This window comes from Halichoeres trimaculatus, unplaced genomic scaffold (genome assembly GCF_033239565.1).
Source record: "Halichoeres trimaculatus isolate MK-OKI-2021-1 unplaced genomic scaffold, fHalTri1.1 fHalTri1_scaffold_18, whole genome shotgun sequence".
Taxonomy (NCBI): domain Eukaryota; kingdom Metazoa; phylum Chordata; class Actinopteri; order Labriformes; family Labridae; genus Halichoeres; species Halichoeres trimaculatus.
In genome coordinates, this window is record NW_027437196.1 from 25,459,664 (window position 1) to 25,531,752 (window position 72,089).

A 72,089-nucleotide genomic window follows, 5' to 3' on the forward strand; every position below is an offset into this window, starting at 1 on the left:
CTCAGCACAGGAAGCCCAGCAGGCAGCGAGCAGGGCAGAGCGCTGAGGGTCTGCTGAGATACCCAAAGCACGGATCAGTAAACCTGGTCCTGACTGAAGCAGAAAGGTTCACACTGGGTGACTCTGGCCTCCAGAAACAACATGCACGGCCCTCGTGGCGGAGCACTTCTCAGTCACCCTCAGCACAGATCCTGAAACGGGTCACAGGATGGTTTCTGGATGGTCGCCATGCTGAGAGATGAATAGCACAGTTCAGTGAGCCTGGGCTCCTTAAAAACTACATTTCTTATGTGGGGTATGTTAGTTTAAGAATTGCCCAGAGATATTTGAGTGTTCAGGTCCCTCAGTCCCCGAACAACCAGCTTTCACTAAATCCTGCTTTTTCTCCTGACTGTGCCGGGCCACTTTTATCTTTCTCTTTGTCCGCTCCCCCCTCTCCAAATGGACCTTCAGATGATAAATTGATGCAATCTGGAAGATGTGCTCTCCAATCCTCTCTTTGCAAACTTCAAACACTATTTATTTATGTGAACTTACACATTTCACATTCCTGAGTCTGTATTTTGTTTATTCCGGCACAAAGCTGTGCAGCTATCCACGGTAATAAAATAAATTTCATGATGAAAACTTCACTTTTTCATATTACTCGTTCACTCTGTCAAATTTTGTTTATTTTCTATTACCATGGAGGCTGGTAGGTGTCAAATTCAAAAATGCTTTGCAAATGGAAAAAAACTCAAGGAAACCAAAAACAAACACAAACGCAAATGCTACAACCTGAATGCAAATGGAAAAAACACGACTACAGCCACAAATTTGCTGGTAGATATATTAAAAATACATGTATCAAAAAAAGTATCTTACAAGGTGAGACCATCACAAAGCTAAGTTTATTAAAATTAAAGTTAAAAAAAAAAAAAGCACAATGTTTCACAACTTGAAAACTAGAAAAACATTTAAGTTGACCACTTTTAACTCCATTGCAGCTGTACTTTTTTATTTCTGTGGCGTTTGCCTTTATGTTTTTTGTCGGTGTTGTCATGTTTTTTCCTTTTGTAAGGAAACTTGATTTGCAAATTGTTTGACACCTGCTGGCCACCATACATTACTCTTGATTGTCAGTGTGTAAACTCCCATTTCTTCGGTATTTCTACTCTCTGTTACACCAAATAACTTGTTTACTAAAAAGTTATCTTTGTAATAATCCTGATACTGTAGGTAAAGAGAAAACTCACAGTTTGTTGACGTGTTCTCAAAATAAGGAATTTATTAAAATTTGTTGCATTTTAGCCACAGACTGCATGAAAAATGGACATAGCCTCAGCCACATCACCCATCTGTTCCTGATACCGTGAAATGAAGCCAACCCACGGATGCAGCCACATCTGATATGACGCTGGTTGTAAGATCTTTTATAACAGCTACAGGGCGCCCAGCAGTCACATGACCTGAGCTGTGTTTCTGATTGGACAATCAAATGATCCTAATAACTTCTAAACTGTCAAGTATAAAAAATTCCCTCGCTGTAAAGTGTGTGCCAACAGTGAAATCAGTGTTTTAAACCCAAGCCGTTCTTTGAACCAGGCTGTTAAGATGCTTTTTAATGCAGTAAAAGTCCATTTTTATGGCTGGGTGTGTACGTGACTTCCAGTCTTTCTGCAGCCAGCCTCAAGCGGATTCTCGGTGAGCAGCGACTTTTAGAACTTCTGCATAGGCTTCAATTTTACAAACCAGATGTTGCCATTTGATTTTAGCCTGACAGACTGGACCAGGGGTGGGGGTATCGATCTAATTATCGATAGTATGGATACCAAGATGAGTGTTGGTTTCGGATTGATACTACAGTTTCTCTTATGTCGTTCAGCAATTTACTTTACTTTCCTCCATCTGCCGCTTCTCTGTGCAAATGGAAGGGAACTTTTTGTTATTTTTCACTTGTAATTTTTTTTCCAAAAACAATTGTGGTGGTAGAAAAATTATTTTATTACTTTTATACAGTTAAAGTTTTGCTCTATTGTTGGGGTTAGTTAATAAAAAGTATTCTTATTTCCTAGAATCTCTGTGCTGTGTTTTACCATAATCATAATCATGATTAATTAACTCAAGGCAAAATCACAAAATTATTCAATGATCATTACATTTCATGTAAAAAGTATCGGTATTGGTGTCGGTGATACTAGACCTGTATTTACTTGGAATCGGATCAAATTAAAATTCTTAGTATCACCCACCTCTAGACTGGACTTTTTGAATAATGCTGTATAAATCTTTACAGTTGTCTGACTGTAATCACGCTAAGTCTCTTTTCTCAAATCAAAGATGTAAAGGTACCTGGATAATTTGGGTTGAGATTGATTTTCTCTCTCATGTATTTGAATGGACTAGGTGTTTTGTGGCAGTGAACTCCTACTCCTTCCAGTGGTAGCTCTCGTGTTGAGTGTGGACCACCAGGTAACTTTGGAGCTCTCCTGCTCTCCACCTTTCTCCAAAGATGATCCGCTCTGTCTGTTTCAGTTCATTCTGTCCCATTCTTCCTTTGCTCTCTGTTTGGCTGCTGTGTTTTTTCCTTAAAAGTCTGCACTCAGCTGATCCAAGCACGGCAGGTATATGAATGTGCTGTACCTACAAAAAGTCCAAAAATAACTGAGCTTTCTGGTAGAAAAGTACAGCACTGAAACAACATGGATCCTCCACTTACTCTAATGTTTATGTCTGAGTCAGCCAGTTGTTGATTGCTCAGCCTCCCCGTTGGTTCTTCATTTAATTTCCCATCAAAGAGCCAAGCTGACTGGCATCCCCTCTGGGTAGCACACTAACTGTTGACAACTACCTCATACCACCCTACTTCAAACAAGCAGAACTGTCCCTTTAAGATGTCTCTCTCTTGAATACCCAGGAGGAGCTTTAGGGTCTTGTCATCTCAACACTGCATGTTACTTCGCTGTTCGACTCATTGATTCAGTTCACGAAACTTTCAAGTCTATCTTTGCAAAAACAACAAAAAAAGTTTGACAAACTCTCTGTACAACACCTCCTCATGCAGCAGCAAACAGAAAACAACAAAGTTACTGACTGCTGGATTCGTGAACAAAGTGACTCATTTAGTAGGACACGTCCACATTGTGGTTTCCTGCTGTGAAGAGCTTCTTCTCTGTTCCACGCTGAAAGTGAATGAGGTCATGGCGGAAAGTACAGCAAAGAAAATCCTGCCACTAATTGACAAGACAAAATGGAAAGATAAGACAGTTTGCAAAACAAAGTGGAACAAAAATGGGTCACATGGTGCACAGACATGTTCAGATTTTTTAAAACTGTGGCAACTTTTTAGAGCCACTAGAAACTTTTGCTGGTGAGTTGCTAGTGACAGGTAAGTGCATCTCACAGGTGGAGTGGATTGACCAGCAGTTAGCAGATGGTTTGATCCCAACCTTTTTATGTCAACGTATCCTTTGGTACAATAAAAAACAGAAAAAACCAAGCAGTGTGTGACTGAGGTGTTGACTGGCAGCTCGGCTTGGCGAGTCAACGTGGGTGTGTCAGGGTGAGTCAGGGTGAGTGTGGCGTGCTTTGTAAAAGACCCTTGAGCTTTCAGACGACTGGAAAAGTGAAACACCACATCAGTTTCTTCTTCTAGTCTTTGAGAACATGGATTGTGCTCTCCTTGACCACACCAATACGCGATTTTTTTAATTCCTTTTTTTTCCTGTCATGCCAGTTCTTCCATGATTTACCACTTCATGATCATGCATGTTTAGCATTTCATTACACGAGTAACGACTCAAATGTGCTGAAAACTTGTTGTCTAAGCTAGATGCTGTTATTTCGTTAATCAGTGCTCTGGCATGTAACAAATCCCTGTTAAAACGTTTTTTCTTTAAGAGAATGATTTCCCCATTCAGCTGATTTAAGCTCTTCAGACTTGTTCAGTATGTGGTGATGTTAGGGCTCTGAAAGAGGTGTTAATTTTACGTTTTAAAATGTTCTTGAAACTTTCAGCTCATGAAGTAGGTTTTACCAACAAATACAAGTCCTATTACGTAGAACATTAGTTTGGATTTATGAGCACCAGCTAGAACCAAACTAATTTTCTGGCTAACCCCTTAGTCACACATAAAGTGTGAGTGCAGCATTAGCATGAGCGCAGAGATTGACGTATTTCTGCAGCGTCCCCCAGCAATAATAGACTTGCAGCAAAACATAGCTTTATGTGTGAATAAGGGGTAACAGGCTTTCTGGTTTTCAGACTAGTGGGTCACATGTCACAGGTCTAGGCATCTTTAGTACAAGTTGTGGCTCCACCCACTGGTTTCAGGGATGAACTGTTGAGAAGAAACCATAGACTGTATAAAACATGGACGTAGTCTCCCGACGTCACCTGTCTGTTTCTGAAACAGAAAATGAAGCACATTGTCTATAGCGGCCATATTGGTAGTGGCAAGGGTTTTGCGTACAGCTATAGGGCACCTGTCGTTCACGTGACCCTGAGTTATGCCTCTGATTGGGTGAGCTTGCAATCTTAATATCCTCTGAACGGCAGAGTTAGAAAAAAAATCACCCCCTGTAAAGTGTGTGGGGATGGTAAAATTAGTTATTCAGACAGGAGACGTTTTTTGAACCAGGCTGTAAATTGGTTGATTTCTGCTTTGATAAACGGCTTTTTTTTGGCTTGGTGTGTATGTGACTTCCAGTACTCCCGTAGCCAGCCTCAAGCGGACACTCGAGAAGCAGCAGATTTTAGCACTTCAGCATTGTCTCATATTCTTAGACCAGAGGTTGCTGCTTGAAAGAAACGCATAGGTAATGGCAAGGTCACAGCTGTGCTGCCACCTATTGGTAAAGCCAGTACTACCTCACACTTACATACAGTGTTCAGTACTCAAGTCTTTAATTTTGTTTTATCATAATAAAAGCGGGTCAGCCCCATTTCCACCAAGCAGTCCAGTTTAGATCAGTATGGTTTGGTACGGGTTGGCTCGGTTAAACCTGGTTCTTTTTGTGTTTCCACAGCCAACTGTGCCCCCTCGTGGTAGGAGGAGTGTAAGCCGGATGCGGGTGGCCACGTCAGTTAAATAGCAGTGCAAGGCAATAGCAGCGCAACACATTGTACCCCTCTAATACATCCAATGAAGAAGAATAACGCAACTTAGTAAACAAAAAGCAAATATGGGAAGACGTCCAGCAATTTGCCTTTTTTGTGACTGATATGTAGCTCTTTGTTACAAAGAACAAGCAAGTTTTATTGTGTGACGAATCTTTCAACCAATCAACGGTCTGCAGTGTTGTAGCTCCACCTTCCAGGATCAGATCAGAAGGGTCTCAAAAAGTGGGGTGGCTCGTCTTGACTATTTGGGGGTCCGTCCTGGGATTAGTCAGTGGAAATGCTGTAAAATGCGTTTTGTGGCAAGAGGAACTGAACTGAACTGCTCGGTGCTTGGGGCATTTGCAGCAAGCAAGCAAGCAGCACCTATGCACTGGCGGTAGAAGATCTGCACTAACAGCATCAACAAACCTATCTGCGCTGTACAGAATGACCTTTTATTGGTTGTACATCTAGGAGAGTTTGAATTCATTGATGATTTCTGAAACAGTGTCTGAACATACATCTGGACAGAGATGTTTTTTGTTTGAGAAACTCTTCAACAAAATGTACCAGAGTGGACACATCCTTAGTCTACCAGTCTGACCCCACCAAAAAACCTTTTCATGACTTTTTATGAAAAGGAAAAACTGCAGTTTCACACCCATTACACATTCTTCAAAGAGCATCAACCCCTCCTCAGTCCCTCCTCAGTCCCTCCTCCTGCGACAAGGAGCAGATATTGACTTCTGGAAAGCAGACTGAGGTGTCACCTCACTGTGTCCAAGTTCAGGCAGAGGACACAGACACCACTCAAACTGCTCAGCCTTTCTGCCTGAAAAGAAACATCTTTACTCTAATAACTCTGTCTCTTTTCTGTTTTCTTCTTCCTGTAATCTCACAGTCTATCTCCAACTCTGAGTAACAGCTGGCTTGTCCTCACATTGGTTTGTGAGGGTTTTTTTTAACCTCTGGATTTCTTAAATAACCGGATGAAAAAACAGTAAGTTTGCTGAAAAAAGGAAAAGCTTTTCTTCCTTCCTTCCCTCGTTCCCCGGCACACACCCATGTTTTCGTTTTCTAGCACAGGGTGGAGAGCAGGACTTGGCCAGACAGCAGGGGTTGGTTTCATGTAACTCAAACTGCTGCAAAGAGTCGCTCTGAACGCTTCCTGCTAATCGCTCACTGCAGCACGGCCGTACGTTTTCTCTGCTCACGATGACGGAGGAGACGACTGACTGCCAAAGAGCTGAAGCACCCAAAGGATCCTCATCCTCTTTGTATCATATATCAGTCAAGATGGAATCCCTTTTGTGGTTTCAGTACTTTTGCAGCTTTATTAAGATTAAGACCGGCACAAACAGAAAGTAGAGCAGGGCCTGAGCTTATCTCCTACTTCGTATGATGCTGATCTGCACAAAGAGAGTGAATTCTCTTTCAGCGGTGCAGCTGGCGCCATTAACGGCGGGAGGAAGAGGCCGGTCATTAGATTCTATATCAATTAGTGCTTGAAAAGGAGCTCCTCTCTCAGATTTTGGGGGAGAAAGGAGAGCACATCTCTGAAGTCACTTTGGAATAAAGATCTTTCTGGAGCATCAATCTGGTTATTATTCAGGAGAATGGGAATTTTCTCCTCTCTGCTACTCGCTGAGAATAGAAATCTTGTACGTGTGAGCCCAGTATCCGACATATCAAAGCGTTAGCATAATTACTATTTCAAGTAGAAGGGACCCAACTGTTTCCCCAGCCTGCTGCACGATTTCTCGCAGATACTTCAAAGGCCCTCCGTCACTGTTCTTTTTATAACCCGGCTTTTAGACAAAGGAAGCAGAAACCAAACCAAGGACGTAAGTACAAAAGCAGGCCACGCGGTCAATCGCAGAGCCAAGGATCTGACGTATGAGGATCCATCAGCCAGGCGGTGATTGGGTTACTCACGGCTCGCAGATTCCCACGAGGAGAACGGGTTGTTTCATGGGATGCAGAAAATGTTGTCTTTTTCACTTCTTACGTAACAGTGGTCATTATTCTGCCGGGGCTGGGAAGCTTATTAAAAGGCATGACTCAGTTGAGATGCATCTCATCATGTGCGGGGCAAACGCGCTCTGAATGATTGAGGGAGGAAAGTGAGATAACGAGCGGGGTCACCCAGGTTTAGATAAATATTCTTACAGCCATCCTTTCTGCGCTCACCCTCAGAGGACTGCAGCATTTATCCCTCCGTCACCTCTCACCTTATCATCGTTATCGCTCCTTCCTGCCACTCTCACTCACACTCACGCTCTCCAGTAAACGTCGGCATGAAAAACAGAAGCGACTGCTGCATTTGCTCTCATTCACAGGCAGCTTCTTTTCCAATCCCATCACACACACACACACACACACACACACACATCCCAGTCTGAATTTTTGGGGCCTAATTGTTTCTGGGCTAACGTCGGAGAGGAAAGAGTGGAAAATTCCACAGCGGTAAGATAACTTCACTCCTGAGCTGCCTCCTTCCAAATTAAAGGCATGTGTGGAATTTGGTGCCAGAGAAGGAGATGGAGAAGAGGGTGAAAATGTCAGAGGGAATCGAGGCGAGGACTCACAGCCTCCACCGCTCCTCTTTCCCCATCCGCCTCCTTTCTCACCTTGACTTCTTCCCTCCCCCTCGGCGAGGGCCTGAAGAATAAAGGCATTATAGAGGCTCAAGCTTGGCTGCACATGCCCCAAATGCCTATTTAATCAAAAGAAAATAAACCTGGCCAAATTCACATATTGGTGTCTGCTTAAGTTAACCTGAAGAATTGAAACCTGCTGTTGGAGCGTGGAGGCTTCTGGCCCGTGTCGATGTACCCCCACGCCTGCTACCTAAACACAGCCCGGGGAGGGAGGCACGCCCTGCACTCAGCTCGCACATTATGCTGCATAAAATGGACCAAATGAAAACACGGCTCTTGATTCTCATTCTTATCAAATAACAGTTTGAATAAATAACTTTACAGAATTGCTTTCTTTCCGCACTCACGCATGTGGACGGATAATGAAACACGATAAGAAAAATTATCCCGGCCTGGAAATAAGCAAATGTTTTCCCTGCTGTAGGACACTCTAACATCCAGAGACTAACTGCTTTCCATATCTGCCTCCACATCAGCTGAATCTGAATGAACGGAGCAGCTTTTGGGGCTTTCTCTGAACCACAACACAGATATAGTTACAGAGTATTTGAGGCTGGATTTTTGCGGGGTAAGGCCGCTGTCCAGGAAAAAGGCATCAACATCACGCTGCTCTGGCCTCTTTCCTCTCTTTCCTCTCCTCTCCGTTATCCCAGACAGGGGTATCGTGTTACCATAATGAATCCCTTTAGAGGAAAGGCCCCCAGTCAGGCTCCGATCCCCTCCTCAGTCCTGGTCTAATGTCTGTCTCTTCTTTTCTTCCTGCTCCTCTTTTTCAACCCTCTCTGAGTCCATCTCATCTTTGGTCAGACTTCAAATGAACTCCAGCAGCAGACACATCTCCATTGACCTCTTTGGGACAATGATGCTCTATTTCAGGGGCCTCTTTTCCACGGATGAGGAAGGGATGCTTCCTCGTGGGAAGGGCAGCTGAGGTTTAAGACATGCAAACACAACCTAAAGCCCAACACTGAACAGAAGCTGGTTAATAGGGTTTTTCATGGCAGGAAAGCCCCGGGGAGCTCGACCCTCACAGCCTCCCTTAAGGTGACCTATTGACTCTGCTTTAGGGGAACACAAGTTAAAATAATGCACAAACTAACTACTGCCATTAACTGAGCAGCAAATGGAGTGAAATGTTGAAGTAAAGGGATATTAGTGCCATATTTAATGGTTTACAGCGATATTACCAAGCACATAAAAGACTAAGTGATTCACAGAGTGATTCACGGCTGAGGCATAATCTTAAAAGAGCAATGTTCCCGCACTCGCTCCCTGAACTGCAGGTTATTGCAGGGCAGCTTCACAAATCTCACAGGAGTAATTCACCATCCAAAAACCTTAAACAGAGGATAATCCATCCCTGATACTGATACTGATGACCCAGCTGATGATCCAGCAGACATGTCTGAAGGATGGGAATGACTCTCACTGAAAATATGGAAAGGTGAAGTTTACTTTATGCGCACTAACCTCCTGAGTGTGTGTGCCATCACTTTTTCTGCACCAGGCATTCACATTGAATGTCAACTTTTACAGGAATAATCCAGCTCGATTGTTCCCTATGGGCCTCTACACGTGTGTGTCAGTGTCTGTGTCTGTGTCTGCCTCAGCCCCCTCCTCTGCCTGTATGTTGATGTTCTGGTTGTTTCAGGATGTTTCACCGTGAAGAGTAGATAAGGTTATATCAGCCAATCACAGCCTGCCTAGTGTGCAAGTGGCTTAATGTGTTGATTAGCAGGTGAAAGAAGCTATCCCAAGCAGCTATGATAGTGGACGTAGCACAGAGAAAGAAAAACAACCAAAAGAAAACAAAACATCCAACAGAAAAAGCTTTTTTCTGAACTAAGTTTGGCAGGTCAGGTGCATGACTCCCAAGTTTCTCCCACAAAGAAACGCAAGGTTACAGGTTGTTGCTGGGCTAGTGAGTGTGTTCATGTAGCTTTGGTCAGAGGCAGTGGGTGTGCTGCTGCTGCTGGCACTGATCCAAGGAGGAGGAGCTCAGTCTGAATGTTGTGTTTACTAACAAGTAACAAAAATTCCTGTAGACCCTACCTTTATAGTCTCTGTGAGGTCTTCATAAATGATCTTGATATAGGCTCACTTCTATATATTTTATCCTGTTCATAATCCATAACTGGAATAAGAAATTCCGGCACAAATTAGTTTATTTCTAAATGCTATTTTTCAGTACATGTTTATGGATTGGACACAAATCTATTTCATAGCCTGTCTAATAAATGGATGTACTTTTCATGACGCCACCTGTCTGTTTCTGATACTGAGTTTTGAAGCAAATCATAAGCAGGAGCCAAACTGGAAACATGACGGGCTTTGAGCCTCCACACTAACAGCTGTAGGGTACCCACCTGTCAGTCAAGTCAGTTGGGCCTCTGATTGGTTATTGGCCAAACCTGTGGTTTTAATATTGTCTAAACTTCTGAGTTAGAAAAAAAATCACCCCCTAAAGTGTGTGCTGATACAGAAATTATCAATTTAGACTGAACTCTTTTTTTTTCCCTTTTTTTTTGTACAAGACTGTAAACATGTTTGTTTCTGCTGTCAAGAATGTCTTTTGGCTTGGTGTGTTTGTGGTACTTCTGCAGCCAGCCTCAATGGGACACTTAACAAACTTCAGTTGTTAAGCACTTCTGCTTTGCCTCATATTATTAGGGCTGCTGCTGTATCCATGTTTAAGAAACGAGAGGCAGTACAAGTTGACAAAGTTTATGGGAGGAAAGATCTGAAACCAGATACTGAGTTTGCCTTCTTGAGAGAACTTGAGTCTTAATAAAATGAGGTTACATTAGCTCTGCTTGGTGAGGTTGGAGTTGGTAGATGAGCACTGGTAGGACACAACCAGGATTTACTAATATTACATGTCACAGAGATGTCTCAGAGCATCGGGCTGTGAGGAACACTCAACAGATAGTCTGCTAACCTTCTGGACCCTTATGCATGTTCAGTCATTAAACAAACGGGACCATTAGTCCTGGTGTTCTATAATGAAACGGCCCGTTTGGCTGCAGTGTTAGCCACATGCACAACAGCAAATAATTGTCCAGTTAACTAATTACACCATGAAAGAGATGCAGGTGCAGATGACGTCATAATTCAGGGGAACCTCCTGAAAAACCCTATCAAACAAATTCAAGCTGTGCATGCCTACCACTCATAAACAGTAATAAACCTGGCGAGCAGCAATGGTGTGACTGAGAGAAGATCAAGAAAAACGTTTTTTTTTTTAGCGGAAGAAACTGAGATTTTATTACAAGAATACACAAACAGCTGTTATCAGTGAGTCGATCAGGTAGACAAAGAAAAGGAGGAAGTTTGGCGATGTTGAACAGAGTAAAACTGAAAAAATGTTGTCTCCCCTAAATCTAGGTTTGCTGTATGGCACATCACGACCTTTCCAAAGGATTGTCCACTGTCTATGTATATTCTTCCCAAACAGTAACGCATCGCGCAATATCTGTCTTTAAACAGACGAACAGGCGCTGTAATCCTGTTGTTAGCGCCTGTTATGGTGGGGTCTACCTCCATTAAACTTAACGCTTTTTGGGGTCGTTAACCTGGCTAATGCATACCGCCAATCAATTTTTTTTTTTCCGTTAGTACAAACGGTCTGTTTTCCCCGTTGATGGTTTGTCATTGACACTAAACTACAAACTGAGTTTACAAAGTTTGACTGTTTTTGCCTTCAAACAATAGCTCCTACAGATCAACTACAAACTACAAAGAAATAGGTTATCTTGTCGCTTTGCATCCTGGGAAAAGTTGTCTTAAACGAAGATAAGTAGAGTTAGGAAGAAGATCTGCTCTCCAAAACAAATGCACGTCTTGGTTAGAGTCACCTCTTAACAACAGTGGATTCTAGTGCTCATGGGAAACGGAGTCTTTATCCTGCATCAGACAGGTAGATGTTGTTTTACTGAGAGCAGAGTTGATGCAGACTGTTAGACACTGCACTGATTGGTGTGTCCAGATGAGAAAGTGATGTCAGTGTGTGCCCTCTTCAGGGATGTAATCTGAGGCCTGAGTTGTGTGTGACAGTGCTTTAATAAAGTTAACAAGCTTACAGGCTGTCACCCTGAGTAGGCCATTGTTTGGCTCATCTCTTCCCAGACATCATCAAATGAGAGCTGAGTAAAAATAGCTCAATGAGAGAAAGTGGAACATTAAAAGGTACAGGTCAATCAGTGTGGTCAGCCAGTCGCTCTCCCATGTAAGCGGACTGCTACAGATGCTCTCTAATGAGCTGGAAGCCTCTGATCCGGCGGGCCTCGCCACATTCCACCGGCTCTAATAAGACCATGTCCCGCTCTGTGAGCTGATAGCAGCTTCATTAACCACACTATGAACCTGCACAGGAAGCTGATAGAGAGTTTTATTAGGGTTTTATTACGCAAGAGAAAAAAGAAGGGCTAGTCTAATTGGAGCCAACGAGGAAGGTGGGAGATGGCGGGAGAGGGGGCGAGGCGGAGAGGAAGGAGTAATCTGCGTTTCATCTCTGCCTGTTCCGCTATTCTGCCTGATCTTGAGGAAATCAGAGGTGCAGGCGAAGGGAGAGATGAAGAGAAATGTGCCGCAAAAATAGGATAATACTCCCGAGGATGAGTTTATGTTTGTTCCCTTTCTTTCAATTCTGCACAGCTAACCTCGATCCTGTTGTGCCGATGGCAGGCATCAGGAGCTGTTTGAGGGGAAGAGTTGTGATGTTTGACATGAGCTGGCTTGGGAGGTATTTTGAGAAGTTTAAGGAATTAAGGTTGACTCTAAGCGGGAATGCCTCCTCAGTTAGTTCAGAGCCTATATTTATCCAGCCTCTCAGAGTCGATTCCTCATGTCAGAGTGCAAGAGGTGACACAAGATGAACGCTCCTTATTTTAGCAGCAGAGACGAACATGAGGTGCAGGCGGGATTCACACTGACAGATGCTGTGGTAGCAGAGATACAGTAATATCGCTCTACCTCTGCAGACTGCTGCAGAAAATCTGATCCCCTTCTTGTGATGCATCCTCAGCACATCTGGATGAGTTCTCGTGACATGGAGGGGGTGTGACTGAACATCGGGTCCCTTGGATTATCCACAGACAATAGTGATCTATGTGTGGCTGCCAGCAGAGCCACTTGGAGCTCACGCTGACACACAGAGCTGCCTTTGTGGCTTCCTCCCTCACATCCATATTGTCCTGAACTGAGCCCACCGAGTTAAGTGCTTGTTTCCGTCTTTCCTTGTAGCATCTCCACCTCCCTGGGACGAGAGCTCTCAAGGCCTTATTCATACAGAGAGACAAGTGCACTATTTAGTCCACACTTTATGTTTCTGTGACCATTTTAACACAAAAATGTACAATTTAAAGCTATCAACTGGTTGAATATACAGACACTCAATGCTAAATACAAAGCTGGATCCAGAATCCGGTTCTTGTTTTGTTCCCTTTGGCAGAGAGACAAACTGGTTTCACAACTTCTTCTAATCAACAGATTTGTGATCTGTAGATTATCTTGTTGCACAAGCATTACAGTCCATTTCCAAAAGCTCATTACACCAAACAGCAGGCTGGGTCTTTGCAGACGGTGGCTGACGCTAGTTAAGTTCAAGTCAAGGTTGGGTGGGTGTGAGTTAGAACAACATGTTGAGTCACACTGGAAGATATTTACTCTTTTTCTCTTCTCTGGAATTTGAACCCTTACATTTTGATGAGCCAAAATCTGATTCTGGAGTTCTGGTTTCTTGGGTGATTCCCCGTCATCCATCCCTGTATAACACAGCTGCTCCAAACAGAAATCTGAGCAGAGTAGCTGTAGTTTATGTTGCATCCTTTGACACAATCCTGTTTTTGCTTGTGGATTTACGGCTTGGTTAACAAGTGATTGTGCAGATTCTGAACCCAGAAAGTTTGTGCAGATGTGCTAAAAAGGTACCGTCATATTTGCAAATCACACACACAGGGTTAAAGACTCAACAAACTGCACTGCCGAGCAAATAGCATCACTCTGCACCGGTACTGAAATGAGTCATGATGCATCCATTTAAAGGAAACTGTGCCCCTCCTATGCAAACAGGCCTCACTGCTCTGCACAAATGGACTGTTGCAGGAATGGCCAGGCTGTGGAAACGCCTGACCTCCACACCTAAGAGAATAATTCCTTCAAGTCACATCAACTTTAACTTCTAATATCAAAGAATCCAAAAAGTGTTATTGCTTTAAGTGCTTTTAACTATTAAAGGCAGTTCAATAGAGTAGCAACATCTAGTCCTGTTTACACAACAATGTTTCATCCAAACACAGTGAAAAAAAAATCTGCTTTTACACGTAAATGCGGAGGGACTGAAAACACTGTAGTTAGCATGCAAGGCCTGTAGGTGGTGCTATAACTGCCTTGTCCAGAAGCAGCTTTTAGTGATTCATCAAAGTAGAGTTGAGGTGATCATCTGGTGTATTGGGGATTACTAACAGCAGAAGTGGAGCAACAGATGCTCATTTTGTTAAAGACAGTCAGCAGATTCAGCAGCACAAGCACAACACCGACACCACAACGATCGTAACAACAGTACTGTTGTACTGTTGTAACCGCTTGTGCGAAGCTGAGCGTGACGTGAGCGGTTCCATTGAAAACGCCAGCTTACTGTCTACACAACAAAGGTGACGCCAGTGTTTCAGAAAATGTTCTGCTCCGGTGGCCAGTTTCAAAAGTTAGCGTCTTAGGTTAGCTAAAACTCTGTTTCTGTTTCTGTTTAAACGTGTGGCTGGAATGCAACAATACTTTTGAGTATTACCCTACAACCATTGCCTTAAACCTGCTAAATTCAGTTCTTTGACTACCCTACCAGATGTTTGACAAAGCTCACAGTTTAAAGATCCAACTGTCACACTTGTAGGGCAACACATGGAGAAGAAGGACCCTATTACAGAAAAACAAAAGATTGTTTTAAACTGGAGCAGAAGAGTGTAGTAGTGTAGTAAGTACTGCACAGCGCTTTTAAATGTGATATGATCGATCTGTTGGGTCTGTTTTTAGAATGCTTCACAGAAGCAAAAGTACAGATAATAGGAAAACTGCTTCTGAATAATCCACGTATGATTTAAAAAAGTTGGAGTGATTTGACACGATTGTAGACGTAAACAGTTACCATTGAGATAGGTAACACCTCTTTTACAACTAGAAGAGACAAGATTTATAAGTGCTTCTTTGTCATTGCTTCACTTTTGAACAGATCATCCAGCGTTGTGTTCTGGTATTGTAGCTGTAACCCTAACTCAGTCCAGTAGGTGACGGGAATGTGGCTAAAACTAAGTGCCACCAGTAATAAACAGAAGAAGAAGAAGAGCAGGCGTTTTTGGCATTTTGCTTTTTTTTTCTTAATTAATCCATAACACATAATGGAAGCACTATATACAACAGAGTGTTTTCTATTTAACCAACTATTTCTTTTTTCACTGGCTGAAGTAAGCTAGATAACAACTGAGACTATGTCACATCATAAGTTTCATCGATCATAACTGACTCCACAAAATATGGTAGGGTCCCATCTCCATTCAGCACATGTATAACTTAGCGCTATCAGGATTAGCATAGTGCAGCTCTGGGCAGCTGAAAGTTATGCTAGCGCAGGAAATGCACAAGATAGTGCGGCTCAGCTTTGTTGCATGCAGACTTTGCGCTCTCTCATCCATCAACTCAGACTGTCTGGCACCTTTCAAGACTGACATTAAATCAGTTTGCTGTTGTAGTCAAGCTAAAACAAGCTGGTTTCGACAGTTTGTTTTATTTTGAAAATCACTGGGTATCTTTTGGTAGTTTCTGTGCACAACTTCCTGTCCTGCTTGATCTGGCCTACTGTGAATTGACGCATCACAGCTCTGACAAAAATAGGACTGTTGCATATCTGCTGCAACCTGCTGGAGCAGGGATGCAGCCAGATTTCAAGAGTGGATGCAGTATGAGACAAAATACTGACTTGAATAGAAACCTATCTGACCTGGTGCAGTGTTGGAGTGGTGACGGAGCAATGATGGAGCAATGACGGAGCGGAGACGCATCCGGGGTATTTTGGCTGTGACAGTTTATTTTGGTCACATGAATTATCCCCTCAGTTTTCAAAGACTTCTGTTGCAGGAAATAGTCCAAAACCAAAGAAGAGGTGTTGTAACATTCTTTACATTCAGTCTAAAACCTTAACTGTCACATTCAGATCATGTCCCTTTATAAAGGAACGTTACCATGTGACTGATACGCCTTATTGATTATGGATGGAGGAGGATTCTGTCAACATAAAGTCAACTGTAGATCAAAAAATCCATTTTGTACTTTTATCAAGCTCAGCATTGCATTCAAACAGTTTTTCTATCACTGATAACCTTCTGTTGTCCTAACACCAACCTCTGAGAGTCTCTCTGTGGGGCTCCGGCAGTGCAAGACTTGTTTTCAGTCTGTCTCAATTCATTTCCGCGCCTTTCTCTCCTGCACAGATCTCCAATTTGTACTTACTGGAATACAGTGAGGCAGAGAAAAAACAACATTCCAGTATTTCTGGAATTCACCAGCCACCTACGAGTGACATCTGAAATTAATTGTGCATGGAGGAGTAGAGGGAGGAAAATGTTCTCTGTGGAAGTGAAACACATGGCGGTCGCAGTCCATATTGCACGAGCAATACCGCTGAAGGAAAACAATCTTTAACACGAGGGGGAATGAAATACTGCGGCTTTGATTGGAAAAATAATAGAAAAAACGAGCAGCCCCTGGTTTCTGATTATGAAAACAGAGCGTCTGAATTGTATCTTTATGATTTCCTGGAATGAATGCCATTATGTCTGAGCGCTCAGGAGCCAAAGGAACCCAAACACAGGGAGGAGTGTGTTCAGAGGAGAAGTATAAGAGGTATGGTGCCCGTTATAACATATGCACATGCATTACTTTAGCACTGCAGTGCTTATGAACTCACACCAGTCGATTAAAAGTCGAAATTGGAGTGAACTTTTTTAATTTCACCTATATATTTAAATCCAGGGCTGAGTCACAGAAGTGAAGGAGCTGAGGTGTCACAAAAATCAATTTCATGTCTGGCTTTAGCAGTTAAAGAACAGTATACTCTTATTTAAGTCTGGGCTCCTGCAAAATATCTCATGTTTCAAAGAATAATGTGCCCTGATGAGACAGGTCTGAAAAGCAGTGATTCCTGACAGGCCTTAGGGCTCCTGAAGAGGTGACAAGACAAAGCTAAGCAGTCACAACCTAGAAATCCTCTCCACAAAGTTAAAGTTGCAGTTAGCATCCAGTGATGCTGTATATTAAACACAAACCCATGCAGAAAACACAAGCACAGGGTTTATAATCATTGCTCTGGTCTGATACTGGAGTGAGTTTGACTCCCAAGGCCCTGGGAGCCTCAATTTTAGAGTCCAAATATTCTGACATTATTTTTTCTTATGTCTGCAGACTCTGTACTCTAAAGATCTGTACCTCAGAGTCTGGATTTTCATTGACCAATCACATTTTAGCTGACTTTGGTGCATCCAGAGAAAAAAAATCATATGGAGAGCAAAAGCAGGCTTCACCCAGCTCCCATCTGCATCAACCTTTAATCAGTTTATCCATCTTTTTTACAATGTTGCAGGGCTCCAAAATATTTATAAGTGTAACTAACATTTTTTCAAGATTGCTCTGGTGCGCCTGATGCTCCTCAGGTGAAAACATTCATCTCTCAGTATTCTCCTGAGACTAAATTCACACTCACTAAAGGATCCTATGGTGCTGTGAACCAATAAAAGACAGAGCTTGGGTGGGTCTTTGGCTTTGTTTGGCTGTGGTCCTGTTCACTGCTCTAAATTGTGTGTGTGTTAAAAAGTTGTGAGTGACCTGAGCACCAGAGTAGCCTGACTAAAACAGAAAAAGGAAATTGAAGCAACAAAACAAGTGAGAATGAAGAAAGGTAGAAATGTCAATTTTTTTTTATTAAACAAACTAAGCTGACTGTTACAACCAACCCTTTTGCTGTTATCCCATCCATCCCTAATACTAAGTCCATCTAGCCAAGACACGGAGCCCAGTCCCTGGTAAGATGCCAAGCCCCGGTCTTTCAGCCATAACATCAGACTCTGAACCAGAGGAGATAAAGTCTGAGATACAGCCAGCCCCAGGACTCAAATTAAAAAGCCCAAAATGTCTTCCTCATACTTTAATGGTTGGAATAATTTCCTTGGAGGAGGTATGACAAAGAAAGAAATTTTTACTGTCAGGAGTGTGGAGACTGTGGCCTAGTGCATTCATAAGCAGGTCAACCCAATATGTCTAAAAAACATACTATATGCTGTGACAAGTGTGTATAGAAAGTGTTCTCTTTCCCTGTATTTCACCAGAATAGAATAGAATAGAATAGAATAGAATAGAATAGAATAGAATAGAATAGAATAGAATAGAATAGAACTTTATTGATATTGTAACAAGTACAACGAAATTGAAGTCACAGCAGCAATCAAGAAAACAAAAGTAAGAAAGTGTATAGAAAGTGCAAAAAGGTCCATAAGAAAATAGATGATGACAGCTTGTCCATCATCGTCCAGTTCAGCCAGCCTCCACCTCCACAGGGTCCAGGACTGAGCTTCTTCAGTCATGCTCCATCTCTGTCTCCTGGATCCTGTCTGCTCACAGCAGGTGAAGCTCTTCCAATGTGGCATTGGTGTCTGGTGTTAGCTCCGTTAGCCATGTCTGTGAATACCATGATGCTACTCTGCCCTCTCGTATTCCCTCTGTTGCTGGGTTAGCACAGCTAGCTCGTCCATATTATTGGAGATAGATCTTATGTTCCCAATTACAATGGATGGAAGGACAGGTCCATGTCATCACTTCCTAGCTTACACCTGAGAACCAGCGCGTAGTCCTCACCTCCTTCTCCTTACCTTATGGGAAGACATCAGGCATTGACATGCTACAGGCTGCTAACAGCTGAGTTCACATGTAAACAATGTTGCCATGGTTACATGTAGGATCTCCAGACAAACACAGGAGAAAAAATAGTAAAAAAATATCACTAAAGACAAAACCAGTTTAGTGTCCATGACCAACAAATGAGCCATACAAAGTAATGATCCACTCCAAATACAAAGATTACGAAAAAGAGACAAAAAAATTACAAGAAACGGACTAAGAAGAGAGAGCTGCTGCAAAAGGCAGGTGTAGCCAACAGGGCGGTGCCCAGCAACTGCCTATCAGGTTTTCTAATCATCTGAAGGGCACAGACCTGCTGAGAAGCTTGTCCATGCCTCTCCTCCAGACTGGACTACTGTAATGTCCCCCTCATTTGGACCTCCAGCAAAAGTCTCCACAAGTTCCAGCTAATTCACAGCACTGCAGCCAGGATCCTACTCAGAGTCAGAAAACACATCACCCCAGTTCTCCACATGCTTCACTGACCTCCCATCACTGCAAGAACAAACCACAAGGTCGCTCTCATCACCCATCAGTGCATCTATGGAGACGCCCCACCCCACCTCAAAGAAATCCTCAACCAGCAAACCCCAACCCGGGAGTCACGCTCTGCACATCAAAACCTCCTCCACCCACCCAGAACCTGCTGCGCCACGCCTGTGGAGCTCCCTGCCCAGCCATCTCAGGACCCCACGGACTGTGGAGACTTTTAGAAACATTCAAAGACCTCTCTCTTGAATAGGCTTTTAACTTACTATTACCAAACGTTTTAAGTCAAGCACTTTCAACACTTTATTTTTCTTTTCATATATAGTTCTGCTTCAAATAAGGACAAGCATTTCTCTACACTTTTCACTTGTTTTAAAATCATTCACATCATATCAAAGTCGCTAAATGAAAAAATTGGGGTGTATCTAAAATTTGTGCAGGTGCACCTTTGAAAAAAAATGGGCTCCAGAGCAACCAGTGCAAAAAGTTAGTCTGAAGCTCTGGGTTTTCTTCCTGCAAGTGCAGCAAACAAACTGTTCCAAGATCAGACATTTTAACATGAGTGATCAATCTGCTTGACACAGTGGTTAGACTTCCTGAAAGTCTCAGCTTATGTTGAAAACATCCATCTTTGTGTAAAATAAAAGCTAATGTTAATCTATTTTAATGTGGTAAACCAACTAAGTCACTAACTTGAGTTAATGTTTCTATGCTTCATATAAAATCCTTTTTCATTGGTTGTTACAGGATGATGTTTTCATTTCACTGAACCTAAAAAAGTATTTTTATAAGGCTGCAAAAAATACCGATTATCATTCAGTCGCCTTCATGACACCTGGATCCAGCCCTCTGAAGCTGCAGTCATTTCTAAGCTCAGTGTGAACTTGAACTAGCCTTGTATCTGTGCATATGCACGTCCTCATGAGTGTGTATCTACACAGCCAGGTCCGTCCAGAGCAGGCAGCCAAGGCTGGAGCTGACGTGCCGGCTCTCACACAGCTGATAAGGCCTCTGGCTGCGGTGCAGACTGTAGATTAAGCTCTTATAGAGGAGGGAGGAGAAATCTGGCTCATGAGGATGAGGAGCGAGAGCGGGATGTTAGCGATCAGCCCCCACACAAGGCCAGCGTTATTATCTTTACTCTCAGCCTGCTCTCCAGGCCCACTGTCCTTGGTGTAGCCTTGTCCATACACTCCTTTAGGGGCTGCACACAACCAGCCAGACACTGTGGACCCAGGGCCTGATGCTCAGCTCAGGGTCCGTATCAGACACAGAGTGGACTGCTGATTTGTTTTACTGACCGGGGGTTACATCAACAGAGCGTTTGAAGGTCCCATATCTGTTAGTTTTCATGACTTTTTCAAATAAAGGAAGTTAGATAAATAAATATTACTCAACACTCTCAGACTATGGAGCTGATTCCCGACACAGACCTCTGACAGCTGAACGTGGCATCAAGAGGACAAAACGCAGAGCAGTTAATATACGCCCCAGATTAATGGATCTGTGAGTTTGTCATAACTTTTTATAACATGATCTTCACAGTATACAGACTTTATTCCTAAAATACCCTTTCTTTCATCAGTTGACCAAACAAGATGTTTCTGCAAACTGATCTGTTTGATTCAATTACAGTCAAGTAAATTACATTTCATGCTTGCTTCAGAAACCACTTTGCTCTGAACGCCTAAAGGCTGAAATACAGCAGATGCATCTCCAGTCGGTCTCCGCTCTGTCATGGCACTGGATCAGATAGGTTTCCATTCTAGCTAATGTGTCAACTTACACTGGATCTGCTCTGTTGTCCTGCTGCGTGGCTGGTCCAGAAGATTGCATCAAATATGCAGCCATACTTTTTTGCTGGGTGCCCGAGATGTAGCATATAAATTCAGCGTAGGGAAGGACAAGCAGGACAAGAAGTAGTGCACGACAAAGAATGGACATAATGAGAAGAGCCAGACCAGGGGTCTCAGGTTTGAGGTTTTACAGCCCAGCATAAATGAAGAGACACCTATCAACGGAATGGGAAGCGTGGGAACTCCTCAGTCTGTGACTCCAGCTGTCTGTCAGTCATTGTCAGATTGAACACGCAGCTGGTGTGAGATGACGAACGCAGTCAACACGCAACAAAGTGGAGCTAGAGTGCAGACGTATCTGGTGTATTTGAGGTGTAATTATCAACTTTAGTGACTTCACTCAGACTATGTCTATGTTTTATTCTGCCTGTGGTTGGAGCCTACCAACCATCTTTTGGACTTTTGGACTTTTGTGTTTAATTCTTTTCTGAAACCAACATATATGTAAGATTGATTGATGAATTACTACCAATCAATGTGAAGACTTCATGTTTTGTTACTGAACTGATGCACTAGAAAAAAAATGAAATCTCATCAAGTTCTTTATTTTTCTTATTTTCAGTAGAAAAAGCCTTTTTAAACTTATAATGAGCCATGTTCACCTGATCAGTCCAGAAAAATGTTTTATTTCAAGTTATTTAAAGACACAAATGAGTTCTGAATTGGTTATAACAATTAAAAAAAATCTGCCAATAGAACAAGAAAAAAGTTACTTGTATTAAGACAATAATCTAGTTTCAAGCAGATTCTTCTAAATCTGTTGGCAGATTTAGTTTACTTGTTACAAGTAATTCAGACCTCATTTTTTTCTTTAAACAACTTGAAACAAGACATTTTTCTGGACTGATCAGCTGAATGTGAATCATTCCGAGTATAAGAAGACCATTTTTGCCAAAAATAAGACAAAACACTTGATGAGATTTCATTTTTTTTGCGAGTAAAGCTTCAATAAGATACATGGATACATCAAGCCAGTCTATAACCTGTCATCTCTAGTAGTAAAATAACTGAACAGCATTGGGTCTGTTTAAAAACATCAAGGAAAAACCTTGAGTAAGAGAACCATCATTTCCATGAGATAACATCGACAGAGCACATTGCCGTTGGGCAGTTTTTTTTTTCGGATAGACATGCAGAAATGAAGAAATGTTCCTGTAGGAAAGCTCTGAGTTTGACTTGAAGGTTTTTGGTAGTAAAAGAATAAGACAGTTATTGCTTTTGGTCATTTTTATGCAAACAGATGTGATTGCAAGTAATATTGTGGACTTCAGGAGTGTGCTTTGGGAAAGGGGGAGTGGTTGCCCTCCTCAGGGCCCAATTGTTGAAAAACGTGCTGAAGAGCCCACTTGGGAGACAAAACCTACTCTTAAGTAAAGCACACTAAACCCCATTGGGTTTTCATTTTTCCCCAGCTCTTTCAAAAAGTCTGCACACACCACTGGATTTGGACAACGGTTAACTTCATCTGAGCAACCAAGTACTTATTTCTGAAGCCATTTTGCCTTTAAATATGTATGAAATATTTGTAATTTTTTAAGCAAGACGAACAGTTCATACCAGTTACCCTCTCTCTGATTGACCAATAACTGCGGGGTGATGGACACACCTCGTGTTTTCTGAACGTCAACTCAAGAACAAATTACTGCAAAGCATTTTTCAATGGGAAGAATTTCCTCAACAGGCACTGGACCTTATTATTTTGCCAAAGAAATACTACATACTTCACTGACCCTGTTAAACACCAACCCAGATCATCAGATGCCAGGTGCTGGACATTGGGGGACAGAGCTTTTGCCATCACAGCCTAAAATTTCTGAAACTCTCTCTGCCAGGGCATCCACAACTTAGATTTACTTCACTCATTTAAACTCCAACTTAAAAACTACCTTCAGAAAATAACCACAATATGTGGCCTCTACTTCCTCTCAATCTCGTCAATGTCTTCCTGTATCTTATACCTCGACTCCTCTTGCACAAGTTTAGAAGAGGGCTACATAAGTCCAATCAATTTTTATTATTGTTAAATATGAAAGGAAAGAGCTTTAGTGTTAGCTTGATTTTTACAAACTTTCAAAACTAAGTTTAATTTACTCTATACTTAGAACCACCAACATCTTTCTATTCAGAAGACTCTCCTGATGTGCATCAGGAAACTGCAGACCCTCAAATTGAAGAGTGCCTTTCATAAATCCATCATCTAAACGCCCTGAATCCGGTCTGTTCAGCCCCTTCATGGCACCAAGGAATCTGTAACAGAGCAGCAGAGCAGGTGTGACGACATGCACACAGCAGCTGCAGCTCTGGGAATGGGTGTCACATGTACATATGTGGGATCACACATGCATACTCCACTCACACAGTAAAGGCACCCAGCAGAGCCTGGTGGAGCGCTGTGGATGAGGAGACGGGTGAGTTTCTATGGATACCTACCACTGCACGTCCTGATTGCAGCGGCACAATGGCCGTGTGTGTGTGTGTGTGTGTGTGTGTGTGTGTGTGTGTGTGTGTGTGTGTGTGTGTGTGTGTGTGTGTGTGTGTGTGTGTGTGTGTGTGCATGGAGGGCACACCCATGTGACACTTCATCTGCCCTCACAGAGGCCTGGTCTGGCTGCTGCTGAATGGATGTAGCCTCTCGACTGTCCAGTGAGAGGAAGAATGTGCAAATCACAACGGGCGCTGACGCTCGAACACTTCGGTTACCAGCCACTCTGTGCCAGGCTCCAATTAGGCAGCCATGCGTCCCGCGCTGAAACAATGGTGCTGTTGGTGGGTACAGTAAGTCCCAGGCATTCCCATACAGCACGTTCACATTCTTCAAATCACTGCTGAGCTGGCCTCCAACAAAACCTCACGTTTGCATTGTGGAGGACGCACAGACTGACACTTTCAGACCACACAGTCAGCCTAACACAAATATCTTTACTTTAACTTAGTGTGAGCTCAGTGATGAACACATCGATAACCTCAGGGCCTTTGTGCAGCAAGTGCATTCCAGGCCTCCCTCTCACCGGGCCCCAAGCAGACCAGACTGAGGTGCTGATGGGTGGAAAACCCGGGGCCCGGAGCAGGCAGCAGGACGCTTGTCCCTCAACCGAAGAAACCAGAGTAATGACCTCTCACTATGTTCCCTGCACAATTCATGGAACCAAGACAGGAAGTGTTTTGGAGATTACGTTCTCTACACCGCTCTGAGGTCTTTGTGGAGGTAAGTGGAAGGAGTGGCGTGTGATCAGATGGCTTGATAAAACAGCTTCTGAAAGTGCTCCAACTGATAAGGTCTCCACATCAAACACTGTGTTCTCCAGGAGCAAAACCCTGCAGCGCCAAACATACTGGTACAGGGTTGCTTAATACTGTAAGAGTTTCAGGAGGGCATTCAGCTTGAAATGCATGCCAAGGCCTTTCCACTTCATGTTTTTCTCCCTCACTGTTTCCTCAAATCTCTCTGGTGTTTTCCAAACCCTCAGGCCACCTTGTTACATTCTTTCAGGCTCTAAAGGTTCGTTTGGAGCCAAGAAAAAGGCGGCAGCATTAACTCTGACCATTGCCCTGCTGAACCTCTGGACTTCCTGTAAGAGGCCTGCAAAAATGAAATCTTATCAAGTGCTTTTGTCTCATTTTCAGTCTCATTTTTAAACTTATTATAAGCCACATTCACCTGACCAGTCCAGAAAAAATGTCTTGTTTCAGGCTACTAAAAGACACAAATGAGGTCTAAAGTGCTTGTAACAAGTTAAAAAAATTATGCCAATGGAACAAGAGAAAAGTTTATTGTATTGAGACATTACTATAGTTTCAAGCAAATTTTCCAGCAAATATTTTTCTTGTTCTGTTGGCAGATTTTTTTTACTTGTTACAAGTTATTCAGACCTCATCTTTGTATTTAAAGATGCTATGAGGAGGATCTGTTTTGATTGCACTCCTTCGCCGCATTATGGCCCTGAGTATCCAAGCACACTGTGGGAAATTACATTTAGCGTGGCATGTGTTTGTTTTGGAATTAAATGGAGATTGGATCAAAACAAATTTTCTTTGTTCAGGACAACTTTTCACTGGATACAACCGCCGAGGTAAGGGACATATCAGCACAGTCACGTAGAGATAAGGTTTGAACCATGCCATTAAGCTAACGTTGTAGCAGCCAGCTATATGTTAGCCCAGTGCTCTGACGTATATGTAGGCTAACGTTACAACAAGTAAACACTGTCAGTTTGGAAGTAGCTGTCCATATTTAGCACAGTTGGCAATCTGGTGCTCTAAGACATGTCTGTAATTTGTAATGTTAGTGAATCCTGGTCCTGCCAGTCATCTACCAATCAGAGCTAACATAACCTCACTCTTCATTTTATTGATAGACTCTCAAGTTTGAACAGACCACTGCAGAATAACTGCTGCATGTGGGTTGGAGTGAATATTGGCACAAACAGTTTAGCCCCTGTGTTATAGAGTGATACAGCCCAAGCTAAAGGCTAATTAGCCTTTAGCTTGGGCTGTACCACTGTCCTGTTTATCTTTCTTCTGCTCTTCTGTCGTTTTTCTGTCTGACAGTTAGGCTCCTGTGTCCACCATCACTACAAAATTAATCATAGAAATCATTTTCAGCAGAGAAAAACACAGATCTCCCGTAGGCCTACTGGAAGCTAAGAAGTAGCAATTTAAAATAACCTGTAACCAGTATTATCGGTGCTAATAATCTCATTTTAGAGTATGAATTAAATTCAGGCATATATCTAGAAGGGAGAATTTTTCAAGATCACTTTCAAATTCCTCACAGCCTCTTTAGAGAACTTAAAACAAGGCATTTTTCTCAACTGAGCAGTTGAATGTGGCTCATATCAAGTGTAATAAGACATTTTTTGCTTAAAATAAAACACACTTGATGAGATGTCTGTCTTTTGAAGAGAGGCCTGATCCATACTGGACTTAACGCTACACCAGAAACGAAATCTTATCAAGTGTTTTTGTCTTATTTTAAGATGAAAATATTATTTAGACTTGATATGAGCTGCATTCACCTGAACAGTCCAGAAAAACATCTTATTTCAAGATATTATGACAAAAATGAGGGCTGGATTGCTTGTTACAAATATAAAAAAATATGCCAATGGAACAAGAGAAAAGTTACTTGTATCAAGACATTGTTCTAGTTTTAAGCTAATTTTCCTGCAAATTTCTCTTGTTCTATTGGCAGGAAAAGACTTATTTTATATTTGTCATGAGCAATTCAGACCTCATTTTTGTCTTTAAATAACTTGAAGACATTTTTCTGAAATTACTAGTTGAATGTGGCTCGTATCAAGGATAATGAGACAATTTTTACTTTAAATAAGACAAAAACACTTGATATGATTTTGGGGTTTTTTTTGCGGTGTAGTGTTTGTAATAAATCAGAGCCCACGGTGTGCTGCCTGAGCTAACCCCTAAAGGAGGTCAGTCCTGGGCGTGCTAGCTAAACACAACCTTGGTCCCTTTGCAGACTTCAGCTGGATGTGCCATAAAAACCTCCCCTACAATGTTGGGGATGCACTGAAAAAATACGACTAACCTTGTCGGCGACCTGTGGTGGCCTCTTGGCAAGTGGCCACAGTTTCTATATATCGCTGTAATTACCCCATAAACTGTTCCATAAATGGAGAGTGTGCCATCAAAAAGAGAAAAGAGGTCTATAAATATAAAAAAGAGCAGCACATTCCAGTCTGCCAAACACAATCAGAATACCCAGTGTGCTGACAGAGCTCCTTCAAATGAACCCCAGCAGTCCCATTTCATCAAATCCTCCGGAGGTGTTTATTTCCCCACCCGATCCCGCTCTAACCGCCGTGTTTCATAACTGCTCTGTTGCTCCACCAGAGCAGATTCATCAGTTAGAAAAGTCACTCACAGAAATAAACAAACTCTGCACACCTCAAAGAGCGCTGCCACTTGGAGAGGAGAGATGACTGAAATAGAAAGAGAGCCAGGTTGAGTTTGAAAGCTGAGAGAGAAGAGGAGGAGGAGGAGGAGGAGAAGGAGGGAGTGATTGAAGTTCAAACCAGAGGGGATGTGAGGCGGTGATGGGCTCTCTCCTGCCTCGCTCCTCTCCTCTTGGCCGTGCAGTATCCCTGTGGCAAAGGGTGAAGGGGTGGTGGGAGTGGAGGGATGGATAGTTAAAAGTCTCTCCTCTCACCCTCTGACCTCCCACGGCAATGAGCGGAAAAACAGCTGTGGGCCACACTCACTCTTTCTCCCCATACAGTGTCCCATGGGCCTGAAACACACATATACAAACACTCATAGGATGTGAACCTGCAGATGCTCTCTTCACTCATGCCCCCTCAGGTCTCCTCTCCTTCCTTTATCTCACACAGACATACACACAGGTTATGTAACTTTGGAAAGGAAAATATGATCTGACTGACCTCTTTGGCTCTTTGACTTTTCACCAACTTCACTCTGGACCCTATTCAATCACATCAAGTGGAGACTGGAAACTGAATTAAGTATATTCAGACTGTTTTTTTATACATTCAACACGACATATCAACTCATGTGTTTCCAAAGAGGTCAATCCTTCCTGCAGAACTCACCACAGAGCCGGCTGACTTCTGATTTCCAATGAGCTGGGTGACCGAGCTGATGACCCGTCTCCTTCTGTAGAGGTTTAACATACGCCTTTACCATTATGTCACTTTTTAGGACCTTGAGCCACAAAACTTTAATCCAGATGGAATATTCAATAAAATCCAGTTTGAGTAATTCTCTGCACTGACTTCATTGACGTTTGTAGGAGACGTTTAAGTCTCTACAGCTCCACAAATGACAGACAGACATGTTAGGCTGGAATTAACGTCAGAAAAAGAAGTTAACACTTGAATTACAATTTGAAATGTAAATTTGAGGAGCTCCACTGTTCTTGTTCACTCTGAACCCCAAAGTTCAAATGACTCCATTGGGTAAAGCTATTAAAACTTAAAACTTGTTTGTTAGTTCAGTTACTCACATGTCTGAATTTTTTAGAGTAGATCTAACTTTAGTTACTGTTTAAGTAAGCACAACTTAAAATTAGTTCCCATTAGTTTGTGACTGCATTTTGTAACCGTGAGTGAGGAGGAGACACAGTCGATATGAGACCCTGCTGAACTTGTAGATGTGCAGCAGTGGTACAGGTTCTCTTTGCTCCACATGACATGGACTGTTTGTCTGTGCACCACAGCATGGACCATCTGTCTGTGCTCCTTGTGGCCTTGATCAGCTTTCCATGCTCTACGAGGTGTGGACTGACTGTGTCAAATATATAATAAATCAATAAAATAATAAACAAATATATCTTTTTACGCTTAATTTCAACATTGGCCAAAATAACATGATAATCCAGTCAACATTTCATTTATAGATACATTAACCATTAGGCGCACACTGCAAAGGTCAGTATGTACATGACCCCGTGCCATGAAGCACAGACCACCAGTCAGTGCCATGGTGCACAGACAACCTGTGCCCCCTAAAAAACAATATTTCAAAGTACCTTAGGGCCTCATGTCTACTACCTTCCCTCCTCACTTACGGTTTCCAAAGTTATGAAACTGGAGGTGATTTTTGTTGTGACAGTGTTTGTAACCATGAGTGAGGAGGAAACGCTGTGGATATGAGACCCAGCTGTTCTTTATCATGTCATTTGATTGATTTAATCAGTTCTGCTTCAGTTTTTTATCATTACATTTACTTAATTCATAAGGCAAATGTAATGATATCACATCTTTCAGTTTTGAGTAAGCTCAACTTATTATGTTTTACAGTGATATGCAACATTTTTTAACACTTACTTAATATTTTAATTTGTAACAAATAAGTATCAGGTTTATTTGATTAAAGACATTCAGTGGAATGATTTACCATAATAATTGTAACTACTTGAGATGTTGATTTAAATTAAGTTATTGCATTACTTAGTTTTTTAAGGTAACCAGTTCACAAGCATTTTTCAAGTAATCTCAACTTATCCAGGTTTACAGTGTTGATCACTTCATGTTTGATGCAAGTGTTTCATGAACTTTGCTTCAAGCGGTGAAGATATCTTCATGGAGGATCATCCTCTGTCTGGACCTGATGTCCATTTCTGTAAACGTCCCTCTCCATCCATCCCCAAATGTTGTCAGAGTGATTTAGATCAGGGGAACATCAGGATGGTCCAAAGAGTGAGCTGATTCCTCTGGAAGAAGTCCTTTGTCAGGCGCCCGTTGTGACCTGCAGCGTTGTCCTGTTGAAAAAACCTGTCATTCCCACACAGACCGGGGCCCTCAGTCATGAAGGAGGCCCCCTGCAACATCTCCACAGAGCCAGCTGAAGCTCCATTGGTCCATTGAAGGAAAAAGCCCCAGATCATGATGGACCCCCTCCACTGTGCCGCCGTGAAAACATCTCCAGTGGGATCTCCTGGTCATGTCAGTAACGTTGAAGCCATCAGGACGTCAAGGTTCAGTTTTTTCTCCTCAGAGAATCAAACTTTCTTCACCTTTCAGTGTCCCATGTTTGCTGCTCTCTGAAAAAGTCCAACGGTGAGTTTGTGGCGTTGAAGGAGACAAGGCCTTTGAAGACGTGTTTTGTTCTTAAGCTCTTCTCTCTCAGATGGCGTCTGATGGTTACTGGGCTGCGGTCAACTCCAGTAACGGCTTCAATTTGGGTTGAAGATCGCCCAGTGTCTTGACGAACAACCAATCAGATCCTCCATTTCAGGGTCTGTGAACTTTTTTTGGGTCCACCCCTCGACGTTTTTGTTCCATAACCCTCTCATATAACCTTTTAAGAAATTCAAAATTGTGAGAAAGAGGCCTTGCTTGTGCAGCTTAACAATCTAACCATGTTCAAAGAGAAAGGTTTTTAGCCTTTACCATCAGGAGGTCATGGCAGAGTGAATACCTAACAAAAAATGACATTGGAATCACATTTTAAAAGCATCAGTTTTTTGTCTCATTTCCATTTCTTATTTTGTATTCTGAAACTCCACCTTTTTAGAATTCCAACAGTGTGAAATGTAAATTCATGCAACTTTCCAGCCAGTCTTAAAATTTTGTTCAGGTGTTTGCAGATGTCCTTTTACCTCGGTCTATCTAATTTCAATTTCACTTTCCATGCTCATGTCAAGGTCATTCTTTGATCTAGAGCTGAATGGTGTATAAAAACAGTCATATCATCATTATTTTAGATATTTTAGCTGCATTGGATTCAACAGGATGAGCATCAAAAGTACTTTTATATAATCACAAAAAAGATCCATTTAAATCAAATGAATATGAATTAGTTCCTTTCTCCTTTAGGCCAGTGAGTGTTTGAGCACCAAGTGAAGTCTGGCTGTAAATAGACTCCACTTGTTTTTACTCTTTGATTCAAACTAACCGATCAGTGGGATGGTAAAACTGCAAAAATCCTCAAACAAACTGAAAAATCATGTCACTTGAAATGAGGACTAGATACCATCAGTATCTGCCTTCATCTTAGAGTAAACATTTTACTTTAGTAGTGCCAGTGCAAGGAAACAAAAGAACAGTAACATCAACATTAGAGCGACAGAACAATCATCTCACTGAACAATCCTTAAAAAGCTTTTAATGGTTCTGTTAAACCAGCGTCGGCACAGATGCTGCAGCAGCGTGGAGGAAACAGTGGAGCACTGTGAATCAGCACTTCATCACTCTTCCTCACTAACCAGATGTTTGACTCAGTGAAGGGATGTTCAATCATTAGTTTTAAGCTACTCACTTTCTGGTTTCAAAGAATTCAGATTCTGCTTTTTTAGATTCAGTTTTCACTACATTATGTCAGCACAGCAAAAACAAACTCACTGTAGTTTTGAGGAGCTCGAAAGCAGCAATGTGCTCTGTTAACGTTTTATGTATCAGTTATTAAAAAAGGAGCACCTTTGTGACAGAACAGGAACATGAAATTAATAAACCTTTAATTTACTCTATGACACACTTCAATAGAAAAGAAAAATATAAAACCTTTGTTTCTTAAAGAAATGAAAGAAAACTAATGAGCAGTGTTTCCATCACCTCTCTGTTTGTCTAAAAGAAAATATTGATGTTTTTGAAGCATCAGCATGATTATTCCTCTTTATTCCAACACCCATATGAAAAAATATCCAGAGTGGTTGTTTTAGCGTATGAATAGATTTTATAACTCATCCATGTTAATTATGTGATACACTTTGAACCAAATGTACTTTTTAATCTACAGATGCTTCATGAGCATCCAGCAGGAGTGCAAGTCCTCAGAGAAGTGCACAGAGATCCCTCCCTGATTTCAGGTCCCAAACCTATGCACAAACAGGCCTCAGTGACACCCTCCAGTGTCCAAGTTTTGAACTACAGATCATTTCAGAGGACCCTCTTCACCTCCTCTTTGCATGAGGCCACAGAGCCAGGTGTCCACAATTGACTTAAACAAAGAGCAGGAAGAATATTGGGCTGAGTCTTAGCTATTCTTCTGCGTATTGTTCATCTTTAAGGAGTCCAGCAGGCTCTTTATCCTCTCACTGGCCGGCTCTCGTTTCCTCTTCTTGCGACTTTGAACCCCTGCAACCTGGGAGGGCAAGAGGAGGTTAGCTAGTCCCCAAGGTGTAGCAGGGCTGTAGTCCGAAGCAACACTTGGTCTTGTGGTCCCCCGATTCTGTAACAGCCAGGCACTCTCCTGACACATGGCCACAAAGCGGTCCAGCTGTGCAATGTTGACGTTCTTGCTAACGTTCAGGGAGGTTTCGAATGGGTTCTGTATGTGCATTGGGCCTAGATCCGACTTCCTATGCTCCTGCCCCTGTAGAGAAGGAAACGGGACAGAGCTGGAAGATGAATACACATTCTTAAGCAGCAGCAGCAGCCATAAGGCCAGCATGTACAGTATGACATGGTCCATCTGTCTTGTTGGTCATGGTTTTAGCACCCTGCAGCTGTATTTGGGGCACCTATAGCTGTCTGGAACCTCTCTGCATGCTAGCAGATGGGAGAGGGATTTGCTTGGACTTTGCTCCCAAGTTTAAAAAAGTAATGCTTCAGAAAGTTTCTAAAACGATGACCTGGATGTGCAGAAATGATATGCATGCCAAACATATTCTCAACAGAAGCCTGTATGATCTGTGCCTCTGTTCTGCGCCCATGGCCTTCAGATGAACCATCACTGTGCAGGTCAGAGAGAAGCCAAGAACCTTCCAGGGTACTTTGCATGCTGCATCCTGCTTAAAGCGTGACAGTAAAGGGGCAGCTGTGATAAAGGGATGGTGTTGTGGGGGACAGAGGATGGCAACATAAAGCCATCAGTCAGAGACGAGGAGTGAACCTGAGAATTGTTGCACAGTAAAGCAGATTTATGGCTGTTGCTCCTCTGGTGAAAGCCTATAGGCATGGGTCACGGCCGCAGTCTACCTGCAAGCTTCCTCTGCTGTGTCAAACCTGATATTAGTCTCATATATTAGGCTGCAGGGTCCCGCTTTCCCAGAGGCTTCAACTCATTATTCTCCAGGCACCGGCAAGTGCCACCTGAGCACGAACACCTAATTTATCAAGCAAATTTCTGCAGGCAAAAGTATGGGCTGATGGATAGGATGTTATTAAATGTTGCTTAGTTTAAAGGGAGCTAAATGAACTTTCCTGTATATGTACAGGGGACAAATTAGTTCTTGTTTGTCCCTCTGATGTAACCTTTCAGACACAGAATGACTTTGGAACAGATTCCCGAGTCTTTTGTGGTGCAGGCCCCAAGCTTTGTAGTTCCCAGCTGGAGGGTCTCAGGCAGGAAATCTCAGTGGCTGCGTTTACATGCAGTCAGTAACTCTTTTATATTCAGAATACTAGCTATAACCCAGTTGTGCACGGACATGTAAACACCAATAAACCTTTTGAAAAACTGGATAACGCTCATATTCCAGTTTTTAAAAAAACATAAAATCACCTCTGGGTTACTCCTTTTCTAACCTGAATATTTGTTCATGTAGACGTCCATCAGGAGCTCCTCATCCAAAGGAGCAATAATCTGTGTTCTGAGCATGTTCTGTTTGCAAGGAATCTTGGTCTTTTGAGTACAGGAAGTCCTGCTGCTGCTGCTATTGTTGTTGCTATGAATACAGCAACACGAGGCAGAGGTAACGCGGATTGGGTTGTGACATTCTCAGCTTGTGGAGATGTTGTCCGTGTGTCGCTGTTTTGATCGGGGTACCATGTAAACAGGAATAACCTTGTTTGCTCACGTATGTAAACGGGTTATTCTAAATGTTTCAGAAACTGGAATATTGGCCTTGACTGCATGTAAACGTAGCCAGCGTCATCTTTCAAATCTCTTTTTTGAACCCACTTTTATCGTATTGCTTTTTATTGACCTTCTACATCTCTTACATTGTTTTACTGTTTTTTTTTGTGCTATTAACTTTTATTGTGTATTTTTGTCAACTACCTTGTAACTTTGTTTTGAAAGATGCTGGATAAATAAAGCTGGATTGGATTGAGTGGAATCTTTCCTCCACATTGAACTCCTAAACCATGAAAGAAAGACCTAAGACAGTCTGGAAAAATAAAATAACTCACAAAGGAAACAAAAACGTAGAGAAAAATGTTATTCAAATTTAACCTCTCAAGACCCCAGCATCCACATATGTGGACATTACATTTCTGCCTCTCGGACCATGATATGATACTTAATGATGATACTTAATTTTTTTAACTTTGACTTATTAACCACATTTAGGGACACTGTCCATGTCATCTTTTGGTGAAATCACATCATCAAACCCATTTTAGTGAAAAAACAACAAATTTTAGTAGGATAACAGCAACAACAAACAACTAATAGAGAATTCATAAAACAGTAATTAAACTTGAATACAAAGACCAAGTTTAGTCATACTCATTAGGTCTTACTTGTCCAAAAAAAAAAGGTGAATCAAAAAAAGCAAACCAGACTTGGGTCTTAAGAGGTTAAATCAAAGAGGATTAACAGCCTGACATAAATAAGAACGATCATAGATAATTTCTGTTAATATGAATTAATTTCCACGCTAACTTTTTTCATCTTTCACTCGTCCATGTATTTTTCCCTCTCTGTTCATTCTTTCTTATTTGTATATCTTCACATATTTATCTTTTTGATTATGGTTTTATTCGTTAAATGTCTTTGTCTCTTTGTGTCACAGATGCATGTTTCTTTCTTGAGCATATGACTCTATAGGAAGTGCGTGTAAATAGAGAAACTATGTGTTTGTTTACACACAACGCCTGATGGAGCTTTTAATTGGGATCCCAGCTGAAGGGCGCCGGGCTCTGTGGGGCCGACATCAATCACACATGACAAGGACAGCTGTCATCTGTGTGTGTGTGGGAAGACGCCGTGCACCAAACTGTGCCTTTATTACCAACAGACTGCTCTGCTGGAGCTCAGCTCTGAGGCTGGGAGGGAAACTTGAAAGGAGGCTGGATTGGGTTTCCTTTAGCATTGAAGCTCTTTCTAAGAAGATTTTTATTTTTGTTCTAATTTCCCAGCGATGCAACGGTTTAATTTTCAAATCAGATTAGAAGCCATCCAGGCTGTGTGATGTCCTGAGGGATGATAGACCATTCTGTGAGCAGAGTCTGACTGGTGAAGAGTTTTTAAGCTTTCTACAAAGACATTTGAGGATAACAGAGGCAAGTTTCCAAAAATCTTCTCACAAATTATCACTCTTTGAGTTTTCTTTGTTTTCTTTTTTTAATTAATGGACAGAATTTAGCTGTAACAAGCTCACATCGTCATTGGTTGAACTCATCAGTGAGGAGAATATCTCAGTTTTTACAGCAGCAGATACTTTAGAAAGAATGTTAAGCCTTTTTTTTAAGATGAGGAATCTTCATCCTCAAGACTTCACAAAGACAACACAGGACAGTTTTACACCACAAAAGAGAAATGTGTACAAGGCTGAAAAGGTATCTGTATTTGTTGTACTTGTGGGACCAGATTAAAGCAGCCCAGCCCCGTCATTATCATCCAATAAAGCCTGGATAAAAACAAGGTGCTGCTGATCCAGTCGATACTCTACGTTCACCTCTCTGGAGGTCTTCTTTCACATCATTATCTGACGCTATGGTTGGCAAATCTTGCAGTGCCAACACTATTACATTCTATATGCTGTGTAATACATCATCAGGTGTTTTACTGCTGCTAGTATCATCAAGTACCACTGTTTGTTAAAAATAACATGTCCACATTCATATCTTCAACCTACAGCTGCCTGGAGGAAAGACTCAGACAGCAGCAGACACTGTCCCTGCTCTTCACACACTGCATCCTGAAATGGCATAATGTTGGTGTCCCAGTGTGTGATTTCACACTGCATTAGAGAGTTGCAGCAAAGCAAGAGCTATGACTTGTAAACATACAGCGGGAGCGCCATATGTACACACACTCAAACATGCATGTACACACAGCAGTGTAACCCTGCCAGCTCTGACGACACACATCACATCTCCTTCTGTTACTACCTCAGTGAAGGGATCATGCTCCATCACTAGGTCTCTGTGCGTTAAGCTGACTGAAGGACGTAACAAGGGATGCACTGATCTGAGATATCACATCTGATACCTGGACTTTGATATCAACCAATACTGACACAGAACCAATCTGATACCAGTATTAATTTACTCTGAGCTCCTTTAAATCCGGGTTGAGGACTTAACTTTTACAGCCACCTCTCATTATAGCATTTTAACAAGGGTTAGGTTTTAACAAGGGTCTTTTCTTGGAGAAAAAAAAAACAATTTTGCATCTCTGCAGTGCGACTCATATCTTAAAATATTTTTTAAAATCTGTTTTAACTTTTTTTTTTATCTTATTTTTTTAATTGTATTTTACTAATTTTTACCTGCTTTTGAATCAAATTTTAATTGTTTTCTTTTAATTTGCTGTTTTTAAAGCACTTTGAATTGCCTTGCTGACATGTGCTTTTTAAATTAACTTGCCTTGCTTTGCCTTAATTTAAGATCCTCTATTCCTCAATATGAGGATGAGAAAAATATGTTTTTTACAGCAATTCTTTTTCTAACTTTGTGAACCTAAATGAAATAAAAATATATTTAAACTGACTCGATTACCATTTTATGGGGTTATACATGTGTAAATGTGCGGTGAGTAAATCTCCTAGACCAGTGTTACCCAACCCTGGTCCTGGAGGACCCCTGCCCTGCATGTTTTAGATGTTACCCCACTCCAGCACACCTGATTCAAATGAATGGCTCGTTATCAGGCTCGAGCAGAGCTTGATGACGAGCTGATCATTTGAATCAGGCGTGTTTTTTTTCGTCTCTTTTTCTTCTTTTTCGTAATCTTTGGAGTGCATCATTACTTTGTATGGTTCATTTGTTGGTCATGGACACCAAACTTTTTGTGTCTTCAGCAATATTTTTACTACTTTGCTCCTGTGTTTGTCTGGAGATTCTATGTGTAACCATGGCTGCATTGTTTACATGAGAACTCAACTGTTAGCAGTCTGTAGCATGTCAATGCTAACTAGTGTAAGGCCTGATGTGGAAAGAGGTGAGGAGAAGGAGGTGAGGACGACGTGCTGGTTCTCAGGTGTGAGCTAAGAAGTGACAACATAGACCTGTCCTTCCATCCATCATTGTTGGGAACATAAGATCTATCTCCAATAAGATGGACAAGCTAGCTGTGCTAACCCAGCAACAGAAAGAATACCAGAGGGAAGAGTAACATCATGCTATTCACAGACATGGCTAACAGAGCTAACATCAGACACCAACGCCACATTGGAAGAGCTTCACCTGCTGTGAGCAGACAGGATCCAGGAGACAGAGACTGAACAGACTGCTGGGGAGGCTCAGTCCTGGACCCTGTGGAGGTGGAGGCTGGCTGAACTGGAGAATGATGGACAAGTTGTCATCATCTATTTTCTTATGGACCTTTTTGCACTTTCTATACACTTTCTTACTTTTGTTTTCATGGATTCATCATGTCCTTGTTGTAAACGTTTGGTTGTGTTCATGTATTTTTAGATGGATAGATAGGACAGGATAGATAGGACAGAATAGATAGGACAGAATAGATAGGACAGAAAAGATAGGAAAAATATATAGATAGGACAAATAGATAGATAGATAGATAGATAGATAGATAGATAGATAGATAGATAGATAGATAGATAGATAGATAGATAGATAGATAGATAGATAGATAGATAGATAGATAGATAGATAGATAGATTGATTGATAGATTGATAGATTGATTGATTGATTGATTGATAGATTGATTGATTGATAGATTGATTACATGAAGCCCAGTTATTAACCCCAAGAACTGATGCCCCCCTCCCACACACCTGTTATAAATAGAAAACTATAAATAGAAAACTGTATTTTAATGACAACAAACACAGACAAAAAGTAAAAAATGAGTATGACAGGGATGGAGTAACTGGATATGCGGCTGCTTGCATCAGCGCCAGAAGTGCGCACTAACGCACCCCTCTCTGAAGCATGCCAAGGCCAAGGAGGTGAACCGTGGCTGAGAACGATACGGAGTGGTGACACTGGCCAAACGATTTGAACTTCAGGGATGAAGCGTGGTTGGGCATGGTACGCATTGCTAGTGTGACTGCACCCATAGTCCTGATGTACAGTCTACTGAGAGGGAGCTTTACACTGCAACAGGATTTATTTTAAAAAGTCCAAAATGAAAAAGAAAAAAAAAACAAAAAAACAGGGAGACTGCAGAGCCTCTGGAAATATATATGCACTTGTTCTAAACCATAAGTGATAATTTAGATCGAAGAGGCTTATTTCTCTCAGGTTTATACATTATATATATATATATATATATATACATATATACATATATATATATATATATATATATATATATATATATATATATATATATATATATATATATATATATATATATATATATATATATATATATACATATATATATATATATATATACATATACATATATCTTTGTATCTTTATATCTTTTAGTCACTTGAAAGTAGATCTGTGTGTTGACTGACTCTTTCCCAGCACTGTTTGCAAAAAACCAGGGTATTATCCAATCATGGTGTCCAGGTGTTCAGTTTTTCTTGTCATAGGATAAAAACAGGTATAGGTATTGTGGTAATATGTTAACCTTATTGGTATCATACTTTGATCAATTCAACTGTGCTTAAATTACCAAAACATTCTGTAAATGATCATAATGTGTCAAACACCTTGAATAAGAAGTATTACACGTACCGTTCTGATACTTAGGGACAGCCTGTTGAATGCAAATATGGAGAAGAACTCAAAGAACTCATTCAGCAGTTCCCCTGAGACAATACAAGTGAAACTCACATTAGACTCTAACAGAAACATCAGTATCAGTCAAAATGTAGCCATGCAGCCCTGATCCCACGCTGTCATGCTCACCCAGTGTTTCTGTGTTGCTCTGGAGCTGGATCTTGCTGAAGTCGCTGACAAACGTGCAATCGTTCCCCTCAATCACACTCTTGTCCGCAGGACCTTGTGGGAGAAGAGCAAGGATACAAGGTAAATGACTGGCTTAACAGGTCTATGATGGCCATAAACAAGACGCAGATGGATGGTGACGCTGTTTCATGGAGAGGAAACACACAGGTGTGGGGGAAGGAGACAGAGCAGGTGGATGTACATATGTGTGTGTGAGTGTGAGTGTGAGTGTGAGTGTGTGTGTGTGTGTGTGTGTGTGTGTGTGTGTGTGTGTGTGTGTGTGTGTGTGTGTGTGTGTGTGTGTGTGTGTCTGTGTGTGTGTGTGTGTGTGTGTGTGTGTGTGTGTGTGCAGGCGGTGAATCACATCCTGGTTAGGCTGGTTTACTCCTCCAGCATCGACCTTCGTACCAGTCTCCTTCACCACAGTGACACTGGTGTGTGTCAGTGTGTTTTACTCCCCTGTTTAAATAGCTGCCTGCACGTTAACTTGTGTATCCGAAGGAGGCGGGGTCATCGACCTTCCCAGAGTGATGGGCCTTTTATTGTCCTGTAAGCACTCTGTGTGATAGAGTCTGAGCTCAACTCTGGCCGAGACGGGGGAAGGAAGGGTGGGGGCGGAGGTGGGGGTAGATTGCTTTTGGAAGGCAATTATCAGACAGCCAAGGTGACAGGGAGAAGGAGGAGACCGAGTCCGAGGAGCTGCAGCAGACTGGTTCACACCGAGGACAGATTTCTACATGGTAATAAGAAGTAGAGACACACTCTGAACTCCTCTGCTGAGCCATAGAGGGAGATAGTCAAACTTTCAAGGTGTAGACACTTTGAAGATGTTGAAGAGCACACTTAATGCTGGGTTGGTTGAAAAGCAGTTATTGGCTCAAATCATTTTCTAATATCAAGGACAAGTCACAGAAACGTTGATAACACTGGAAACACCAGTCTTTTTCACATTACCAGTCCAATATGCAATGTTTACGCCCCTGTAGTGTCTCACCTTCAACATCTACAGGAAAGGACTGTGTGCATGTCTGAGTGTGTGTTTGTGTGTGTGTGTAACCTCTCAGTGCGGTAACACAAAGTGAAATTACAGAGCGGTGCATCAAAATTACCCAGCTGCAGGATCGATATGAAAGTGCAAAGGCAAGAAGACGACGGAGCTGCATTAAAATGCTGCTGCTGACTCACGGCATAATAAGTCTCACTGCAGGGCTTCTCCAAGCATTCTGGGATATAAAGTGATCTAAATCAAACTAGCATGTTTATCAACTCTTCCCTCTCATTATGTGATAATTATCCATATTAATTAAATGGTGCTTTAGTTTTCAGTAAGACACTCTCTCAATAAAATTCACAGCAGGTTCAGTGTTAATTTCACTGACAAAAATTATGACGACAAATGTTTTTCAACAAACCATTTTTCTGTGACAAAGAGGGGATGATGACGAGCTAAATCCTTCAATGATGATAAAAAACACTGACAAAAGAATGTTTTTTTTACATTAACGACACGATGACACGAAAAAGTTCATGGTGGACCATCAGACTTTCAGAATCGTTGATATACTCCCCGCTGTGTACTCTGTCAAAGTACAGGAAATGCATCCCTGATAGTCATTTGGCGACCTTTTCAACACATCTAGTAAGACTGTCTTTCCGATCTGCATCAGTCACTGCAGGTGCATTCAACAACCATCGAAAAGGTGTATCCATCTGACTTTTTTTTGGAGTTCAAGATTAAATATGAAGGATAGACAAGTTGCCGGGCCAATTTTGAGGCATATTGACATCTGCCTTTTTTCAAATCCAATGTCCTGATAAAGATTTTTTGACTTCCTATCAGATCCAATTTTTTCATGATATTGTTTTGCTGTTACGGATCCAATACCAATATCTTTCTCAGATAAATCCCTCACCCCGTTGGCTGATTCTGTTGTAAACAAAGATTCATATTTGTTGTATTAAATTGAGCCCTGTTGGTACCTCCTGGAGGAACATTCACTCGACAAATTTTGCAAGACGCTGTTTTACTATCATTGCTTTCCAAAAAGATGTAGTCCCACACAGCTGGCAAAAAAAAAATTCAGATTGGTTCTCTATCGAAAAAAATATCCAGAGTTCGTAAAGCATGACGGTGCTGAAAACACATGAAAACTGAATTGATCCTGATCATGTGATTACATCCAGTGCTATCCAAACCTCCAAAAATAGCCACATTGAGCGCCAATCCGATCAGTGTATTGGATCAGGGCATCCCTAATTTAAAACTGTAGTATTTTGGCTTTGATACAGTGGCACCTTTCTGTCTGCAGTCACTACTCTGTCCCCAGTGTTGTCCCACCCACAGCACCATCTCATTGGTCAAACACAGAGCCATGGCTCATGTAACAGCCAATCAGCAGTGAAAGCTGTGCATGCACAGTGCTCACACACACTCTGGAGAGAAGAAAAGGTTTTGCCAGGTGTAGTGTGTCTAGTTTTTTTTGTTTGTTTGTTTGAGCTTAAAAAAAAAGATAAGTGAAAGATAAAATTACATTTCAGTTATATTGAAATTCTACAGTAGGAAACTTTTGGGAGCTTTTTTTTTTAAGTTTTCATTTAACTTTACGCTGCTGAGCTTGGGAGCTGTGTAATAAACATGCTTTATGGCATTTAATCAAAGTTAAGTGTTAGAGTTTGTATTGTTCGAAACTTTGACGCCTGTATTTTTACATTTACTGTAAATGAATATCTGCTCCAAACATTGGTTATCAGCCACCTTGAATGATAATAATAATAACCGGTATCAGCCCTGAAAAAAACATATCAGTCTATCACTATTAGAAAATTAAAAAAAAAATAGGTCCAGTGTCCACAGAAAGGGCTTCTTTTTTTAACTTTACTTCAATTAAGTATCACACTTCTATATCTTCACTTTTATCTGTGTGTTATGACTTCTCCGTACTTTTTAGATCAGCAGGGACAGTACAGCAGTTTTACATTGGGACAAGAGTCCAGGATCAATAATCACACTAAGATATTACACAAGGGAAAGTTTTTAGAGAGGGAAATGTCACAGATCTTATCACCGTTCTCTGAAATGCTACATTAATGAATTAAAAGAGACAATGTTTTGACTCCAAGTGGAGATAAAATGTGTTTTGACTGAAGCTAGTCTATAATGTTTTGATCTTTACTTGACTAAAACTGTAAAGGTCAAAAAAGACTAAAATGAGACTTAATCCAACAGGATTTTTTGTCAAAAGACTGAGAATGAATCTAAAACAGCTCCCAAGAGGAGCTGCTTTCATGACATTAGCTGAAGGTGGGTCAGGGGGTTGATCTTGTGGTACCTGCAAGGTCCCTCAGTTGGTTCAGTGTGGGGATGATGGGGGGGTTCCTGTTCTGCAGGAAGAACAGCACCATGACCGTGAGGGAGAAGTTAGTGATCCAGGCTCCGGGGATGTTGCTTGTGATGCCGTGAGCTCGGGCCCAGCAGCGCACAGTGAACACCAGGCTGCGAACCCGTGGGTCCAGCTCTCCATACAGGTAGAGCAGCTCTGTGCTCTTCATCGCCACCCTGTGGAGAAAACACAGCGTTACTGCTGCTCCTCAGCTGCTGCATGCTTTGATGGGACATTTTTGAAGCTATTTATTCAAGCTTTGACTGGAGGAGGCTTCTGACGACTGCAAATTTAGTTTTCTGCTCTGAGCAGCTAAAAAAAAAAACACTCGCACATCCTCTGTGTGCAGCCGTCTCTTTGAAATTCTGTCATGGCACAGTGTCCCCACATGGGCTGAAGCAGAAGTGAATCCAGCCTGTTTTATTTAAAATGCACATGACCTACTTCTGACTTATTTATATGCACTAATGTATACGACGTGGTTATTTGATATTAATGTGATTTTATAAGGTAGTCACGAGGAAAGCTTTAATTTATTACATGATACAGCATGTCTGTCCTTATAAATATTGTACAGTGTGTTTAACGTATAAATGAATGTAGCAGATTCTTTTTTTACCTGCTCTTCATAACTTTTGTACATGCTGCATTATCGCTCTGTTCAGGAAATATTTCTAAGAAACATCAGCATTAACCTCCTGACAGCTCTCCTGGAATTTATGGGATGGTCCTGCCCTGAAGTGACTGCACTTGTTCATTATTTAAACACAGAGAATCCTGTTTCATGGATCAGAAAATCCTTTAAGTCTCTGTACGTAGGCTCAAAATAAGTCTTTATTAAAGTGTAAATCAATTTATGTTCCCCTCCACAGGGGCTCACACTGAGGTCAAACTCATCTTTACACTCATATTAGAAATATTTTAAGCTTTAGCACATATTTATTTTAGTATTAACTTTAATAAAAAATTCTCTTTCAAAGAATTTAAATTACTATAAAAACTATAAAAGATTTCCCGGTTAGAAAAACAAAACTTCTGATTGTTTTGGGACATGATTCATTCAGCCTCCTCTCAATCACTCCATCATCTGGATTTCTGAGCCGTTTTATTTATCACTAAATCTGTTTTATGGACTTATTACTCCATGACTCTACAATGATTACTACATGTGCACATCTCTTGTATAAAGGGGAGGCTTCACTGGGCCCATGTTTAATCTTTAGAGATTATAATTCATCTAATAGATATGATATAATCTCTTTCAGCAGTTTCTGGTACAATCCACTAAGTGGATTCCTCTCATGGTTTGCATGTAGCTCAGAAATAATACTTCTCAGACGCTGCCCTTTGGACTTGGAATATTGAACAGAGAATTTTACATTTAAATCATTTAGTCCCCTCAGAAAAGCACAAAGTCCTGTTAGTAGCTCACGTGGCAGAGACATGACGCTGCTTTATTTGAAGTGGATTTAGTCCTCTTCTTCTGTGGTTTATGAATTATCTGTGCACTGAGGTCTGTTTTGGTTTAACCTCTCACTGATGAACTGTCTCTACAGAGTCTTGTCAGAGATTTCAACCCCAGAGAAGTCCTGGTGTACTAAAGCTTCTTAAACATGTTAGTATGTATTAGTTCACGCAATACATTTACTTGAATTGTATACCTGCATTTTTTGTTTTGTTAATGAATTTGTTAACAAACTATTATCCCACTCTCAACTCAGCTTATTCTGTAAATATTTCTATAATTTTGAAAAAGTCACTGAAAGGAACTTGACAAATGAAAAAATTAAGAGTTATTTATAAAAACAATGGAGCTAAAAAGATACATCAGCTAGAATGGTGGTTTTATGGGAAACCAAATAATTTTCCTTAAAAAAGGAAAAAATAAAAAGACAGAAAATAATGTGGAAGAAAATAACTTTCACCTCACGAAAAAGATACTTCACTACTTTTTGGTCAATGTCATCGTTATTGTAGCCAAAGTGGGTCTAAACAACTGACACTAAATTCCTTTTGAGTCCAGTCTGCTCATGTTGTGCTGTCAGCTCAGTGTTTGAGTGTTTCATGACCTCACAAGTCCAACAGCAATCACATTATCTAATTGTGTCGATCACACTATGTTCAGTCTGTTCTCTGTCTAACTAGGCTTTTTATACATTCATCTTAATAGTTTGATTTCGATCTGACTAAGCTAATAGTCTGACTTCTTAAGCTACATGCCGCTGTGCCGAGCGAAGTGGAGTGGATAGGACAGTGTCATGAGGCTACTTCTTTTGCTAGTTTTCTGGCAGCTTTCACATTTTGTGACACCTGGCTGCCTGTCGTGTAACTACACAACCAGTCGTGTATTTTCAGGGGACAGTGTATAAGTAGAGGGAAAACTTAAATAACCAGCACGGGGGTTTACATCAGTTAGAAGCTCTAAATGTCGGTTTCTATTGATTTACAAATAATCGCCCCCGCCCAGTCCAAAGCCCCCTTTGAACAGGCGTCACAGGAGGACCTAGATGGCCATGTGACCACTTTGTTTACAATTGATGTTTCAGGGTTTTTTTTAAAGGATGTCAGAGTCCATTATTTGAGCCAGTAATTAGTTGCAGGAATATTTGCCTTAAACTGAGAATGTTCTTTGACTATCTTTATTCTGGTGTATGGCGATTTCACACTTTCCCCTGATTCATGCTCTGTAATGTATCTTATTAATGAGTTTTATCAGATAAATTTCATGGTGGGTGAAATCCATGTTAAAATAAAAAAGTGTCAGCAAAGGTTTAAACCTGTCAATATATCATAGGCTACTTATAATTATAATTAATATGTTATGTTTAAAAAACATCGCTCAGCGCATATTTGCTTTGATCATAAACTGAGAAAATGTCTAACAGAGCATATCTTTGCCAGATTAAACTTCAAAATGTTGAAGATTATTTAATGAGTTTAATAAAAAATGATGCCAATAGAACTTTATTAAAGAATTGTTCATTTAAAACTAAAATATCAGGATAAGCAAATTTTGAACTTTTGCATAATCCTAGTTCCTCAATCCTCCTGAGTGTAGAAAAACACTTGTTGTCTGCTGGTTTTGAAAGGTCAGTGAAACTAACCAGAGTGAAACCACTAGAGAGCAGCCTTCAGCCTGTCACACTGAGCTGCTGTCAGTTTCCTTTTTCTCTGACACTCACCCAGCAGAGTGGAAAAGTGCTGTGCTTCAAAGATCTCACAGCCGGCTGGAGAAAAGTCCCACTCACACCCACCCACTTTGCGTGGTTCAACTCCATTTCCTATGAAACTGCTGTGTGGTTTGAGTTGTAAGTTAGCAGCTGCGGGCAGGCAGGCAGGCGGGGCTGTGCTGTTAGCAGAGGTCAAAGTCTCTTTAAGGCTGTGAGATGTGAAAACGCCTGTTTGGTCTTCCTGTGCAGTTTCACTGAAGCATGCAACTGAATCACGAGAGCGCTTCCTGCCAGGGTTAGGTTTCTGTTTGGGGCTTTTGCAACGCCAGCATGATGAAAACAATAATCTAAACAACACAAAACAGTTTCTGTGAAGCGACAGACCCATGACCGACAAAAACTGGCATTTTCAAATGTGACCGTCAAACACATGAAACTGGCCCATTCTGCTTTTCTGCTCACGAGACAAATACCTGTTGTTGGCTGTGAGGTCACACTGAAAACCAGAGGGCTGATGGGCAAAGCGGACCAGGGGACATCTTGCATTTAGGATCTTCTGCATCCCCACACACCCAGGACCAAACTGGTCCACACATTCCCCGATGACGGACAGGATGCTCTGGGTGACTGCACGCTCTGAGTTGGCCTCCTTCATCTGGTACTCCACAAACAGACCGGACTTAGGCTGCAACGCAAAGGAGCCACATGTTCTTGCATCAGTCTTTGAAACAGCGTAAACTCACGTTGTTTGATTTTCAACATTTGCACTGTCCTGACCCAAATGTTTATTTCACACATCATAAAAACACGCAGCACCAAATTTAGCTAACGTGACATAAGTGTCTTTTTCATCTTGTTGGCTCAAAGCTGCATTAACTCCTTACAAAAAACTGGTCTAGATTAAATGCAACAAAGAGTTTTGCAAAATCATGAATTCCCATTTAATCATGACGGGTGTCTTTTCAGACGTCTCATAGTTTGATCTTGTGTTAAAGACCCATACTAATCAAATATTCACATCACCTGAATATCATGTCCTTGTAACTTCTCTTATAGTGTTGTTTTATTACGATACATTTTCAAAAAAAAATTATCATGTAGATGCTTACAGTTTCACGTCTATTTTATAAAAAAGTACGAGTACTTAAACTGTTTTGTCAAGATCTGTTTCTACAGCAGTCTAAAGAAGAATTATTCTAGTATATTAACGCATCATGACTCTTTTATGTTCAATAATATCATTAAGGTGTATTAAAAATGGCTTCATTAATAGAGACACAGAGTGTGGTGTCACCACAATAGACTTGATTTCTTTTGAGCAGTTGTTACATGATCTTTATATATTTTTCAGTCCTACACTGCACGTCATCTTCCCATCATATGACAGTGAAGTGATACCAGCAAACAATAAATGGATTCTTACAAATGTTAATAATGAAATGTTTAAGAATTTTAATATTCTCCAGAATAACTAAAGTTCTGGTGAATCAGGGGGAAAAGTTTCATGCAAAGCATCAGACATATCAGTAGCACTGTATGAAAACCCCTTCCCATATTTGCAGCAGAGAACCGTCTTCAGTTTCACTCTGCTGAGCTGAAGTCCCACTGAACTCAGCAGTGGCCACAGCTGCTGGTATCCGTTTCATTTTGTGGTGTGAAGGCTTTTCTCTTGCAACTGGAAAGAAGTGCTTCATTGACTCTTTATCCTGATCAGTAAAAGAAAGTACCAGAAACTTGCACCAGCTTTTTTTTTAAAGTTTTTTTGTTCTTACTATCTAAAGCTTTTAATTTAGACCCTTGGTGATTAAACCTGACATAAGTATTACCCGTTTTGTCTTTTTCCCACTGATGCTATCAAGGTCCAGAAACATATCGAGATCACAGCCCAGCTTTCCAAAACCATTCACAGACGATCCAAAAGGCTTGATGGTGCACTCTGGGAAATAGGCAGCAGCCACGTCTTTAAGTAGAGAGCAGACCAGGAAACGCAATCTGATGTTCTCATCAGTTAGCTGATAAGCTTCTGTCAGGGAGGTGATCTGCTGGTCTATCTGAGGGGGAATGAGGAGACAGGTTAATACAATCATTGAGGCATGTATATCTGATTTTGACCTGAAATCACTTTGTCTAAACTTTAAATCTGGAAGAAAACTACTTACACTCTCCTCTCTGGACAGTCTCTGTATAAGCTCACTGATGGGAATCGGGGTTTGTGGTTGGCACAGATGGGTCTTGTCAGGTGAATCAGGTGAGCTTAAGTTCCTCAGAGACAGCAGTCTTGATTTAAAAGGCACCACAGATGCATGGCTGACACTAGGGAAACCTGCATCTTCCATTAATGATGAAACACTGTCTTGGCTGGCATACTCTACAACAGCATACACACCCTGTGAAACATCAAAATGCAGTTAGAACATCCACATGGATCCCTTCATGAGAGTGAAGTTTGCACTTTTAAACCTAATGCAGAGTTATCACATGCATGGTCTTTCACTTACATAGCTTTCATAAAAGAAGTATTTCTTGATATCTCCATGTTTGGTTAAATAGTTGAGAAGCTTTTTCTCTTTGGTTTTGGTGAGGCAGCTGAGAAGAACAGATCTCTCAGCCTGTTCTTGTCTCTTTTCCAGGACGTCATACAACGACTGAGGTCCAACCTTTTCATCTGACACAGAAAATAAACATTTGATCAAAAATGTAACAGTTTATCCCTGTGTTATCAGCAAATACATTTTGTTTTATAAAGTATTTTTAATATGAACTGTGAAAGATTTCAGAACAATAGATGTGAGCTGCATTATTTACAATAATAAAGGAAAGAACAATCAAGTTTTGTTTCTTTTTCCATAAACCATTGACTGACCAACTTTCATACTCAAGATCAGAAGAATCTACACAAAGAAAAAAAACATGCTCTGTCTTTCTGAAGTGGTGAGGTACCATTTCTTTAAAATCCCAGGAAAAGGTTTCAGGTTTACAACAATCAAGGATACCTATGTTGTACCATAATACCTATGGTATTGGTTTGCCAATTTGGAGGACTTTCGAACCACAGTTCTTAAAACTTCTTCACTGATTCTGGACCACTAGATTTTGCAGTGTTTCTTCTAGATCAGCAGAGCTGGTGTAAAAGGATGAACCACAATCAGTTCGGCTACTTTGGGATTGTGAGGAACAGGCACCTTGTTGATTTAAGACAAAAAATACCTGGTTTCCAGCATTAATTGTTCAATATTGTGAACTGATCTCCATCTGTGTTACAACAATAGACAAACACAGTCTGCTCAAACCTCACACAATGATGTGTTTATACACTTTTATTGAACACACAGTGTAAACATTAACAGTAATGGGTGAAAAATACATGTCAACCAGGGTATATGCTAAAATCCTGAGATTGATTCCAATACCTTTTTAAGACTTTTTCAAAAACCTTTGAAAAAGTTTTAAGACTTTATCGCAACTTTCAGTTGTTGTTGGCATCCACTTTTTAACAGTTGTAGTTTACATTTTTATAGAAATGCTGTAAGCTAAGGAGGAATAAAGCTTGAAAGAACAAATGAAACTAAAGGCAAGTTTATCGACACTCTCACAGCAAGAAACAGCAGTTATTCAAGGCCAGCTTGCTAAAGAAAATGAGAAATTATTTAATCATTTTTAAAATTTAAGACATGTGCTGGAGATTGTGTGATTTGCTTTAATGTTGTATCTAATTTCTCTCTATGAAACTAGGAATGACGTTAATTTATAGCTGGTGTTTATACCGCTCACAATCCCTACTGATGTATTTTAACTAGAGTCTTTATGTATTTTTTTTATTTATTCTTTTTTATTTTTGTATTTTTCTACTGACTCCATCGATTTCTGCTGTTAGCACAACAATTTTCCAGTTCGGGATCAATAAAGTAACTCTATTCTTTTCTGTTCTATTCTATTTTATAACTTAATCGGCTGAGCGTTTAACATCCCAATCAGGGGACAGCTGCAAGGAGGAAAATAAATATTCATGGAAATTTTTGGGGTCAAAGCTTGAATACCTATGAAATTTAATACCTCATAAAACCACAATTAAGACTTTTAATACTTTTTAAGGGCCCTAATTTTCCCAAAATTGATTTATCAACTTGTAATACTTTTTAAGACCCTGCGGACACCCTGGTCAACCCTGGCGCTAATGACTGTGCAAGCAAGCCAATTGCAGTCAGGAGTCAGCCAACCTGAAGTCCGAGTACACCATGAAGGAAGCTACTGCTGTCCACCAAAAAAATAAAATAAAAAAAACTGCATGTTAGAAGTTTGCTAAACAGCACCTGGATGGTCGCAGCACTACTGACAAAATAGCTAAGGGCTACTTTGCTGCCTCATGACCTGGAAAAAATTGCTATCATTGACATGACACGAAATCCCAAATTTATCAGGAGATTTTGCAGGAGAGTTTAATGCCACATGTCCACTAATTGAAGCTCAGCAGAAGATGGGTGATGCACCAGGACAACTACAGAACAGCTTCAACAGAGGAAAATATGCCATTTTGAGGGGCCCCACCTTGACCCAACCAAGATGATGAAGCCTGACCTCAAGAGAACAATTCACGTCTCATGACTACTGCTGAGCTGAAGCAGCTTTGCGAGTTGTTATTGGTTATCTATTGGTAATGGTTTAAGCACAGTGCGTTTGACTATTGCTGTGACTAAGATGAAGATCAGAACACATTTTGTAACCAGCTTATGCAGAAATACAGGCAATTCCATAGGGTTCACATACTTCTTCTTATAACTGTGCATCACTACGGCTACAACTACTATTTATTTCTGAGATTATTACATCAGATCTGTACAATACCATTACTGACTTTGGGCTTCTTTGTAAACAAGGTGCAGACATCTGCTGTGCCTAGTTTTGTTAAGACGTTTATACATACATATATGTTAAGAGGCTAATATGAATCTAAGATACTCCAAAAATAACTATTTCATAATGAGGTGCGGAACTACAGTTACTCAACGAAAGACTGTCAGAGCACTAGCATGTGTGCTAACTTGATCGGTTTGGCAGGTCAATTAACATACCAGGGTCTTCTTTCCGAAGTGTGTCACTTTTTGTAGCTACAGCATTTGTTCCGGTGCTTCTTCTAACCAGTGTATTGACCTGTTTCAGGTATTTTATCAGGTTTCTTCTGCCCGTCAAATGTAACCTGCACACTGCCATGGAGGACGCCATTGCTGCCTCGAAAGAAACAGACACGCGCATGCGCGTTTCTCTCTACGGCAGTCAAGAGTAATCAAAAAATCGATTGCGAATTATTTTTATGTAAAAGCGACAAATACAAGCGTGGGTGTTGACTTCTACATCTTTACATTCTGATCTTGATTACCCCCGGAATGCAGTTATGTTTCTGTTATCAAATCTCTTTAAAGAGCTGATGTCACAAAACCTTTTCCCACAGGAAAACACCCCACGATTCAGTGGAAAAAGTGACGCTCTGTGTTTCAGCATTTCAATCGTCGCGAAATTTGTTTTTCATCTGATACAAAGGGAGAAAGGGAAAACGAAACCTACACGGAGTATCGCGCGGGCACCTGACATTAGAGCGTACGCCTCCCACGCGCTCATCGCATGCACTTCCTCTGTTTACTTCCTCTCAAACACGGCCCCAGCTCAAACTGGGGCAGTCAGTACGCTGTGGACACCGACAGAGATACACCATGAGGAGACGACAGTCCTATTAAGTCTCCTAACCAATAATACAGTAAGTACTTTTTCCTATCTAATTGTGTTAGAAAACAGATGAGGCTTACACTGCACAGTTCTCCAAAGATTGTTTGCAACTTTCGATGACAGCCTAAATTATGTTGCACTTTTGTACACTAATGGATTTTTACTAACTCTAGATTGTGTTAAGTTTATTCGCTGGTTAACCCGTTTCTTAATAAATTGCAGATTTTTTGTTTTGTTTTGATATCAATGATTTTCCTTACAAAAGACTATTAACCTAACAATAAAGTCAGTGAGCTTCTTTCCAAATAGTTTATCAACAGTTAGTTTTTTTTATGAAGGTCAGAGGAGGTCTAAGCTTCCCTGGGGGCTTCCCAGCTGTACTGTGAAACTCCCTACATCATTTGCTTGGAAAACATTCTGTTAAGCCCCTCCCTGCCAGCTGAAGCAAAGCTTTTTGCCTCAATGAAGAGTCAGTCTCTGTCTCGTGCTTCAGATGAACTGAATACTGAAACTCTGAACTCAACAGAAACATGTACATATACTAACTGCCTCATGTGTCATTTCAGAGTGGGCAGCAAAAGTCAAGAAAGATGGATTATAAATTTGATAACGGAGTTGAACTGCTGTTGGCTCACATGAACATAGAGGACATCATCAGTGCTGCAGAGAGATTGTACCGGCTTGAAGAAGAGGAGGGAGGCTTATCATTTGATGAGGAGAGTCTCTCTCAGGAGGAGATGGATGAAAATGAAGAGGCAGGGGACTCTGTGGTCTGTGGGGGCCATCAGAAGGACTACGGGGTTGATGAGGTTGGACGTGTTCGGTATGGGACGGTGACAGACCTCCTGTCCTTTGTTAACCTGCTCTCTAACATGCAGGTAGCAGCTTTGCAGAATGTGCCTGAGGAGATGGGAGTGCTGCTGAACAAGGTGAGCAACATTTTAATTATAATGAAAACTGCATGTTTGTGTGCATAAAAGTTTCTCTTTCAAATTCATTTTTGGAGATTGAACATTTTTGTGTTTTTTCGTTTGCAGAAGTACATGACTGTGAAAAAAGGCCGCTATCAGATGAACATGGACGTGCTCCTCTTTCCATGGAAATTGACCTACAAGAATTACGGCTCTGACCTTGTGCCTAAAGGCTCATTTGGGAAAGTCCACTTGGCTCAGGACACAAGCACCAGAAAAAGAATGGCTTGCAAACTGGTGAGTCCTGCTCAGCAAAGACTGGAATCCAGCAGCAGCTTGCACTGGCTTCTCGTAACTTAAGCCTTGCAGATGCCAAGTATTTCATCTGGCAGGAACTGTTTGTCCTCATAACAACTTTTCCTGTGTTTGTTCAGTGAGAGCTCAACCCAATAGGACATTTTGTGTCTTTGAATGAAAGAGGAACATTGCACTTAATAAAAGAGCCCTGTTTCTCGAAAACAAACTTTCAAAGTGGGCCAGGGTTAATGCAAGAATGGAAACTAAGTTACCCCACGTGTGAACAATTGATGTGGTGTGTGTATGTGTTTACTCTTTCTCATGTGGAAAATATTGACAAATGACGGATAGTTTCCTACCTGGTCTGCTGTTATCAGCAAACTGCAGTTGGCATAGTGGTTTGTACACAGTGTTAACAATACACTGAGGGAGCTTACTGGAACTAGGTAATGTGCTGCTTATCTCATTTATGAGATATTTCCTGCACGCCAGGAGACAGCCCTTTGTTATCTTGATTCTCCCTTTTTTTCTTCTGGTTTGAGGAAACTGGTAGAGAAAATACCTCTCTCTGTGGTTAGTTCGACTTGTCCCAAAGACTGTAAACAGGGGCAAACGGCCAAACTAACTCTTAATGCGCAAATTATTGTTGTCGCATGTGCTTGTGTACAGATTAAACTTACAAGGTGTAACATGTTTGTAAGTCAGTTCTGAAGGTGCCTTAAGTTTTCTTACCTGAACACTCAACTTAACAAGCGGTTTCCCTCCGATCCTATTCCGTGTGCCAAAGCCAAGCATTAGCTGACTTTAACTGAGAGGGGAGCTGTCATAACAGGTTTAAGTGTGCAGCTCACAGGTCTTAAATTGTTTACTTGGTTGATCTGTGATTATCAAAAATGTCAGTGCGGTCATCTGACCTAGTCTGCAGATGTAGACATGAGACTCACAGAAACTGGAGAAAAAAAGAGAAATGACTAAAAATTTAGAGCTGACAGATGAGTCCAACATCTTGAGCCAATCTCATTGCTCCAAATCTGCTACAATGCTGACTGACTTTTTTTGGATGCATCTATTTACATCATATCTTTATCCTTATAGGTTCCATTAGAAAACTTCAAAGCAGCAGACGTTGAGTTTCAGGCACGGTTCCGCCACGAGAACATCGCTGAACTCTACGGCGCTCTGCTCTGGGACCAAAACGTCCACCTGTTCATGGAGGCCGGAGAAGGCGGCTCTGTCCTGGAGAAGCTGGACAGCTGCGGGCCGATGAGGGAGTTCGAGATCATCTGGGTGACCAAGCAAGTCCTGCGAGGCCTGGAGTACCTGCACTCTCATAAAGTCATCCACCACGACATCAAACGTAAGAGCGAGAGGTGAAATGCTGTCGGACTTGTTTACTGCAAGGTGAAAATGTGTCAGGAAATTGTGAAATGTCACTTTTAACCTCGTGTACGTCAAAGCCAAACCACAGACAGATACAACCCGTAAATGGCACACAAAATGCCAGGTCTGAGAAAGGTGAATCAGTCAATATGACCACAAACCAAACGGTCCACTGAAATCTGACACTGAGATTCTTACACACGCATATACACACACAAAGATGAGCAAGTATTCATACTTAGTCAGGTCGTACTGATGCTAAATCTGGTGGCTAATTGCTAAGATTACCAGAAGATGCTAATTAAAGTAGGCGGGCCTCGGCTGAGGTTTGATGGGATGTAGTCTCACAGCAGTAGGGCTGCTGGGATCAAAGCATTCTCCAGAGCCGTGTGCGAGCCTCATGGCCTGGAGGCTGCTTGGAGTCTGGAAATTCCAGCCTCACTCCTCATGCTCTGTCAGGGTTAATTGAGGGTCCACACATGCAAGTGGCTAACTTATGACCAGTTTGGCCTGTGACATGATGCTGTCAGGGTTTCCTGCCAGCAATGATAACATGTAATTAAACCACTGTGTGGTTTTTAGGAGCAAGGGGGACATTTTTCACAAAAAGCCTGCCCTCAAATTATCACCTGAAGTCCTCCACTTACAGAATAACATGCATGGATTCTTCTTGGAGAGCTCTGGTTGTCTATTAACAATAAAATCAATGTAGAAACAGTGCAAGCCAGCTTGGTATATTAGCTTATTTTTCCATCAAATGTCAAATTGTACCACCAAGACAGTGAATCTGCAGTATATGTGAATTAAAAGTCTTCTTTGTTTGTTTCCTGCAGCCAGTAACATCGTCCTGATGTCAGACAAGGCAGTGCTGGTGGACTTTGGTCTGACAGTGCAAATGACTGAGGATACGTACACTCCCAGAGACCTGAGAGGAACAGAGGTAAGAAGAAAAACATCACAAGACTTTTGAGCTTTATTTGCGCAAGACTGACATTACCTCAAGACTCTGTGTGACACTGAACAGCCTTTTCAATGACGTGCAGTACATTTGATAAGACAGGTGTGTTGTTAAACAGACTGATTTATGATTTACTGACATTAAAGCAAGGCAATATGCGTCATTACTTGACAAATACTAGCCCTCCATATAAAGTTGAGACAGCTTTCTTATCTTCTGACTGGCTGCAAACAACTTGTTTGGGGAAAAAAAAGAGAGAGGAAAAAAAGCAGAACCACCCCAAACCAAAAAGATGCTGATCCACACAAGTGTACTATAATCACAGAATCTCAATTTGTAGCTAAAAATATCACTCTGTTCTGAATTATTCAGTTAAAAATGTGTCAGATGGTCACTGCATTAACATCATGCACTATCTATGATAGTATATCAGATACAAAGGAGGCTGAGGTATAAGCAGTCCTTTGCAAGTAGAGCTTTTAAGGCTAGAACTATAAGCCTGTTCAAATAACCAATCCATTATATCTCTTGTTTTGATTTTCTTTGGTCTAATCAATGATTGAGCTGATTATGGGTGTGTTGTTACTAGAAAAGGCAGCGCTCTGATCCACTCACAGCTCCCCTAAGGCCTCAGAGACTTCAGGCATGTCAGCACTTGTCTTATTTCCAAAATAATCATGGGAACTGGATGATTGGCAAGCGTTACTGCAGAGCAGTCAGTGCACTCATTGACTTTAATGAAGCTAATAATAGTCTGCTGATGCTCAGGGTTCCCAGCACAGATGTAATTAGCAGTTGTGGGAAATTTTAGGAATTAGTTTCGAGGATTTCTCGCAAGGCTTCTCTCCCATCATGCATCTGTCCAGCTTTCCCATGCACTGGCCTGTTTGTTTGTCAGTGTGTAGTGGTCTTGGTAGCACCCTGGGCCTCTCAAGGCTCGGCTTGTGGAAAGTCCCAGGGCAGCGACCAGCAGTAATAATAAGACAGACAGAGCGAGCAGATAGTGAGGGCTGCTCAGGCTGACATTAACATGGGAAAGCAGGCTGGAATTTCCAGCAGAGGATGAGACGTTAGAGTATTTACTCTTCACACTCCTGAACTAACTGCACCAACCTTGACAAACAATCACACACATACAGACAAGTTAGTGTGTTTGCTTTCACTGGAGACTGAGGAGTCATATCCTGGTGTTGTTAAACAGAAGTTTATTTGTTTTAATGGTTAGCCTGTGTAATTAGGGAACTACTCAACACATTGTTCCTGAGTCAAACCATGACTGTTGTTTCTCACTTGTTCTACATTTTTTCATCTAGATGTACATGAGTCCAGAGCTGGTTCTGTGTCGAGGACACAACACCAAGACAGACATCTACAGCCTGGGCACAACCATCATCCACATGCAGACTGGGAGTCCTCCATGGGTCAGGAGATACCCACGCACTGCATACCCATCTTACCTCTACATAGTGAGTGTTGTGTCTTTATTATACTGAAGGTTTTTATTTTGGTTCACAACATTGTTCAGGAACAAAATGGTTCTCAGGTCTGAATTGGCTGCAAAAATCACCAGAACCTAAACTGAGCAAAGATACTTTTTAGATTTTTTTCATTTGCATAGTAATGGTTAAAAATGTAGTTTCTTTGTTTGATGCCTCTTCAAATGTTGCATTTGTTGTGAGGTAAAGGTGCTGCAGGAGGACACATGACCACAAACAGGATATCAGATGAACTTTTTTTCCTCCTTGTGAGCCTAATGTGTTAATACACAGCCCTTGGTGAAGTTGTGAAAATCTGATCTTCCCAGGTTCAGTGTTTTAGAAATAAATGTTGTGTTGTAATCTTATTTCGGCTGAATTTGAAAAAGTCACACAGATTTCCATGACATTGCTCTGGTCTTCCGTTGGCGAGATTATCACAAGATAAAAAATATGGCACATGTGACTAATGTGTGAACTTTGGCTTACTTAGTCAGATACTGCTTCTGTTTTTACAGTTTTTCCATGAAATGGGTTCTTTGCTTTGAAGGTCCCATTTCTGTTTTCTATCTGGCTGTGAGCTCTTTTAATTATAACCAACTTCCTCTTGAAACTGCTGTCATGGGGAAGTCATGTTCAGTCTCTGCTCCAGTTTTGCAACCTTTGCTTGTTTTCTTTTAAACACAATGACATTAAAAGGAGTGAAATGAGTCACAGCTGTTGGATACCATCACAGCCTTTTTGTTTTGGGTTATTTAAAGGATTTTACTTTAACAGTTACTTCTGTCATCTCTCTCACAGATCCACAAGCTGGCCCCGCCTCTGGAGGACATAGCCGAGGACTGCAGCCTGGCTATGCGCTCCTTTCTTGGGCGAGCCCTTGAGAGAAACCCTGCCCTGCGGAGCTCGGCGTCTGAGCTTTTAAAAGATGAAGCCATCAACCCGCCACGGGAAGATCAACCACGCTGCTGGAGCCTGGACTCTGCCATGGAGGAAGCTAACCAAATCATTTTACGACAGCATAGTCAACACCCAGACACTACTCAGGGTAAGGACCAGGATGCTGTTACATAACAGTATGATTAGTTTTATAACAGTAATCATAATAATTCACTGTATCTAAACGTGTGCTCCTCTCTTCCTGCAGAATCCTCTCTGTACTCTGAAGACTCGGGTCACATGAGGAGGAAGGGGTCATTGTACATTGACCTGGGAGCTTTGTCAGGTTACAGCAAACTGGTGACAGGCCCTCCCACCTCAGAATATGGCTTGTGTCGGACATAAGCGTCATTTGAACAGTCTCAGCCCCAGTATTGGAGGACTGATGGGAGAAAAGCTTCCAGCTGCATGTAAAATGGCTCTTTGATGGACTGCAACTGTTTATAAGACACAGGAGACCTACAGCAGATGGAATTTACCCACTCTCATTGCTCAAAAGAGGATAACACTGCAGGACAGTGGTTGGAAGTGATGCATTGTGTGTAAAAAGATGTGAGCTATTGTAAATGTAAATGCTTTATTTCATGTGTTAGTTTGAATCAAATGTTTCTTTAAGAATGGCTTATAATCATAGATTATTATAAACCTAAAAGACTTAAGCTATCTCTTGCAGTATGTATGCACCGTGCAGTCATGTATGATTTTAAGTTCTGAATGGACGACCTCCAGTTAATTCCTGTGGAATTTCATTTTATTTTATTGTCATTTAACCAGTTTCTGTGTAATACATGTGAGATCTGATTGCTGTTTAGTACATCCGGTGAGATGTGGCCAGCTGTGCTGTGCAACTTTTTAGGGCCTGGTATATATTTTTTGACATTTTTTGACATGAAGAGTTAGTAATTTTGGAAAATGAAAATGGTATAAATCATTGCTAAAAGCAGAAAATTCAGTTACAGGCTGAAGTAAGTAGTCATAACTGTTTCTTTAGCTCACAAACTGCTGATTTTGCTCATGTGTGACTTATATAGGCACACAGGAGCTTGCTTCTAAAACAAATAACTCAATAAAATCAAAGTACTTTCAAAGGTTTTTAAGCCTTTCCAATTCACATTTCTTCTTGCTCAGCTGAATGCTCTCCTACATGAGCTGCAAACAGTACCATTGATTTCAAATTAAAGTGTTAAGATGTGCTTAAAAATGTAAGCACCAACTCAAATTCACCCTAAATATGTTGTTTTCATATCTTCTGTAGAAAAATAATGACACAAAGACACCAACACACAGTTTATGTGTGACAGGTTCACACTGTTGACTTTCTTTTCAATGTTTTCTTCTGCATTGGGTTTTGAATTTGTCAAATCTTGTAAATGTGTCAGTAATAAACGCAATAATGACATGACAATCCCATACGGTCTGTGTTCTTTAAAAAGAGATCTGCTTTTAAAACAGTGGGACAGAGTACACAGAACATTAAACTCCCTCTTACCAACGAAAGCTTTTCCACTCTTTGCACAATGTGTAACACAGTGCATAGCTTTAGATGAGATGGCAGAGATTTGGTATTTGATAATGAAATGACGGCCCTGACCACTGATGAGTGTTAGTGGAAAGAACAGAATGAGTTTTGATCAGGGAGCATAAGCCTGTGGTTGAGAGTGGGAGGAAACGTTTAAGTTCCTCTTTCTGCTGCTCCGTCTCGTTTTAATATTGAGACAAATAAAGATTCACGAAACAGCTTAACGGAACAAGCAGCACATGTCCCTCCTGCGCCCACACCCAGGCTTTGAATATCTGCAGTAATGTACAGTAATATGAGAAAATGTTCAAAGCTTACTAAAGCTAGTTATCTTTTCTTTTTCTGTTTGCCAACATTAGTAGTTCTATTAACACAGTGCTACTGTGGCTAAAAGAAATATCAGTTTTGGAATTTTTTGGTCGTATAGGGAAAAAGGGGAAAAGAAAACATTCAAAGAACGAACCTTGAAACCTGCTGAACTTTAATTTCACTGGAAGCATCAAAATCGTAAATGAGTTTCACCCTCTAATAACTCCATAAAGGGAAAAGGTGGATAAAAAAAAAAAAAACAGGAATACTCTATTGATCCCAGGGGGGAAATTTGGTATTACCATAGGTATTACCACTGACGATAAACCACGTTGCTGCTACATACAGAAGAACAATGATTATAATGAGTCAGCATGAAGAGGAACGTAAAGGCAAAAAAAAAACCCTCAGTAACATTTTGTTTGAAAGCTGAGCGGGCTTTTCTGGATCCCCACAGCAGATGTGAGATCAAACAGTTGAATCATAACTTCAGTCTTAGTGAAGGTCTATTTCTCACTGTTGTTCACTCATGCTGCTTATCTACCTCTGGTTTTGCATCAGGGAATCCCTCACAGTTAACATGTGTGAAGCAGTGTTTCCTGTTTTTTTCACTGGCCTACTCTTCCTCTTTCTTTAAACATCACACCAGTGGGTGTAAAGGTCTGCTTGACACAGGCTTACCCCAGATTTGAATATCAAAGTGGCACCTTCATCAATTTCCTTAAATGTTTTGCTGAAACAAACACCAGCATCTGCTGGTTATAACAGGCAAACTCTCTTCGGTGCACCTTTCATTGATGAGTCAAAAAACTGACTTTACATTTGTTCCAGTTTGGAACAACTTTATTCTTTAACATGGGGATCTTTCAGAGGCTGTGCTGGAGACTCTTGTGATCTTCCCTTGAGGCTTTAAAGAAAAAAACAGAAAAGATTGAATGTGCATGAAACCATGTGTTAGTAACTAACTTGTACTTAAACAGAAAGCTGATTTGGACTTTTGCAACATGCTGCCTGAAATGAAGAAGTCAAGGGTTGGACAAGCATAGATTCTGAACAGTCTGAACATCTGTAATTGATGCGTCACAGGCGTGCCTTTCAGTGAGTCTGTGAGGCGTGCCCAATTTTCCCAAAATTGGACCCAAAACCCGGTTCCAAGAAAACCCACTGGGGACACTCCTAGGGATCTCACGGACGCACCCTAGAAGTTTCGGAGCCCTAGGGCTACGTTTTGTGGAGTTACGGCCCGTTTAGTGAAAGGCTAAAAACAGGCCTAGTTTCCCCCAAAAAATAGCCCGCAAAAAAATGTGTTTTTCCCAAAATCGGACCCGAAACCTGGTTCTGAGAAAACCCACTGGGGAAGCTCCCAGTGACCTTACAGACTCACCCTAGAAACTTCGGAGCCTTCGGGCTACGTTTTGTGGAGGCAAAAACCTGCTCCACTCTCTGTCTGAAAACGGTGGAAGACTCAATTCATGTGTCTTTGCAAGGACACAAAAAATACATTTGTTATTTTCAAACTTTTTGATCCAGATAAAAACGAATGTCTCTCAGTGATCAGACCGACCCATATTAAGTCTTAACCAGCCTAACTCTTTGGGGTTTTACCTTTTGAAAACATTTCACTCTGCATTTTGAGACAAATCTCCTTCTCTTTTATGAAAGCTCTTGTTCAGGGGACCCTCATGCTGCCCCAGAATGATTTCAGTATAATGGATAAAAAATTTCACCATGTAATGCTTAAATTTTAGCATAACAAGTGACTCTGTTTACTGTTTGCTTCTGAACTTGGTCATTAAAAACAGAACAAATTCTCAAAAGGAGCTTTTTACAGTTGCTCATATGTATGAGCTGCTGTTCTCTACTTATATACACTTTACCGCCATCTTGTGGAAAAATGTGTAACTCTCTTTTGAGGAACAGATACAGTGTTTGGTCATTAAGCTTTGGCTAAAGTCAGCAGTATTGTAAATATACTTTTTGTGATTTGTGGTGAATAAATGAAATCATTCAACAGCTAAAAGTCATTGTCTTTATCACTGTGCCAAATCACACCTTAGACATGTACTGAGATTTTTCCTTAACTCTGGTGCAAAGGTGAATTGAAAGAACAAACAGTGGTCAAATCTGTGTTTTACTGTACTATCTGTCTACCAGACTGATGTTCTGAAAATGTGAGTGTCTTCTCTGACTGGCTCTTGAGAGACGCCAGATTCCTCTCTGTACAAACAATGTTTGTTTTATCTATTCAAACTGTAATGGTGTGAGGTGTTTTGTTGCCCACTATGAAAACTTGTAAATAGCAGAATTTGAACATGTCAATAAAAATTGTTTACTATTTCCTTTGTGGCCTGTCATGCAGCAACTGATTCTGTGTCTTGAGGTGATTTGTTCTTCATATTTGAATATTATATTCAAAACTCTGCCGCCCGCTTGCTCACGCACACCCCCTCCCGAGACCACATCACCCCTGTCCTCCAAAACCTTCACTGGCTCCCCATCAAATTTCGAATTCATTTCAAAATCCTCCTCCTGACCTACAAAGCCCTCCATAACCAGGCTCCTCCCTACATCAACGACCTGCTCCACCACTACACGCCCCCCCGTAACCTCCGATCCACCGACGCCCACCTCCTTTCCCTACCACCTGCCACCAAGCACCGAACCTGGGGTGACCGAGCCTTTTCTGTCGCCGCCCCCACTCTCTGGAATGCCCTACCACTTCATATCCGCATCTGTCCCACCTTCAAAACTCTAACAAAAACCCACCTTTTTAAAATAGCTTTTAATGTCTGACTGTCTTTTAAATCCACTTGGTTTCTTTTCATTCATGTTTTAATATTGTGTGTTGTTTTATATGCTGTTTTATCCACTGTAAAGTGTCTTTGAGTATTGTGAAAAGCGCTTTTATAAATAAAATGTATTATTATTATTATTATTATTATATTAGTTGTTTCATATATTACACACAGTGTTGCCATGGTTACCTTGAAAAAGTAATCTGATTACGGATTACACATTTTAAAAGTGAACGATTTACTTAACGGATTACTTGATTTTAAAAGCAACTAAGTTAGATTACAAGTTACTTTTTTAGTTACATTCAGCAGCCGCAGACAACACCCTCCACAGCCTCATAGAGCTGCACTATTTGGCATTTGTGCGATTGCTATTACAATAAATAATAAAATAAGTCTTCATGCTTTGTTATTAACATGCAGAGATAATTGGTAGTTTAAAATATGTACTTCACATTTCAAAACAAAAAAACATTAATTTTATACATTTTAAAGTTTGAAATACGACTAAAGAAAGCTTGTATTGAACTATTTTTGGCACACTACTACAGCACTGTTCAGTTAACTTTTGGATTTAAAGTATTTTATTAATCAGATTTTTCGTTTGTTTGTTCACACTGTAGCCGGTTGATCCTGTATCTGTAATACGAAGAAGCAAAAATAAATGATATTAGTTTGTGGGCTCACACTATCCCCATTGCCAGAAGTGAAACTAATACATCACATTTACTTACGTTACTGGGCGCTATTGTGTAGATTTTTTTGTGTACTTGATACTTTTTCAGTAATTTTTAAAATCTGTACTTTTACTTTAACCAAAGTAGATTTTTTTAGTTATGTAACTCGCTACGATAAAAAAAAAAAAAAACTTAACTGAGTAAAAACAATAGGCTACAAATAAATTCAAAAAGATAAAAACAATAATAAAAACAAACAAACAAAAAAAACAATCAGAAACACATTGCTCAAGAGACAACTATGGCCACCACAAATAAACTCCATAGAGAGAGAATTGCAAACCAGGAGTGAATGACGGGCAGAACAGCTACCTGGTGCTAAATCACAAGAATGATGAAGATGAAGAAGCCTATAAAAACTATACATAAAACCTGCACAAACACGTAAAGCTAAGATAAATTTAAATATTTCTGCCATTGCAATGGAAGTTGAGTTATGTTTCATAGTTTAGTTTGACTAGGTAAAGCAGAGGTGCTTCGGCAGGTAATATTTTGTCATGTTGACATGTTTTCTTTTGTTCATACATTTTTATTTGTAAAGATTTCCCTTAATCTAACAATGACAACTTTGAAATTAAAATCCTTGTGTACTTACACTCCCAAGGAGAGATCTGTTGTTAGAAAAAAAGTAACTCAGTACATCTTAAACCAGCTACTTTTTACTTTTACTTCGAGTACATTTTTAACAGTAAAATTTCATTTAAGTAACAGTACTTGTACTTGGGTAAAATATTTCAGTACTCTTAAAACCTCTGCCCATTCCCCTAGGTCAGGGCACCCAAGTCTTAAAATGTCTAAACACGCCCCTGCTCGTCAATGTGTGCCTTGTTCTGCTCATCAATGGATGGATTAATGTTAAATGGAGGGTTCAGCTCATGGAACAGAGGGAATTACAGCAAAGACCGGGCTCAGTTTTCCCCCCTTTTATGGCCATACGTGTTACACGCAAGTTGTTCTCAAGCTGAAAATATGACTTAACTCATACGTACAGGATACCCTGCCTGTCAGCGGCTTGCACGTACAAGCCGCTGACACGACAGTGCATCCTACGAAGGTGACTCAATTTATGCCACAATAACACTATGCACTAACACAAATAGTCACTCCAGACATTTTTATCCGTATCCTATATTTAACTTTTTAAGATTTTAGCATTTAGGGTGATAATAAACACATGAGATAGCTGCCAAAGATAGGTCGTTTTAATTTGTGGTTCTTCAGATGAGGCTGAACATGCAGCTCTGGGGCCCCTAGTGGCCCGGGGTGCCCTGTGCATTCGCGTCGTCCGCAGTCCGTACATAGCAAGAAACGGCTCGTTGTCACTTCTGCCCTCTCACTGTTATAGAATTTATGCCCCATGACTTAGAGGTATTTTTATGTATTTATTTGATGATTTTGACTTGTTTTGCATTTTTAATAATTATTGTCATTTTAATTAGGCTACGCCATGGACGCACAGAGCACGCACAGGTTGCATTCGAATTTGATTGGTGCAAATGAATTCTGGAATCTGGTAATTCCATCGGGGTATAAATGCGTTCCTTCCGCCTTTTTCACCAATGCAATTGGAGAGGTACGTCGCACTTTTTGAGGCTCAAGCTCGGCTAATGTAATATCTTAAAATATGCATTGTTTTAGTCGTAATAATCTTCTTGTTGGGTATCAAATAAATGTTTTTCTGTGTATCCTATTGTGGATTGTGATTCGTTTTCAAGGTTTGACGTAGTTTTAGTTATCAGCGATGAAAAGCACCTTAGTCCATGATTTGTATGAAATGGGTGCTTGGTTTAACTACATATTGTGAAAATGAGTGAACATTTTGTATTAAAATTCAGTTTCGTGTGTTTTAGCTGTGATAGTTTCACTTTTTGACATTTTCCGCACTGATTTGTCTAAGATCATATTGAGACATGTCTGTTATTAATCACTTCTATAAAGCAGTGATTTATAACTGTACATCATTTTAGTCAGTGAGGGCGAACAGCGTTTATTTTAGCAGAGGAAGAAAAACGTTTCAGGATAAAGGTAAGCCATTGTCTGTGTCTATTTGCGCAACGTTGTGTTTTAAGCAGGTTTTCTCACTATTTGTCCTGCTAGCTGGCTCAGCTAGCCCTAAGTAAAGTTGGCTGGTTAGGATTTGCATGCATAAGCTGCAGTGTTTACGGACTGATTGACTGACTGACTGACTGACTGACTGACTGACTGAAATGAGTGAGACCAGACCCGTTTGCCAGATGACAGAAGCAGCGTGTTGTTGTTATCATACTTGTCATACCCAGTGACAGCTGTCTGGCAGGTATTTGCCACAAAATTTTACTTTATAATCACTCAGTATTATTTAATTAAATTGAATTTACAGTGTATTTTACAGGCCCGTAACTACAAGTGATGCTGCTTTATAAATAATTTTTAAGTATTGGTTATTATCTAAGCGACTTATGTATGTTAAAGGTTTTGGACTTTTGTGACAGGATGAATTATCTTTTTTATTACTTTGACTACATTATGTGAATAAATGCCAAAACCTTGACAACTTTGTAACTGGGTACATGCTTTAAAGGGACTCTGTACACTTCAATATTTAATCAATATTTAACATAAAGCGGACTACTTCTATAAAGTGCAACATCACTGTAATTCATGTAATAGGAATGTCTTCTTATAATCTAGTTTGCCTGGTAACCTCAGGAGCTCTGTCATTGCAGGAGCAATTTTAAAATACTTTGGAGGTATGGAAGCAGAGGAGTCTTTAGAGCATCCTGACCAGGAAACTCCAGGAACTTCATATTCTTCAGGAGCTCCGCCTGACCAGGAAGAAGCAGGGCTGCCTTCATCTGCAGCCTTGCATGTTCAGCTGCCTATTTTTTTTGGCCCAACCAGTGTGACGAGCTCTGTAGGACATTTAGCTCTGCAGATGAAAGTGACTGTGATGGAAAAGAGCTGGCTGTGGAGATGAAATAAAAATCCTGCCAACCCTGCTCTCTGATGACATGACTGCTCTAGAGCTTCTCCACTTTCATCCACAAAAACATTTGAAGGAACTGTGTCCCAATCTGTAGATTGTCCTGAGAATCGCCTGTGCTCTGTCTGTGGCCTCAGCAAAGAGGAGTTTTCTCAAAGCTGAAGCTCATCAAGAACACCTACCTTAGGTCACCCATGGGACAGGATCGTGTGTAGGGGGGCAGTAAGTTAGTGGATTTGCCATTTCATAAACATTTTTATGTATTTATTTCAACAGATGATGAATATGAACCACTACAGCCCTCTAGCTCTGCTGGGCGGATGATGGTTTTGAAGGAGAACCGTGGCTCAATTGAGAGTTTCAAGTTTTTATGCCCTTTGTTGTCCTTGTTCATTACTGTTTATCAGTTAATCAAAATATCAACAGTTGCTGAGAATAAATTTGCCTCCATTGGAGTCAAACAGAATCCCTTTGTATGGATTTCTATGAACTCGGTTATGTCAATATATATATCTATATCTATATCTATATCTATATCTATATAAACCTCCGTTTACCCTGCTTTACTCAAGCCCCATTTCCACCAAGTGGTCCGGTTTGGATCAAACAGTTTGGTACAGGTTGGATCAGTAAAGCTTGATCCTGTTTGCGTTTCCACAGCCAACCATGCCCCCTTCTTGGTAGGCGGTGTGTAAGCTGGATGCCGATAGCTGAGTCAGCTGCATAATAGCATGATGCAATAGAAGTGTGACACAGTGTACCATGCCAATAAATCCAAGGAAGAAGAGAAACATGACACGGTAAACAAAGAGCAACAATGAAGACATTCAGCAATTCATCTTCTTTGTGATCGGCATGTGACTCTCTGTTACAAAGCGCAACCAAGCGTTGTTTCACAGAAGGCTGTGTGTTGCCAGGAGAAATACAGCAGCTGTTGTTACACGTTAAATGACGATTCTTTCAACCAATCAACAAACTGCGGTCTTTCTAGCTTTGGAAACAGAGCTAGAAAGTTTCAGGCTCCACATTCTGGGGTTGGATTGGTTTGTCTCGCACCCAAACAGAAGGGTCCCAAAAAGTGGAACGGTACGGGTTTGGTTCATTTGTCATGGTCTTATTTAAAAGACCAGTTTCCATTGACAAAAATCAGAGCCGGGATCACAAAAAGGCAAATTGCTGGATATCCTCTATTGTTGCTCTTTGTTTACTGTGTCGTGTTTTTCTTCTTTGTTGGATTTATTAGCGAGGTACACTGTGTCGTGCTGCTAATGGTGTCATGCTATTACGTACCGAGACGAACCAAACTGTACAGCTTGGTGGAAATGGGGCCTTTAACAGCCTTACACTTTTCACAAGTGACATCTGGGTGTTGTTCCACAGTTTGATTTAATCTTTAGGCTTCTGTTTTATATTTGAAAAAAGAACATTTACTATAACTGTTCTACTACTGTTCATATTTTTAGAATCAAACTCAAGACGTACCTTTTTAATGTGGCTTTTAGCTGAACTTTGTTTTATTCTTTTAATCTGCATCTTATGGGGTTTACTCCGTTTTGATTTCAGAGTCACTATTTAATGTTTAAGCACTTTTTATTTAGTAATTGTTTGGTTTTAAAATAGTTTTATCTTAATCAACTTTTAGCATTTTATTACCTTTGTCATATTTTATTATGGCTGTATTTATTTTATTTATTTATTTATTGAGTCAGTTTAGTTTTAGCTCCAGTGTTTCCTCATTTTCAATTCAAGATGGTTTCCTCAGTCCTCTGTGGATTTCTAAAGAGTCCTGTGCTTTATAAATTAAGTTTGATTTGATTTGATAAAGTGATTTTTTATGCAAGGATAAAAATTCTTAATTTCTGCTGTGTTTCATCAGCATTAACTCCGACACAGCTACTTTTGTAACCTTTATTGTTATACCAACATGATGCACACAGAGCTTATCATATCTGAGATACCTGATTTGTATATAGAACGTCATTTGTGCCTCAAAGAATGACTCAGGAAAGAAAAGGCAAGAGAAGCAAACATAGAGGCAATGTAGGTGAACCTCAGACTTTGAACAAAGTGATTTAAAATAATCTCTTGAATTTTCTGTTGTTATTCGATGAGATAAGTTTTGTCAAATTCAATGTCAGAGGAGTTTTATACAGCATTAGTAAACTTCTGGTGTCCTCTCTGCACGCAGAACAGCTGATGACCACAAGGTGGCACAACAGCTCAATTTTCTACAACCTGAGCCAAAGAGCACCGTTTCTCAAACCTCCTTTTACTTTTCTGTCATTTATGTCACAACGTGCTCTTTCTTAATGTAACATATACAGTTTATTAGAATTTCAAATAAAATATGAAGCTTTGAAATGAGAGAAAGGTGGAGACCATATTTTGGAGACCGCTGAATATTCATAAGCAGATCTATGAACAACACTTCTCGCCATCTGAAAACTAGTTTGGTGTTTACACAGACATGGGCAGAGTGAAACCGTTCAGTTGTCAGCCCCTTTTTATGGATACAAACAACAGCTCCACGCCCAATAGTCTGGCTGAAGCACACAGGAAACTTCAAACGTCTGTTGAGGAGAGATGATAGAGACAGTCTTTGGCTGGGCTTGTCCTTTTACAGTAGTCATGCTTGATGAAGAAGACCCCAGAGGAAGCAGACTCAGGGCATCGGGAGTAACAGATCATTTTAATCCTCTTTTCAAAGCTAAAGTAACGCCATCAGATAGTTTCTGTAGTGGCCCCAGCCTGCTGTTTTATTTTAAACAGAAGTAAATCTATTTTAGGGGGTTGTCAGTAGTGTTGGGTGTGTGTCAGAGTGTATGTGCTGAATAAAACAGGAGAAGACAGTCGTCAGGGCATACACGCTATGCCAGGAAGAGCCACAACCAGAGCCAGAGTCAGGGAGGGAGGGAGACATGAAGAGAAGCAGGGGAGCTCTTGAAGTCAGAGGGTCACATCCAGGTGCAGCTGAGGACCCCAAGCCAGGACACGCCCCCTGCAACACACACACACACACAGACACACACACAGACACACAGACACACACACACACACACACACACACACACACACACACACACACACACACACACACAGGCTGGTTTTGAAATCCCCCTCTGTACCAGCAGTGGCATGAATTCACCAATGGGCCAATCCAAATCAAACACACAAACATCAACAACAAAAAAAAGCAGGCATCCTTCATTTCTGTGGACTCCAACATTGCACACAGTTGTGCTTTTTGTCTCCTCCACTTTTTGAGATACATCCAGGAGCACAAGACAATAAAGTAAAAAACGTATGTTTAGTTTATATCATAGACTGTGTGGGGTGCAGAGTTAAGGAGGGGAGACCACATCTTTGGTAGAGGAGACTGAGTCGTGAGGTGAACCAGGATCTTGACATGACTTTTGACAATGACAGGGTTCCATTACAAGCTACTTACTGCTGGATCTAAACATCTCAATTGGAATAGAATACCCACTAGATATGCTTTAATAGAAGATGGTTGCATTTTCCTGGTCTCAAAACAGTGAGCCATGAAAGCACAAATCATGGGAATGTTAACTGGAATGACAATAACTGAGAATGAAGAACAGAAAGAGATCAAGTGGAACCATGCAGAATCATACATTCTTCAAAAATTGTTTTTTGCTAGTCCTTGAAGCATGCGTAAGATGCAGGGTCCAAGTAAGACTGCAGGGGCCCTTCAATCTAGGACGGTTTGTCTGAATGGTGGGCACTGCAAGCCTTGGGGTGCTGCAGGGGCAGAGGTCCCTGAACTCCTGGAATTTAAATCAGAATGAAGCATCTGTAATTTATTATTGAGGCCTGCCACATACGCAGCACGAAGGGTGAAAATTACCCATGACGCAAGACCACATGATGTCACGATGTAATCTATTGATGAAAGGAACAGAAAAATGCCCTTTATAAATGCCATTAACCACTGCCTTGTTATTGCAAAACTACGATCTGTTTCTAGACCTATTTTATTGAATTTATTTATTTTTAAATTTATTTTATTCATTTATTTTATTTTTTATTTTGATTTATTTTTAAGTCATTTATTTATTTATTTTTTACCCAGAGGACACATGCCACGACTATCAGCTAAAGCTCCAGTAATGCTGTAGAATGCAAATCTGAGGGAAAGACTGCAGCTCTTTTAGCAATGCACCTGCGAACTACTAATGATAAAAAAATCCCTCCGAAACCTACTGGGGGAGCGGCACCTATGTAGAAATTTAAAGAGGGTCATGCTTGTTTCTCCTTTTCACTTTGCCAGACTAGGATGCCTGTAAAGCATTTCTGCCCTCAGTACAAGTTATTTAGTTCCTTCATTTCCCCACAATAGCGTTCTCAATATCCTCATTTTAGGCCATTCTGAAGATCTCGTTGAAACGCTCCGTTTCCAGAATGACCTCCAGTAACCTTCGCAACGTCACAGCCCTTTGTGCTCTGATTGGTCAGTTCTTTTAGAGGGGCGGAGGGGGTAGAGCCAGGGGGGCGGTTTTTGCAGCATGGCAGTATTTACAAAATCGCCATATTGGATGGGGCAGACCGAGTGAGTTTGCCATTTGCCAAAAATTTACCCTTTGAGGTAATAGAACTATCTGTGATACCATTATAGAAAAAAAATGTCATTCCAACTGTCACACAGTATTGACCTGAAATTGAGGTCAGATCTACACCCTCTTTCCAAAATGACAAGAGAGTTCACTGTCTAAAAGTAATGCCTAAGAATTCAACAGATGTTTATTTTTATTTATCTTTTTTTTATTATTTCATTTATTTATCAATTTATTTATTGGGATCAATTGTTTCCTCAGCAGAAAGGGGAACACTAGGTTTGTTACAAACGTCCTTAAGTGCTCTGATGCAGCAAACTGGTTTAGACTGAGGGAAATCTACCAACAGAAAATCATCCAACAGAGGGAGAGCAAAAGGTAATTTGCGGTTATTCAGTAGGATCCAAAACAGAACTACACAAAGAGAGTAAAAGAAGCATGGACTTTAACAGCCTAATGGCTGCTTTCGCAGAAAGGATTTATCATATTCAAAAACAGAGTTGTGCCATAAGAAACTGCCAAGTCAGACATAAAACTAAGTAAATCTTCAGTTCAAATCTTGGTTGAGGATATAGCTCACAGATAACGACTCCGGGTGCGTCTCAATGCGTTAACTTCATGCCTCCTCCGTCCTATCTTCTCTGTGGCACCAGAGGTACTTTTATGGTCGCCATTTTAAAGACTGTCCCAAAGCGATAATTGTGCTCAAAGGACAGAGGAGAGAGGATGGAGGAGACTGATCAGAGGAGCTATGATCGAGGAAACACGAGAGCTGGCTTTGCAGAAGTCTTTTCACTGACAGACATGTCCCCATATAGCATATCACTGTCTGATTGGACGCTGCAGCAGCTCAGACTTCACATGAAACTTCACAAACACAATGGAGTTTAATGAGAGAGAAAAGACGAGCTGAGGACCGGCACAGAGGATCGTTCAGAAACAGATCATAAATCTGGTAATCAAGTGTTTGTCGTAAGTTTTAAGCACAAAATACTGAACACAACCATCATGAAATCAATATAATAGAGGATTAAACTGAAAACTGAAAAATAATATCTTCCTGACACACAATAAACAGGGTTAATTAATAAGTTTCACAGTTCACGATCTAGATAAAGGCCAGGGGCGTCACTAGGGACAGGGGGGGCTTCAGCCCCTGGAGATGCAAATGATCAAATGTGTAACAAACGAAAAACAACACATAGAGTAAATAACTGCTCAAGGCTAATGCCATGACTTTCGCAGACAACTCAATAATAGTTTTGTATTTTGAAGTCAGATGGTTGTGAAAGATCAGTAACCACCTCACAAACAGATGACAAATAAAACCGGGTTGGTAGGTTAAACTTCCTGTGAGCTATTTCAAAATAAAACTGAGTAAAATTTCTCAATAAGCTCAATATTCACTATTAATTTTCTGAACATTTTTACTTGATTTTCTGGAAAATAATAGTTGTGAAAAATCAATATCCACCTCACAAACAGATGACAAGTAGATTGAGGTTGATAGTTTGAACTTCCTGTGAGCTATTTCAAAATAAACCCAGTAGTATTTCCTCAGTGAGCTCAATACATACCATTTGTTCCTTGAACATTTTTATATGATTTTCTGTGACATGATGGTTGTGTAAGATCAATATCCACCTCACAAACAGATTTCGAGTGAAACTGAGTTGGTAGGTTGAACTTCCTGTGAGCTATTTCAAAATTAAACTGAGTAATATTCCCCAATTAGGTCAATATTAACTTATTATTTCTGGGACATTTTTACTTGATTTTCTGGAAAATAATGGCTGTGAAAGATCAGTGCTGACCTGAAAAATAGATATGAAGTGCGATTTTTTTGAGGGGGGTTTTAAGGTTGGAATTCCTGAGCGCCATTTCAAAATGAACCTGAGAAATTTGCAAGACCTTTGATTTATAATAAGATGTTCGACAATTAAGATGTAACATACGTTTTTTAAAAGACCGTATTTATGGTTTTTTTTTTATATATTTTCTGTCATTGTCTTAACTGAAAATTCAGACATAGAAATTTTATGATGGTCCCTAAGCGCCCAGGCTACTGGGCGCACGCTACTCTGACATTCAGCTATGTTTTTTGGAGTTTTCGCCACAACTGCCGAGGTTGGTGAGTTGATGGGACCTGTGAAATGTCTGATGTACTTATCTGCAGGGCTTGACGCTTAGCATTTTCCCAAGTAGCACGGGTGCTACCAAGTTGAAAAATCTAGTAGCACACAAATATTTTTAGTAGCACAATGAAAAGTTACCAAGTAGTATGTTTTTCTTTAATACAAAGATATCCGGTCAAGGAGGAGGCCTTTATAAGCATATGTATAAGAATATTTAAATTTATTTGAATAAAAAACATACATTTGAAAATGGCATAAACATAGACTTAAACTGAATTAATGGGAATTCATATGCATAGTGCAACCGAGGAATGGTATAAAAACAAGACGATAAAAACCAGAATAATATAACAATT

General features: G+C 40.8%; 2 protein-coding genes across 2 annotated transcripts; one reads left to right on the top strand and one right to left on the bottom strand.

Moving 5' to 3' along the window:
* Positions 1-29,568: 29,568 nt before the first annotated feature.
* mtpap (mitochondrial poly(A) polymerase) lies at positions 29,569-50,277 on the bottom strand. Its single transcript, XM_074693619.1, has 9 exons — positions 50,094-50,277; positions 47,523-47,689; positions 47,184-47,411; positions 46,851-47,075; positions 45,498-45,709; positions 41,804-42,030; positions 38,436-38,528; positions 38,262-38,335; positions 29,569-31,808 (listed from the first exon to the last, which is right to left on the bottom strand). The coding sequence occupies exons 1-9, from the start codon at positions 50,272-50,274 to the stop codon at positions 31,470-31,472; spliced, it is 1,746 nt and encodes a 581-aa protein (XP_074549720.1). The 5' UTR covers positions 50,275-50,277; the 3' UTR covers positions 29,569-31,469.
* A 48-nt stretch (positions 50,278-50,325) lies between these two features.
* On the top strand, positions 50,326-58,101 carry map3k8 (mitogen-activated protein kinase kinase kinase 8). The gene is made up of 8 exons (XM_074693618.1): positions 50,326-50,773; positions 51,309-51,671; positions 51,780-51,950; positions 53,046-53,307; positions 54,164-54,270; positions 55,602-55,754; positions 56,565-56,811; positions 56,911-58,101. The coding sequence occupies exons 1-8, from the start codon at positions 50,414-50,416 to the stop codon at positions 57,045-57,047; spliced, it is 1,800 nt and encodes a 599-aa protein (XP_074549719.1). The 5' UTR covers positions 50,326-50,413; the 3' UTR covers positions 57,048-58,101.
* Positions 58,102-72,089: the final 13,988 nt, after the last annotated feature.

What these genes read in the sequence shown, in the direction of transcription:
- mtpap (XM_074693619.1), bottom strand. Translation starts at nt 50,274, where the DNA reads ATGCGCGTGTCTGTTTCTTTCGAGGCAGCAATGGCGTCCTCCATGGCA. An exon ending in GACTGTCCAGAGAGGAGAGT is followed by an intron (nt 47,076 to 47,183) that starts GTAAGTAGTTTT and finishes ATTCCCCCTCAG; the next exon opens with ATAGACCAGCAGATCACCTC. An exon ending in GAGCAACACAGAAACACTGG is followed by an intron (nt 38,336 to 38,435) that starts GTGAGCATGACA and finishes GTATTGTCTCAG; the next exon opens with GGGAACTGCTGAATGAGTTC.
- map3k8 (XM_074693618.1), top strand. Translation starts at nt 50,414, where the DNA reads ATGTTTCTGTTATCAAATCTCTTTAAAGAGCTGATGTCACAAAACCTT. An exon ending in GTCTCCTAACCAATAATACA is followed by an intron (nt 50,774 to 51,308) that starts GTAAGTACTTTT and finishes GTGTCATTTCAG; the next exon opens with AGTGGGCAGCAAAAGTCAAG. An exon ending in ACCCATCTTACCTCTACATA is followed by an intron (nt 55,755 to 56,564) that starts GTGAGTGTTGTG and finishes TCTCTCTCACAG; the next exon opens with ATCCACAAGCTGGCCCCGCC.